The sequence below is a fragment of the Sturnira hondurensis genome, unplaced genomic scaffold (assembly GCF_014824575.4).
Source record: "Sturnira hondurensis isolate 20B ecotype Veracruz unplaced genomic scaffold, ASM1482457v3 Scaffold0014854, whole genome shotgun sequence".
Classification (NCBI taxonomy): Eukaryota; Metazoa; Chordata; class Mammalia; order Chiroptera; family Phyllostomidae; genus Sturnira; species Sturnira hondurensis.
This window is the reverse complement of record NW_028087485.1, coordinates 5,337,299-5,409,387: the sequence shown is the minus strand read 5'-3', so window position 1 is coordinate 5,409,387 and position 72,089 is coordinate 5,337,299.

Here is a 72,089-nt window from a genome sequence, read left to right as displayed (position 1 = left end):
CCTTAGAAGTGGAGCAGGGTAATCTGGGAGACCAGCTGTGGTACCAGGTGAGAGATGAATCAAGGGAGGTGGGGCAGAGGGGCTGCCTCCTCCCTCAGTTGGACACATTGCATCTCCACGTGAGCATCCTTGCTACTCTTCTGTTGAGCAGCAGGTGTTAGAGCAGACCAGCAGCCTACAGACGTGTGCTGTGCGGTCAGTGTATTTAGTTCACACGATATTTTAAAGCACAGTGCAATTAAGGGGGTGTTACTCTAGATCTTAACAGAATTCACCACCTTCTGTGCCCTCTGCCTGCCCCTGCACGATTCTGAGTTTGCAAACTTGAATCAAAGCCTGTGGATAGCCACAGAGAATAGCTATTGTCTCTCTCAAGCATTGCCAATAAAATGCTCTTCGTTGTATTGCGCACACCAAGCTTCAGTCCATCGTTTTCTAAGATTCTCCCTTGCTCCTCCACAAAGATAACAGTAATTCAATTCAAACCAATGAGACAATAGACATTGGGTTTTTATCCTGGGTCCTTGTTAGGTATATGGCATGCAGATAGCTTTGGAGTATAGGCCACAAGGTGTGCATGGATTTGGAGGTCTGCGGTACTGTACAGAAGCAGGATTGTAAGAAGTCAGCCACAAACCGAAAGTTAAGGGAGACTGAAGCCCCAGAGTCATGGCTTGCAATACAATCAAGGCAAAGCTGAAGTCATCTGAGCACCAGGATGCAGACCGAGATGGGAGGCAAGGTCTGCCTCCATCAGAGGTCTCCTCTATACCATCCTCTCCCCCGGTGTAGGGTGGACCTGGGGCATGAGACAGCATACATAGTAGTTTTGACATGTGTTACCTAGAAAAGAAGGAATGTCACCAGCTCATTTTTTAAAAGTTCTACTTTTAGAAAGTTACCACCCTTTCTATTTTCCCTCAGGTCTCAGGAAAAAATCACTTTGGTTAGAGAAATTAGTCAAATAACTAGGTCTAATATGGGGGAAAAATATGGAGGGTCATTTTAAGAGACATGACTCTGGGCTGAGGTCTTTCTACTTCTTAGATTTCCACTAAAAGCTTATAGCCCTATAATTGTTTTCATAATGGATTTTTAAATTTTTTATTTTTATTCATGACTTTTATAGCATAAAATCCATGACTATAACACCACAATTTTGTCCTTTTTGCATTCCTTTCTCATTTTTTCCAAATGTACCATGTATTATATTATTATGTTTGTAATATAATACAGTTCTGTGACTCTTTGCCATATAATCTGTCATAAAGTTTCCTCTTAGAAAAATACCATTTTTTATATTCATGCAGACAATATTTTATGGCAAAGTTATCTTTTATTTTCATTAAAATTACATTAGCATAATATTCATATACATTAGCATAATACTCATTTATTTATACTAATGTAACATTCCATTGCATTTACCTAAGATAAATTACCTAAAGCAGATTAAGTATATTAATGCACATTTCAGTGTTTTTCAATGGTTTTAGTATTTTTAAGTCTTCTTCCTTATAATTATTTCCTTAGGATAAATCCCATGAACTGGATTACTGAATCAATGATTCTGAATATAAAAGACTTGGTAAGTTCATAAAAAACTTCCCTATAAGGTTTAGATTTTAATACTCAAACTTTCCAATAAAGTGGGCAAAGCACAAATTACTTCACTCATTTCTGTTGTTGGCTTTTCCTTCTAAGCAAGACACATAGGAGACATTTTGTTTGGCTTTGTCATAATTTCCCAAATTTATAATTTTTATTTTTTGTTGTATTTCATTATATTTTGGAGGAAGAGTATCAAGGGAGCGGAGAGGACAAATCTCAATAAGATCCAAAGCAAAATAATAATAAAATTTAATAATTTTAAATAGTGATAATAATTAACTATAATAATTGATCCCTTCCCTGTTCCTGGCACTGTGCTAAGTGATTTACAAAGTGGTGTACGCTGGGCCCGCAAGCTGATCAATGATGGATTAGGTGATTTCCACATTCACTCCAGCTCAAAAACTCTGCCTGAAAACTCTTCAGCTAGTAGAAGTGTTTCATCTAATCCCTGCCACAGATTTCCCCTAAATACATCTAAATGGTTTTCTCCAAAGTCTCCAAAGATTAATTGTATGATATGGGGTCCAGGTTCCTCACTAAAGTAGACATTTTTTGGTTTGTCATTTCATTTGTCCTTAAGGTGAAGAACCTTGGTGTTCTTTATGTGCCTGATTATGATGATTAGTTCAATGGGAAGAGATTGGAAAATTGGCATTTAGAATAAGGGTACTTAGAGCAACCAAGAACTCTGCTCTGGCAAACAGAATTGGGCAATGTCGGTAAATAAAGGAATCACTGTATTTTAAAAAGTAAATGGTTTTGAGGTTAGTTAGTAGAAACAAAACAAGTGCACATAGTAAGAGCAGGGAAGAAAAACATACCGGTAGTCAAGATATTATGGAAAAACGTACAATAGAGGAAGAAAATGGTGCGGCATTCCTGCGTCTTGGGCACCAAAGGAGTGGAACAAACCAAGCAGGCTTAGGTTCTGATTTATAATCATCTCAACTGCTTCTCTCTCAGTGACTCTCAGAGACCTCCTACTTCTGAAAATAACAGTATAATCATAATAATTGTGTGAATATACAGCAACAGTAATACGGGCTGACAAAGCCCAAATCCCACTTTACTCTCTTGCGGAAATGTGAGGGGAGTTTGGTAAGGACCCCTAAAGTAGAAAAAGGACGAGATAACCAGGAGATAGGTTTTGGTTTGTGATATAAGATTTGCAATGAGCTGTGTTTTAGGGACATCTTGGATAGTGCAGACTTGTTGGATCGCTTGCAGATTTTCCTCGTGGTCAGTATAGATAAAAAACCAATTGTCCTGCGCCCCACATTGCCTCTCATGTTGTCGGCAACTCAGCAAGCGGAGAAACTCCCCAGATGGAGCAGCCTCTTAAATTTGAAGGTCCATTAAGGAGATGGCTAACAAGGGCCATACCTTTTCTCTCCACTAATGTTAGGAACTCTTGGCTTGGAAATGCTTATTAAGAAGAAGCACCTGAAGACTACGTTAGGGTAATCCAGTGGGATTTTTAAAATGTTGCTGGTAGAAGTGGCATTCTTGGGATGTCACACACACAAAAAGCATTCCAGGAGACCCACATTTAAGAGATCATGGCATGGTAAGATTTATTTGTTGCATCTAAAGCATGCCCCTCCTGGGTTCCCAACGTCCCATCTCTGTCCATCCCGCCGTGGAAAATCGGGGCTGGAAATGGGGTCCATGTCCAGTGATTCTGTGCCATGTTAAAGCTCAGTCCTCTGGGGCCTGTCAATCTGCTGGGGGCTCCAGACAGCCATGAGACCCACACAGTTGCTACGGAGAGAACTCATGAACAAACAGGGTGAGCATTCCAATATTCACATGATAGGAGTGCCATAAGGGGATGAGAAAGAACAAGACACTGAAAATCTATTTGAAAAAAAATGAAAGAAAACTTCCCTAATTTGGTGATAGAAATGGGCATGCAAGTCCAGGAAGCACAGAGAGTCCCAAACAAGATGGATGCAAAGAGGTCTGCTCCAAGACACATTATAATTAAAAGGCTAAAGGTTAAAGATAAAATCTTACATGCACCAAGAAAAAAGCAGTTACCCACAAGGGAATTCCCATGAGACTATCAGCTTTCTTTTGATTTCTCAAAAGAAACTTTGCAGGCTAGAAGGGATTGGCAAGAAACGTTCAAATTCACAAAAAGCAGGGGCCTACAGCCAAGATTGCTCTACCCATCAAAACTATCATTTAGAATGTAAGGACAGGTAAAAAGCTTCCCAAACAAGAAAAAAACTAAAGGAGTTCATCATCACCAAACCATTATTATATGAAATGTTAAAGGGACTTATTTAAGAAAAAGATCGAACCTGTGAACAATATAATGGCAATAAATACCTATCTATCAACAATTGAATCTAAAAAACAAAGCAAACAAGAAGAACAGAGACAGAATCATAGATATGGAGAGCACTTTGATGGTTGCCAGATGGGGGTGGGTTGTATGGAATGGGTGAAGAGGTGAGGGGATGAAGAAGTACAAAGAGGTAGTTACAGAATAGCCATGGGGATGTAAAGTACAGTATAGAAAATGAAGTAGCCAAACAACCTATGCATGACCCACTGACATGAACAATGGTGCAGGGATTGCCTTAAGGAGTGGGGTGTGCTGAGTGGAGGAGAGCAAAATGAAAACTTGGGATAACTGTAATAGCATAATCAATAAAATATAATTTAACAAATTTGATTCTGCATGTCTGCCTTATTTCTACAGTGTGTTTAGTCAGCATCCCATTGTTAGAATTTATGTTCTTACCTGTTGTGCACATTGTACTTGTTCATAAATATTTGTGTGCCTGTAACTAATTTTTAGGATAAATTCCTATATGAAGAAATATTGGATTAAAGAGGATGAACATTTTAAGTTTGATACTCACTGCCAAGTGGCTATTTTCATGGTTTATTGCCAAACCTAGGTAGTAGCATTTTTTAAAGTGGAAATTTGATGGCTCAAAGACAGTATTTTATATAGTTTTTCCCCAATTATTAGTGAGCTTGATTGTATAATTTGTCCATTTGGACATTTCCTAAGCTGCTCATTCATGCTCCACAGAACAGTGATCATGAGTCACTGCCCCGCTATTTCTCTTCCATCAGTAGAGATGCTGCGACTAAAGCTTGTGCCAGGAAGACAGAGTCAACCACAGCTCTGACAGTGACTCGCACATCATTTCAGCAAGTTGATTCTTCCCTGTACCCCGATTTCCCCCATCTAAATATAATTAATCTGAACCTTATATTCTGCATAATATGTTGTTGTGAAACAGGAGAACCCTGTCCTAATCTGAATCCTATGTTCTACCATCTACAAGATGAATTTAGAATAAATGGGTGTATAATCCAGATCCTGGTAAGTCTCCATGACTTCACATTCTCATCATGTAAATTAATGGTGGTCACTGGGCATTTTTATTGGTCCTCTCATGGTCATAAAAACTTCCACTGTGAGAAGTTTATTTATGCCTCCAGAGAGGCATAAATAAATGTTGAAAAATTAGTGAGCACTTTCTACATGCCAAGCATTGCACTAAGGACTTTAAATAACTCAAACAAGGACCTATAATCTTTGAAGACTGTCACATTTTACAGGCCAAAAAAGCTTTTTATAATCTGCCCAAATTCATGGGGTTAGTAAATAATAGAATTAACTGAGACTCAAACCTTGGTTTGACACCAACCAATACCTGCTCTGGGTATCTTGTAATGAAAGCCTGATTTAAAAGCAATGCCCTATGACTTCTTGGATACTCACAATATATATCTGATGCCAGGTTAAGTTCCTTCGGACACCTTGAGTCTCCTTAGGCCATCTTTTCTTATCTAGTTGATGTGAACTCAAGAAATGCAAATAACCTTTGATATTAGACTAAATTAATGTGGTTAGTAGAGTTTATCCATGACTAAAACCTAAAAACAAAAATTATCTGCAAAATACAATATAATATCAAATATGAAAGGTTTTTGACTGATCATTATTTTTGTTGAAAGTTTAAAACTATGAAGTACATTTTAAACATAAAAAAACTTCTCATTGATGAATACACAAACTGACACAATGATGGGAAGCTTAGTCAAAACCAAAGTGAATTAGAATCTAGGTCTCTTGATTCCTAACCCAGTGCCTTTTTTGCTAAAAGATTTTGTGATAACTTGTGACAAATGATAAATATTCTTGGATTCAAAAAACAAATGCAAAAGTGTAAGGAGACATATCGCAAAGATATTCCGCTTAGAGATTACAATGGCATAACATTGAAAATAACCTAAATTTCACTCAATAGGACATTTGCTAAACAAGAACACAGAAGAGCCGTGAGTCCTACCCAGCCATTGAAAATGATGATAGAGAGCTCTGTTTATTGCACTAGATAAATGAGCATGATGTATTATTGGTTGAGAAAAAAAGTATATTACTAGTACCACGCACAGCATGGTCTACTACATATAAAATTGCACACTTACATCCACGCATGATGTGTTTTTTTTGCTAGATGATGGGGTTATGATGATGTTTTTACTTTTGTCCATGTGCTTGATTCAATGTTATTTGAATTGTTTATGAGAATTTGTGGTATGAAACAAATTGCTTTAAATCCAGAAAGCAGTTCTTATCCTGCGTGCCTTTTCAAACAACCTAAACCAGTGCTTCTCAAACTTTAACAACCTGGAGATTTCTAAAATGTAGGTTATGATGCTGCTGAACGTCCATGGTCTGGGGCAGGGCCAGAGAGTCTGCATTTTAAACAAGCCCCCAGGTGATGCCAAAGCTTGTTTGCGTTTCTGCATTACAAGAATCTGTTTTTGTTAATTACTCCAGCAGGTCCTTTCATCGCTCATTCCATATGTAACTCCCGGCAATCCTGGCCTGAAATTGTCCTCCCTCGTTTATTCGTGCTTCAGTGATTTCTCAGTAAATGGAACCCTGGAGTTCTCTTATTTTTCTTGCCGTTAATAAACATAATCACTGAGGGGCACTATTTTAAAATTGTTGCACAGCCATTATACAACTGGAAATAGTATGCAACACTGCTTCTTCCATCAGATAAATGTTGTCCCGATGTCCTTGACTGAGGATAGTCTCTGATTTAATGGCATCGGTTGTTTAAATGTATGAACAACTGGGGAGTAATTATGACTAAAAAACAGTAAAGAAAAACAGTAATTGACAGGCTGCTCAGCAAGTGAAATGAGGTCATAATATGAATGCTAATTTTCAACACATTTCTGTAATGTATTTTCATGATGAAAATTAAAATAAAGCATTTTAAGAATGACTGGGTATACGAATGGCTAAGATTTCTTCTATGAAAGTAAAATGTTAAAACTCTGAGCTTGGGAAAAATGTTGGATGAAATAACATCACTTAGAAATTACCATGTCATCCACAGTTAAATAAAATGCAGCTATTACTATTGTAGTGCTTACTATGTACCAGGCTGGTCAAGTTGATGCATGTGCCAGTACGATAAATTCATATTTTATAAACTTAATAAAATTATATACACAATGATTCTAAAATGCATCAGAGGTGAGCAAACTTTGAATAGAGGCACCAAGCCTTTTATGTTAATACATTGGGATGGAGGACAAAAGTGTGCATGTTGTCCGGTGTAGAGTGAATGATTTCCTTCAAAGATAATGTTTCATGGGTAAGCTATTTAAAGATGCAGGCCACGCAGGCCCAGAGGACACTTCCTGTCCAGTAGAGATGGAGCAAGCTCACTATGGTGTATCTCATAGTAATTGCAACTACAAGTTCTGGGACAATACTAAAATCAGCTGCGTTAGAACTGTGGGACATTAATAGCAGCCAGCAGACTGGGGAGGAGAGACAAAACTCGAAGAACTACTCATATGGGGTAAGTTTCTCAAGTTTTCCCTCTTTTATACCCCAAGTTGACCCAAGGGCAACCTCAATGCTTAACTGTGCAGTGAGCAGGCAAAGTGAAATCTTGGAGAGAAACCCCCTTGGTCTGAGCCAGAAGACCAAGATAAGGAGCCTCCGTGTGCATGAACACATTGGGGAATTATTGCTTTTGTTCCGTCTTTCTCTCCTTTTCTCTCCAACCTGGGCCTAGCGGCTGTGGTGGCAGCAGAACAGTCATCTGAACCCCAAGGGAAAACCTGTTTCTCTCTGTCCAGAGAAATTGGGAAGAGGGCACCCTGTGGTACAAAGAGCGTGGGGAAATTCTATTCTTCTTCTCTCCTTTTTTCTCTCTGCTTTGACTCAGCAGCTGCCCCAGCCCTGTGGAACTCTGCAGAAATGAAGGTGGATACAATCCCAAGAGGAATCCTGTGTTTCTAGGAAGATGACTAGGAAATGAAACACCAGGAACAAGAGAATATAAGGGAAATCCCAGAGGAGATACCTGGAAAAGAGGATTCTTTAATTCTGTTATGAATTATCACAAGTTCCAGGTTCAGCCTTTAAAAGAGCTGTTGTAATCAGCTCCAGGAATAAAGATAAAAAAATGTTTGAAATTAGTATAAAGGTATATGAGTTATCTGCAGGAAATGGAAACTATAAAAAAAGAACCAAACTAGAATTTCAGAACTAAAATCTATGTATCTGATATTAAAAAAATCACTGGATCAGCTGTATTGAATAATGAAAATGACACAGAATGGTTTTTTAGAAGTGGAAGGGTCATCAAGGAACATGTATAAAGGACCCACGGACAAAGACGGGGGGCGGGCTGAATGTGGGAGGTGGGGGTGGGTAGGGCAGGGGAGAGTAATGGGGGAAATGGAGACAACTATAATTGAACAACAATAAAAAAAGACTGATTTATTGAACTTTAAGACAGAAAAACAGAAATTATCCAGCCCGATAAGTGGAAAGAAAAAAAAAGATTAAAATAAATGAACAGAGCCTTAGGAAGTTACAGAACAATAGAGAAAAGATATAATATTCTTGTTGATTGAGAATATGAGGAAGAAAAAACACTAATACAAAAAAAAATGAAGAAATAAGGGGCAAAACCCAAACTCAATGAGAGTAAACAGTACACCTTTTTACAGTCTTCATGTAGCAAAGATTCAAGAGAATGTGCTTTGCAGTGCCCTAAACTGATGTATTTCTTGCTAAATTCTAAACTGAAGAGTGTACTTTTCCCGGACTCACTTAACCTGAGACCGTCTGTTGAGGACTGAGACTGGTCGGTCTCCTAAGCGCTCTTTCCTGACTTCAGATCACTTTTTCAAGAACCGAAAAGAGCTTTACAGAGTGTCTTCCTTGCCCTCCCATCAGGTTCTCTGTTTATCATGCCTGTTCTTCCTATTTCCTCTTCCTAAAGTCTTTAAGAAATGAAAAATAATCACTAACTGCCAGAATTCCAGAGCAGTCAGAGTTTTTGGAAGGTCTCACTTACTATAGCAAGTATAAAGCTTTCTGTTCTCTCATCTTTGGGGGAAGATCTTAAGCTAGGATCCCAAACAGCACTCTGTCTGTTTCTTCTCCATAAGAAGGAACTAAAAAAAAAAAAAACTGTATATTTTCCTGGTTCACACTGTACTCAGACTCCTGAGAATTTTCTATATGGAACTGCCTCTTCATACTAGGCTCTCATCACCTTTTACCTGGACAACACCCAGTTTCCTACTTTTCCGTTTCCAACCCGATTTCCTCAGAACTCACCTATCATAGCTACCATTGTGATATATTTTTAACATTTTAAATGACCATGTCACTCTAGTTAAAAGCTTTTCTGTTGTCCTCTTGGTAAGAGTTCTTTGTCAGATATGTTTTGTAAATATTCTCAGCCAAAATGTGGCTTGTCTTTTTATTCCTTGATAACCAGAAATGCTCAACATTAATAAAACCTAATTTATTATTTCTTTTCTTCTGTTGTTAATGCTTTTGTGTTCTAAGAAATATTTTTCTATCCTAAAGTCAAGCAGAAAATATTCTGCTTGTATTCCAGAAGTCTTATGCTTCTCCCAGTAATGTTTATTTATTTTTCCCATTAATGTTTAAATGATCCATCTCAAATTAGATTTTTGAGTAAGATAGGAGATGGGGTTCATTTTTTCTGTGTAGATCTTCAGATATTCCAAACCATTTGGCAAAAAAAGCCTTTCATTTCCCCCATTAGATTTATCTGTAGAATCTTTCTATTCCATTAATCCATTTTTCTACTATGCCATTGTGATATGATTTATAACAGTGAATCTCAGCACTGATTTGCTTGACATCTGGAAGTCATGATGAAAAATATAAAAACCATAATTTTAATTTCTGCTTAAAATCAGTGATCTCTTCAAGTAAGAGTTGAGGAGAGATACCCAGCTTGGCAACTCCAGGATGCCTTCCTCTCCTAAAAACTGTTTCTAAAACTCATTGTCCAGGTGTCTCAGAGGTCAGGTTATTTCTCCAGTCCACCTTTTAGAATAATGCTTATTGTACTACACATCATCGAGTAGAGGCTCCAAAGCATTTGTGCAACCTCAGCTACAATCTTGTTCACCTAGAAACAGTGAGTCCACTCTCCTCCGTGTATGGTAGTCCCAAAATATTGCTTTATCTTCTATTGTAATGAAGGATTAATGAGCTGGAAGATGCTCATTACTACTATTATAAAATAAGTTTTCAAGCAAAAACTAAGGCAGATATCTGTGCATTTTCCTGAGGATCCATTTCAGACTGATCTGAGCAAACTATTAGAGACATTATTCTAGGGAACAATAACACATTGTCTCTAGGACTGGATCAGGTGACCTGCCTGTAATAGAGTCAATTATTTCTCTGCATTCACTTCCAAAATCTTATTATGATAGAAAAAGCCTGGCCAAATTAGCTTGAATTGTATCCAGACTTCAAAAGTAATTTCACATCTGCTTTTAATCTAGCTATTTAAAAGTATGGCCTCCAGATAAGTTTCTTCATCTATCTCCCTTATAAAAATAGTGATTATTAATATAGATGATTATGCCCACATTGCCCTTCCTGAGTGCTGTGAAAGCATACATCTTTCGCATGTAAAAAATATAGAGAGTATATTTCCATAATTACAAATATACTCCTAACTCTTCCTGCTGAGAAAAATCTTTCTGGAAAGCTCTTATTAATGGCTTACAATCAATATGAAAATATGTAAATGATACACTTACGACATTAAAATAATTCTAGTAGAATGGCAATAGATTTCTTTTTTAATATACACGATGAGAAACTTCAGTAGCAGCTTTCCTTAATGCTTTCGCCATAAAGCACCCACTACTGTTATTGTAAAATTTAGTGTTATCTGTAAATTCATAGCAAAGTGGGAAAGGACTGAGCTTGCAAAGACACTGGACAATGCTACCTGAGGGATCAATGAAAAGATCAACAGCTCGTGTTAAATATTCGCTTCTCTCTTGTCTTGGCAGTAACCCCAGCTCTATCTTCTCTACTGTATGTAACTGCTATAAATTCAGGAAAAGGATTAAAAGTGTTACGGCCTTACACTTCATGGGAAGTCAGTAGAGTTCTCTACCCTCCACTCTCTCTACTACAATTCACTCTGCTCTATTCCTTCTGGTGGTAGACAATGGGCTGGTGGTAGACATTAAGTAGATATGCCCAATAACTAGTTATATATTGATTATTTAGAAAACAATAATTTACAGAAAACTGTAATTGAACAATAAATAAATAAATAAATAAATAAACAATAATTTAAGCTCATATATATTGAGCTCTGATGCATCAGGCTTAATTAATCTTCCTGACAGTTGACTTATAATATTATGCTAATTCCACAGATGTGGAAACTTGTGTTTAATGATGGTAAATACCTGCCAAAATCACATATCTTGTAATCACAGCAAAAGAACTATATTTTAAGCAATAGACCAAGAGGCTACTGTCCACAACCAGTAAACAATGTTGCTAAATTTTTTAGTAAGAATTTATCCACAGAAATGTAACTGCAATTATAAGCTTAGTAAATTGTTGGGTTTTGGCAGATAACAGGACAATCCAGACAATTGCTAGTAGGGACATTTGCTGGAATCTTTAAGTGGTGAAGAGAAAGAAATCACCAAGTAGTAAAGAAAGAGATATTTCAGATTGTGCTGAATTCTGAACAGCATGTGTTGTGTATGTATGTGCAGGGGAGGGAAAGGTGGTCATAGAAAAAAAAAAACAACTAAGATGTCTTAGGTTCTCTTTCATATATGCACCTAACAACAGAGAAAGGTTGGTTTGATGTCTATAAATAAATTAATTTAATATTCAATAGGATAAAGTGTCCATAAACTAATTAATGGGTAAACAAAACATGTTCTATTTCTATAATGGATATCATTCAGCAATTAAAGAGAATGAAGTGCTAGTTCCAAACAAGATGGAGGCATAGGTAGAAACGTTTCCTTTCCTCACACAACCGAAAGAAAGATAACAACCATTTTAAAAACAATAAATAACCACAATTGCCAGACTAGCAAACTTCATGGAACTCCAATAACCAAGGAGTTAAAGAAGTATTCATCCAGACAGGTAGGAGGGGCAGAGATAGGCAGCTAGGTGGGTAGAAAGGACATGCAGTAAAGTGGTGGACTGTGCAGGCAGGAGGGGCTGGCTTACTGGGGAATTAAAGACTCAAAACCTCTAGCTGTAAACTACTGTGGAGGTTGTGAAGGCAGGAGAAACTCCCAGTCTCACAGGAGAGTTCATTGAAAAGTGGGGCTAGAGCTGAGCAAGCCAGCAAGCCACTGTTCCCTCTCTGACCCCTCCCCCATAGACAGCACCACAACTCAGCAAAGAGGGTTGCCCTGCCCTGGTGAATACCTAAGGCTCCACCCCCTTACAATTTAACAGATGGGCCAAAACAAAGAAATATAGCCCAAATGAAAGAACATATCAAAACTTCAGAAAAAAAAGCTAAGTGATAAGGAGATAGACAACCTATCTGATGCAGAGTTCAAAACACTGGTAATCAGGATGCTCACACAATCAATTGAGCTTTGTTGCAAAATGAAGGCTAACCAAAGTGAAATGAAGCAAAAGTATGGGGGACCCAATAGCAAAGGGAAGGAAACTGGGACTCAGATCAATGATTTGGACCAGAAGGAAGAAATAAACATCCGACTGGAACAGAATGAAGAAAGAAGAATTCAAAAAAATGAGGAAAGGCTAAGGAACCTCTGGGACAACTTTAAGCACTCTAACATCTGAATCATAGGGCTGCCAGAAGGAGAAGAGGAAGAGCAAAAAATTGAAAACTTATTTTGAACAAATAATGGAGGAAAACTTCCTCAATCTGGTGAAGGGAATAGATTTCCAGGAAATCCAGGAAGCTCAGAGAGTCCTAAAGAAATTGGATGCAGGGAGAAACACACCAAGCTACATCATAATTAAGTTACCCAAGATTAAAGATAAGGACAGAATCTTAAAAGCAACAAGAGAAAAGGAGACAGTTACCTACAAAGGAGTGCCCATAAGACTATCAGCTGATATTTCAAAAGAAACCTTACAGGCAAAGAGGGGCTGAGAAGAAGTATTGAAGTAATGAAAGGCAAGAATTTACATCCAAGATTACTCACCCAGCAAAGCTATCAGTTAGAATGGAAGGGCAGATAAAGTGCTTCCCAGATAAGTCAAAGTTAAAGAAGTTCATCATCACCAAAACCCTTATTATATGAAATGGTAAAGGGACTCATCTAAGAAATAGAAGATCAAAAACTATGAACAATAAAATAACAACAAACTCATAACTATCAAGAACTGAACCTAAAAAACAGAAGCTAAGCAAACAACTAGAACAGGAACAGAATCACAGAAATGAAGATCACATGGAGGGTTATTAATAGAGAGGGGGAAGGGAAGAATGGAGGGGGGAGATACAGAGAATAAGAGGCATAATTGGTAGGCATAAAAAGGAGAGGGGTAGGTTAAGAGTAGAATAGGAAATAGAGAAGCCAAAGAATTTATATGCACAACCCATGGACATAAACTAAAGGGGGGAGGAATGCTGGAGAGAGAGCCGGTACAGGGCAGAAGGGGGATAAAGGGGAGAAAAACTGGGACAACTGTAGAAGCATAATCAATAAAATATACTTTAAAAAAAGAGAGAAATTTGGAATAAACCATGTACTTTAGTTCCCCCCAAAAAGAGAGAGAATGAAGTGCTGATACGTGATACAATATAGATGAACCTTAAAAACATTATGTTAAGAGACAGACACCATCACAAAAGATTACATATTGTATCATTTCATTTACATGAAATGTCAAAAATAGCCTATATCTATGTAGACAAAAAGTAGGTTAGTGATTGCCTAGAGCTGAGAGGGATATGGTTTGAGGTGGAATAGCTAATGCCTACAAGGTTCTTTTGGGGAGGACAAAAATATTCTAAAATTAGGTTGTGATGATGGTTGCACAACTCCATGAAAGTACTAAAATAATTGAATTATATACTAAAATGGGTGATTTATATGATATAGGAATTATATCTCAGTACGGCTTTGGAGGTTGTTTGTTTTGTTTTGTGTTAATCTCTTTGGAGAATGGCTGAGTTTATGTCTGAAACAGGAAATGTAATAAAAGTTTTGAATGTTTTGTTAAACCAGGAAGCAAATGGTGCTCAAATATTAATATTTTTATGTAAAATAGGTGCAAAATGGGCTTAAAGGGGTGCCCACTGGCCATATTTGAAATAATTTGAACAATAAAAATAAAATCAGACTGTATAAGGAAAGCTACATTTAAATAATTTGAGTTCATTGTGATATTAAAATGAATATTACATAAATATATATATAATGCATAGAAAGAAAATATAAATCAAAGAAAAACTCTCTTTATAAAAGAATGTCAGATAATAAAAGTAAAAAGAATGATAGAATTAGAAAATCAACATTCTGAAACTCCGTTATAATAATGATTCAAGTAAGAACCATCAATAAATATACACATTACTAGATAAAAAAGCATTTGAAAACACATTTGCATTATCTCAAAGGATCCGACAGACTGATGACCAAGTACAAAGATAAAATTATAAAATGGAGCGACAGGACAGTCACCACCTTAACCAAGTGCCCAAGCTTGCCATCACCAGTAATAGGATGTGCTGATATTCTGTGTCTCCTGATATGAGTGATGTGAGATACACATCACTTTTATGGGATTCTTGCCAGAAATGTATGATCTGATTTAATCAAAGTCTAATAGACAAACCTAGAGAGTGGAATGTTCTGTGAGACACGTGGCCGGGAACCATCAAAGGATGCAATAAAATGAAGAAAAAAGAGCGCTGAGAGGACAGTTCTAGATTATAGGACAGTAAAGAGACTCAACAGTAAGCTCTATCTGTATACTTTAGTAGGATCCTTATTTTAAAAATAAAGCAAGAAAGGCCATTTTGGAGATATTATCGAACATTTGCATGTGGATGGAATGTTAGATAATAATTATTGAGTTAATCTTCCTAAGGTGTGGTGATGGTATTGTGTCTATGGAACAAAAAAAGTGTTCTTGTTTTGGGGTTATGAATACTGAAGTACTTCTGGAGAAATATCAAGATGGCTTCATGTTACTTTCAGAGGATTTGGGAAAATACATGTACAAGCTTATATATGTGCACACAGGTACACATATGTATGGAGAGAGACGGAAAAAGAGAAAGAGAGTTACTTGGCAAGGTGTTAAGAGAAGTAAAATTATGTAAGGATGTACAGGCATCCATTATATCCTTTCAAATTTCTGTGGGCTTGATCTTTTCAATACTAGCTTATTGCCCATATGGCTGATCTCAGCATTTAATTCTGCACATCTGCTTTTTTCTGTTTCACATATTTGTTTATTTTTTTGCAGCACAAATAAAATACCATGACATTAGAAGTATAAAAATATATAATTGCTCCCAAAAAGCAATAGTATTGATGGGACTGCCTTTAGATTTTGATGAATTGTGGAAATAGAATGTTCCAGAGAGAGATGAAATTTCTAAGTAGAGAAAGCCTATGTCATTAAAGACCTCTCTGTTTGCACCATAAAAAACTCTAGTGTGGAGAGAGAATGGGTTTTCCTGTGATCTCAGTATGCCAACATCCCCTACCCCAGTTCCCCAGGGCAAGAAGGATTTTCTATAATGAAAATTGGTCCCAGGATGGATTAATGTAGATGAGATTGTCCAAATGCAATACTACTCATAATCTCTGGAGTTAAACTTGCCAATTCTGCAGGATTTACAGAGAAAAAATTTAAATTTCCCCAAGATAAATGTACTGATATTTAATAAAAAAAACAAAGCCAGATTACAGTGTTAGCGAAAAATCAGGAATTGACAAAAGCCCTTTTATATTTGAACTAAGACACTAATAAACTCCCAGATATGAAAAGACTGTAAGAGAAGTATTTGCAGTCAGATAAAATATTTGGTTATTAGACTAAAAAAATTCCATTGAAACTGCGTTGGCAAAAGGGACCAAATCCTATTGTCAGAATGATTATTCTTGCATTTCTTTGTGGGCATGTGAGCATGTTGTATTAATGATTCAGAAAGTTGACCATGACATATAATAATTTATCTCCCAAAAGATCAGTAATGACCATGGGAATATGTAGCACACTTTTTGTTTTTCCTCATTTCAGATCATATAAGAAATAGCTCTTTCTCACATTTGATTAGCTTTGCTGGAAGTATTCTCGAGATGGGTACAAGTACCAAAAGAGTAGACTGAAAGTGGGTATTAGGGAACAGCAGTGTTTGTACTCATCTGGAAGAGCTCGATCGTGCTGCAAGAGCAAATAAAACCTTGCTATCAGTGGCTTGGGATAATATGGTTTTATTTCTTGTTCACAAAATACTTTAAGTTGGGTAGCCCTCGAGATGCCACAGCTTCTCCATCTGAAACCTGGGGCCTCTGAGGCACCATCACAAAGCGAAAAGAGAGCTAAAACATAAGGGAAGTTGTTTATAAAGGCCAGGTCTTGAAGTTTCTTAAATCCCTCTTATCCATCTTTCCTTGGCGGGCACTCAGCCATTTGACTTCAACTCAGGTACCGAAGAGGTTGGGAAATGCAGTCTTCCCACATGTCCGGAGAGAGGCAACGATGTGGGGACTGCCCACCAATGCTTCTGCCACAGTGATCTCTCTAGGGTCCCTATTGTCATAGCATGAGCTTCTGGGGAACCTGATGGTCAGATTTTTTTAAATATGTCAAGAATCATATTTAAGGCTTCAGAGAAGAAAACAGAGACAGAGAGCTCTTTGTCCATCATTGTTAAAGTCTGTGAACCCTGCCATGGCTGTGAGCCAAAACACAATGCTCACTCCCTCCCTTTGTGTTCCTTAACTCAGCTTGAGTTGGGGTTCATGCCAACAGGCTGCACAGCACTATCACATGACAAATTTTAATAAAGGCCGATGTTCAGGACCCATACATAGAAATTCTTATTTTATGGGTTTGTGGTGGAGTCCTGACATCAGTGTTATTCTTTAAAGGTTCCCAAGGTGACTTTAACGTGTAAGCAGAGTCGATAAGCACTGCCCTAGCTAGTATGCAGCTTGCTAAGCTTCCTGTGACATTTGTAATGTCTTTATATATAATCACATGCATTGGTCTTGGAGCAGCATTAATAAAGCAGTGTGTTACATCTCGTGGCTCTCATTTGACAATGACAGGCGAGTCTGCACTACCTGTCACTAACAAGCCCTTTAAGTACTCCTTATCCAGCAGTTTCTTAAATATATTACTTTTCTATTGTTGCATGACAAATTACTCTAAAACTTGCCATTTTAAGACAACAAATATTTATCATTTCACATTCTGTAGTCCAGAAATCTGGGTACTTCTTGTTCAGTGTCTCTCACAAGCAATTCAGGTATTATCCACCATAGCTGTAGTCAGCTCAAGGCTCAAGGCTCAGGGCTCAGGCAGGGAAGATCCTCCCCCAAGATCATTCCCATGGCTGTGGGTAGGCCTCAGGTCCTTGCTGGTTAATGCCAGAGTCATCAAATCCTTCCCACGTGGGCCATTCCATAGGGCTACTTTTAACATGGCAGCTTGCTTCCCCAGAGCAAGCGGCCGTGAGGTCAGGGAGAGAGAGGGAGGCGGGGCGTGGGAGAGGACTAGAAGGTGTCAAAGCGAATCGGAAGTCATAATCTTTTTGTAACTAAATCTAAATGATATCCCATTACTTTTGCCACATTTTTATTACAATTGGGTATATGATTCCAGTCCACAACCCAGAGGAGAGATCCATACAGAAACATTTGGGGACTAGCATACTATTATTTTAGATCAAATTTTGATTCTTTAGGTAAACACCTAGATCTATGTGTTAACACCAACGCCCACCCTTTTAACCCATTGCACTGTGAGTTTCCAGTTCTACTCTCCAATTCTTCTAGAAACTTTTCCACATAAAGTCCTAAATAAAAACTTTCCACATAACATACTTCATCTTGCTTAGCCACCATCTGGATATTTTAGAATCCCCTGATCCTGGAAGGTGGCTATTCTCTCTCATCTCATCAGAATGGCAACTTGCCCCATAGCGCCATACTTCTGTTTGTTAGTTCATTTGTTTTTAGCTCCCATATTTTTAAGAACCTTCTCTTTATGTATTTTCCTTTGATCACCTGTACCCTGAAATATTCTTTTTATTCATTGTCATTATACAAAACTGAGGTGATCTTTATTATTCTTTTTTATTTTAATATGAATTGTATTATATTTTGTATATATGATATCCATGTCACAAAAAATTTAAAATATATGAAAAACTATTGTTCTTTTGTGCAATATTTGTCCTACCTGTACTCTGAATCCCATCATATCTTGCCTTATGAAAGCTCATAAGCATCCTCTTTCCCGTATGTTTAACCTCTTGCTCACTACCCAGCATTTCCTAATCAAACATGTTAAATCACTTCTTTCTTTAAAACAAATTAAATTTAAAATACGTTATTTGAATCAAATATTCTCCTCCAGCTACCACTCTGTCCTCTTTTCTTCAAAATAATGACCTCAAAAGAAGACCCTCTATCCTGGGTAACGGCATTGACATACAGTTGGACACACTGGAGACCTCCCTACCTCTACTTCTTTAACTACCATTCATTACTCCCTTTATTCCATTATGGCTCTGAGATGTTCTGCTTTACCAGTATCATTCTTACTGAGATCAACAATGGCCTACTCTTTACATCTTATGGGCACTTCTTTTTTTTAATATATTTTATTGATTATGCCATTACAGTTGTCCCATTCCCCCCCCCTTCATTCCCCTCCACCCTGCACACCCCCTCCCACCCACATTCCCCACCTTTAGTTCATGTCCATGTGACATAAGTTCTTTAGCTTCTATATTTCCCATACTATTCTTTCCTCCCCCCATCTATTTTCTACCTACCATCTGTACTACTTAATCTCTGTACCTTCTCTCCGCTTCTCTTCCTCCCACTCCCCTGTTGCTAACCTTCCATGTGATCTCCATTTCTGTGGCTCCACTCCTGATCTAGCTGTCTTCTAGGTTTGCTTTTGTTTTAGGTGTGGTTGTTAATAACTGTGAGTTTGCTGTCCTTTCACTGTTCATATTTTTTATCTTCTTTTTCTTAGATAATAAGTCCCTTTAACATTTCATATAATAAGGGCTTGGTGATGATGAACTCCTTTAACTTGACCTTATCTGGGAACCACTTTATCTGCCCTTCCATTCTAAATGAAAGCTTTGCTGGATAGAGCAATCTTGGATGTAGGTCTTTGGATTTCATGACTTGGAATACTTCTTTCCAGCTCTCTCTTGCCTGTAAGGTCTCTTTTGAGAAATTCGCTGACAGTCTGATGGGAACTCCTTTGTAGGTAACTGTCTCCTTATCTCTTGCTGCTTCTAGGATTATCTCCCTCATTTTAATTTTGGCTAATGTAATTATGATGTGCATTGGTGTGTTCCTTCTTGGATGCAACTTCTTTGGGACTCTCTGAGCTTCCTGGATTTCCTGGAAGTCTATTTCCTTTGCCAGATTGGGGAAGTTCTCCTTTATTATTTGTTCAAATAACTTTTCCACTTGTTACTCTTCCTTTTCCCCTTCTGGTACCTGTATAATTCAGATGTTGGAACATTTAAAGATGTCATGGAGGTTCCTAAGTCTCTCTTCATTTTTTTGAATTCTTGTTTCTTCATTCTTTTCTGTTTGGTTGTTTCTTTCTTCCTTTTGGTCCACTCCATTGATTTGAGTCTCAGTTTTCTTTCCATTACTATTGGTTCCCTGTGCATTTCCCTTCATTTCACTTAGTGTAGCCTTCATTTTTCCATCTAATTTGCAACCAAAATTAACCAGTTCTATGAGCATCCTGATCACCAGTATTTTGAACTGTGCATCTGATAAGTTGCCTATCTCTTGGTTGCTTAAAAGTATTGGCTCTGGGGCTTTGTTCTGTTCTGTTTGAGCCATAATTTTTTGGTCTGGTCGCACCTGTTACATAGTGAGGGGTGGAGCCTTAGGTGTTCACCACGGTGGGACAACCCACGATGCTGGGTTTTGATGCTGTATGTGGGAATGGGGTCAGAGAGGGAATAATGGTGTTTGTTCCACTCTTTCAGATTTTGGTTCCCTCTGCCGCTTCCCATAAGTAAATTGGGCCCTTCTGGTGCTGGTTCCCAGGTGGGTGGGCTTATGTACATTCTAGGACCCTGTGGATGTCTCCAATGAACTCTTCTGTGAGGCTGAGGGTCTTTCCCACAAGCTTTTTCAACCAGTGCTTTTAGGCTTTATTTCCTGGCACTGGGGCCCTGGGTTGTGTGGTCTGTCTCACTGCCGGTTTTTGCCTGGTTTATCTGCGCTCAAATGTCTGTCTGCGGTCAGCCAACCACCTTGTGCACCTCACTGGGTCTGCTCATTTCCTCCCTGTGCCCAGGGTCTGTCAACCACCACCATTTCCTGCTGCTACCCCTCTCTGCCTGGCCACCGACTCCACCCTCTTACCGATCTGGATGCATGGTTCATTGTTGTCAGGTTTTGGTACAGTTCAATTTTCTGTTAGTTCTGGTTGTGTTTTTGTTTCTAAATCTTTGTTGTCCTTAAATTTGGTTGTGCGAGGAGGCACAGTATTTCCATCTATGTCTCCATCTTGGCTGGAAGCCCTGATGGGCACTTCTGAGGTCTCCCCTTTACTTGACCTCTCAGCAACATGTGACACTCACTATTGAGAACTTCTTCCCTCCTACAACTCCCATCTGTCTGGGCTTGTTTTCTTACTCTTGCTTGTTTTCTCCTTCTACCTTGCAGGTGGTTCCCTCTAAGTCTTTTCAACTCTTCCTTTGCCCACTGGCTTTTGAAGATTGGAGTTTTTAGGGCTCAGCCTAGGCCATTTTTTCAATCTAATCTAATCCAATCCATTGGATTAGATTTCTAATCTAATTTCTAATCTAATCCATTTTTTCATTTTTTCACTTTTCTGCAGGTAATTTTATCTTCATGAAAATCCCAGATTAATATTCCCTGCCCCAGCCCCTTTTCCCAGTGTCAGGTTGGTAGATTCCCTTGCCAAATATTTCTACTTATATGTTTAAAATGCTTATCAAATCCATTAAGTCTGAGAAATAAAACCATAGTCATCTACCCCAAATAGGTCCTCTTCCGTACCTTGAGGAATGGCACCACCATCCAGTTGGCAAACTAGAAACCCAGATGTCATCCTTGATCCCTGTCTCTCACCGATTCCCTGTATCTGGTCCTGCATTGGATTTACATCTTACTACTCACATGCCACTTGCTTGTAGTTTTTCAGATGCATTACTCAGTATATAGTTTTCAGCTCTAATACTTTCTGCTTTCCAAACCTCACTGAAACTGATTAATTTGTGGAGATGCCCTTATATTTCAAGCAGACTCGAGTCCCTTGGAAATGAGTGTATGATGTGAAAAGTCCTTTCGTGGTTTATAGTTTAATAAGCTTATTTAATTCTAAAGATTTATTTTCAGTTCTTCACTGGACAGAGTTAATTTCTACAAATATAAGTTCAAGTAAAAATTTTGCATCTTTATTGCCCTTTATGTTTTTTAGCTCAATTTTTTAATCTCTCACCCATGACTTAAAGCAAAACAATTTTTTTTCTTAACCTTCTGTTGGAAATGAAATATACTCCTCTCCCACCTCCTCTCAGCCTCCAGTGAAAAAAAACTTTAAAAATTGTGGAACAAGACTAATACCTTGAGATTGTAGAACTACTTCACATTTCGTTGATAAATCATGCAGGCAGAAGTCATTTGTCAAAGAAATATATTTGAATCAAATTCAGTTTAGGTGCATGGTGTGTTGGATTGGTTATCTAGCTCTTACTAAATAATTTATCAAACTCTGACTTGTTTGAAAAATAATCAATAAAACCTCATAATAAAAGTGTAAAGTGTTCTTATATCTTTGACTATACATTGGAGGAATATAATTACAGCTCTTCACCATATCATATACACCCATTATGCCAAATTCAGTAGTGAAGTTGTTGCTAGTATATTTCAAAATAAATACAAATAACAGTGTGAAGATAAACAGATAGTAAGTAAACAGCTGCTGATTTCAAAGTGGTTGTTAGATATTTCTATCCCCCTTGGTCACTCTCTGCTACCATAAGATGAAGGGGAAATAATCTTATATGATAGACACCTTCATGTAATATTATTTGTTTTTTCCTGAGGCCCTAACTGAACTCAGCACCTTATTCACTGCTCCAGTGTTCAAAGGAAAATATAGTATCTAATATTTATAAAAGCATAGAGACCCTCACAGAGTTCAAGAAAAAAAATGCTCTGTATACATAAATTTATTCAAAATGAATCTAAATGTAGTAGGCAAAACTATAAAACTCTTAGAAGAAAACACAGGGGTTATAAATCTTTATAACCTTGAATTCGGCAAAGGATTCTTAGGTGTGGTATCAAAATTATAAGCAATGAAAGAAAAAAGAAAGAAATTGGACTTTATCAAAATTAAAAGCTTCTGTGCTACACAAAAACAATCAAGAAAGTGAAAAATAGCCCACATAATAAGAGCAAATACTTGCAAATCATATAGTTGATAAGGAACTTATACCGAGAATACATATACAACTCAATAATAAAAAGAAGGAAAACTCAATTTTAAAATGGGCTAAGGATCTGAATAGAGACATGTCTTCAAATGTCCAAAAAGCACATAAAAAGATGCGTAACACCATTAGTCATGAGAGAAATGCAAACCAAAAGCACAATGACATCCTACTCATAACAACAAAGATGGCTAGGATCAAGAAGACATAATAATAGCCCTGGCTAGTGTAGCTCAGTGGATTGAGCGTGGGCCTGTGAACCACACAATCCTGGTTCAATTCCCAGTCAGGGCACATGCCTGGGTTGCAGGCCAGTTCCCAGCAGGGGACACACCAGAGGCAACCATACATTGATATTTCTCTCCCTCTCTCCTTCCCTTCCCCTCTAAAGTTAAATAAATAAATTCTTTTAAAAAAAGACATAATAATAAGGGTTAGTGAGGAGGCATCCTCATATACTGTTGATGAGTAAGGAGAGTGGAGCATTAGCTGCTTTCATTTGATTTCTAATTTTTAGAAAATATTTTATTTTCTACCCACTAGTGGCAGTTCTTTTTTTTAACAGCACTGTTGAGATTTTTTACAAAATATTGTCTTTTTTTGTTTTTTAGCCTTTATTATATTTTTTCCACTACCAATTTAGTCCCCTTATTAGCACCGCCACATCCCCAGCAATCACCACACTGTTGTCCACAGAATGAGAAGAAAAGGGGGATCGTGGATTCAGCCTGCCACCTTGAGATCTCTTGAGAATACGAAAGGTCTCAGCACCAGGGGAGCATTTGAAGCTGCAAGCCGTGGAAATAAGTTCACCAGAGTCGCCAGAACTCAGTGAGTCAAACTCTAGGAGTGTGAGCTGCCAGCTGGGAAAGCACAGAGGTAGAGGGTGATGATGGCGAGCACTGCAGGGTCCCTGCCAGGAAATGGATCTTATCATCTTGATCTGTCTCTTATTGATCATTGTAGTGCAGTTTATAGACAGGCCAAACATTTGTAAAGGAGCAGGGACATAGTAGGCAATCGCCTTCCTGTCCTAAGAGACTTGAGCCCAGGACTGGAAAAATCCTGGGTGGCCAGGAGATGTCAAAACCTCTCTTCCACACACTCTGTTGACCGAGTTTTGGTTACTACACCACCTTCCTGGGGTCAAGGTGATGAGCAACCATCTTGCTCCCACAGGACAGGCACAGAGATAGTTGCCAAGAAACCCTACAGAAGGAAGAAGTACTCCATCCTGACATAGAAAATTCCACTCCCCAAACCCTTTGAAAAGGTGGGCCTTTTCAAAAAGCCCACCTTTCTAAGCAAGGCCCCTTTGTCTCTGGCTTATAAAGCAGACAAGCAAAGCCAGCCCCTGAGCCAGTTCAGAGGACATTCCTTTCCTCTGTGCTGCCTCCCTTGTATTTAATAACACCTGTCTAGAAATTTCTCTGGGGTTTGCTCTCAATTTCTATCTTGGGAAACCCAAGAACCCTGACTCTGGTAACATTAAGAATCCAGAAAACTCAATCTTCATCCACCACCCTTCTCTCACTGGTTAGAAGTCCTCTGCCCAGATATGCTCCCTATTGCTGATGTCAGGCATAGAGCTCCAAGGAAGTGGTCCACAGCCTTTTTGGTACCGGGGACTGGTTTTGTGAGAGAAAATTTTTCCATGGAGCTGGGGGGAGATAGGAAAGGGGACAAGAGGGGACAGAGCTCAGGTAGCAATGCAAGCTGAGCTTGGCTGGCTCCCCACCACTTACCTCCTGCTGTGAAGCCTGGTTCCTAACAGGCTAATGGGCCACCGACCAGGGGTTGGGTACCCCTGCTCTAGGGGATTTGCAGGCAGGCATAGGGACACTGGGTCCCCTGGGGAGTAGACTGGTGATGTTTCTTCCCAGCCTGAGGAGGAAATGCTTTGTTTCAGTTATTTCTGACAATTGCCTGGGGGTAGCCCTGTGGGAGAATTTGTCGGTGTTTTTGATGAAAACCTTTTTGAAGAGAAGAACTAGAGTTTTGAGAGCCTCAGTTCCAGTCCAAATAAAGCTTTTGTTACTGGTCAACTGAATATTGATTCCTTAGTGCAAGTGGGAATGATTTAACAAAATATTCTGTGTGAATTCAGTGCACAGCGCTTGGCATATGAATAGTTAGCTGTAACTATTTCGATTATTATGTACTTTATCTACTTTGCATATTTCACTGGGTCACTGTCAGTCACCCCACTAAGTGCCCAGAATATTCTGAGATACAAATTCTGTCTCTGTACTACCCTGTCTCTGGAGAGTCGGCAGTGATGTGGCTGTGATTATCTGAGACAAAATGGCTGCAGCTACCCTGAAAAATGTTAGGGTGGAAGGACAGTTATTTCTTTCAAGTTGTTCTCTGCCTCAAATTCAATTAGGAGATTGTTCATAGAGGGACTCTGAAGCCTTATACTTAGTTGTGGACATAATATCATGTACATTTCTAGTCCTTTACAACTTCTAGGGCCCCCATACTTGTGAGAAAATGCTTCTTTCCTCATAAATGGAAGTGAGTGAGGTTAAAAACACTCCCAGGAGGAGAGCAGGCAGAGACCCATTCTGACAGCTTTTAGAAAGATCTGAGATCATATGGTATTTGCCTTTCACCTCCTGGCTTATTTCACTCAGCATAATGCTTTCCAGTTTCATCCATGCTGTTGCAAATGGTAGGAGCTCCTTCTTTCTTTCTGCTGCATAGAATTCCACTGTGTAAATATACCACAGTTTTTTGATCCACTCATTTATTGATGGGCACTTAGGTTGCTTCCAGCACTTGGCTATTGTAAATTGTGCTGCTGTGAACATTGGGGTGCATAGGTTCTTTTGGATTGGTGTTTCAGGGTTCTTAGGATATACTCATAACAGTGGAATTGCTGGGTCAAAAGGCAGATCCATTTTTAGTTTCTGAGAAAATTCCATACTGTTTCCATAATGGTTGTACCAGTCTGCAATCCCACCAACAATAGGGTCCCCTTTTCCCCACAACCTCTCCAACATTTGTTGTTTGTTGCTTTGCTATGATGGCCATTCTGACCGGTGTAAAGTGGTATCTCATTGTGGTTTTAATTTGTATCTCTCTGATAGCTAGAGATATTGAGCATCTTTTCATGTGACTCTGGATCCTCTGTATGTCCTCCTTGGAGATATGTCTGTTCAAGTCCTTTGCCCAGTTTTTAATTGGGTTGCTTGTCTTCTTAGAGTGGAGTTGTGTAAATTCCTTGTATATTTTGGAGATTAAACCCTTGTCTGAGGTATCATTGGCAAGTATGTTTTCCTATACAGTTGGTTCTCTTTTTATTTTAATACTGTTTTCTTTAGTTGTGCAGAAGCTTTTTATTTTGATGAGATTCCATTTGTTTATTTTTTCCTTTATGTCCCTTGCTCTAGGGAACATATCAGTAAAAACATTGCTACATGAAATATCTGAGATTTTCCTGCTTATGTTCCCCTCTAGGACTTTAATGGTATCACCACTTATATTTAAGTCTTTTATCCACCTTGAATTTATTTTGGTGTATGGTGTAAGTTGGTGCTCGAATTTCTTTTTTTTTAATTTTTTTGCACATAGCTGTCCAGTTCTCCCAACACCATTTGTTGAAGAGGCTATTTTTACTCCATTTTATGTTGCTGCCCCCTTTGCCAAATATTAATTGACCATAGAGACTTGGGTTTATTTCCAGGCTCTCTGTTCTGTTCCATTGGTCTATGTGCCTGTTTTTATGCCAGTACCAGGCTGTTATGATCTTACCTTTAACAGGAACTTAAACAACAAAACAAACAAGCAAGTAAAATATAACCAAAGACACTGAAATAGAGAACAGGCTGACAGGGACCAGAGGGGAGAGAGGAGGGAATTTCAGGGGAAAAGGGGAAGAAGGGTTTACAGGGACAAGTATAAAGGACGCATGGACAAAAGCTAAGGGGGTGGAAATGGGAGGGAGGTGGGGAGCACTGTGGGGGTGATCTGGGATGGGAGTAAAAGACAGAAAACTGTACTTGAACAACAATTTAAATACATAAATAAGAAAGATCTGAATTTTGTTGATTTGCTGACAAAATCTGATGTTTTTATTTGTATGTTTTAAGGCCTTGCCATAAAATATTTACTTTCACTTCTTTTTCTTCTTCACACTACCCCATTTCTGTTCATTCTGCATGAACAAAGATCAAGGTTGTAATCAGAGTCAAACTGTGATCTCTTTTTAAAACAAAACAACTTATGAAAGAAAGGACATTGAAGGGGGATGTGCCAAAACCCATGAGTGTACCCCCAGTTAGTTGTTTGGTGGCTCCCAAAGCTTATTCAAGAAAATTCAAAAGAGCTTACTGGGTTTTTTTAGGGTACCCTTAAAACTACATGTTAACCATCATTGCTGTAGTTACTCCTTTTTAAACATGTACTATGGGTTTTCAAAAGGCAAAGGTGGGAATGGGGTGGATTATAAAGGCCAGGACTAATTATGTGGTCTTCAGAATCCATGCCACCCCTAATACAGACTATTTTCTTTTTTTCTTCCATCTTCCTGCTCATAATCTCATATTACATGGGGCCCTGTCAGTTGGCACATGTTCACATCAGACCTTCAAAATAGTAAAAGCTGCCGGGGGTGTAAAGGAAGCTTCCCTAAGAGAAAAGAAAGTCCTTGAAGGGTATTTCTCCAAATCCACACCGACTTACAATGCAGAATTCTGGTTTCTCAACCTTTCCAAGACCTCAACCACAAAGCCTCAATCTCACCAATCACTCTGTATTTACTCATAATGGAAACAGAAAATGGCTCACTGGGGATCAGACCAAATGCTGGCCATCTCTGGCTGAGGCAGGAGCAGAGATGGTAAGGAAGTGGGGAATCCAGCCAGTTATGAGCTGTGAGCTCCTTTGGGGATACTCTCAGGGAAGGTGTTTCATCCCAGCTGGTTTCAGGCCTCCAACTCCGTAAATTCCCGAGAGGGAACCTCACTCTTTCACCTGGAAACTCCACAGCCCAGGCCCTCAGTGACCTGGCCACATTCCCCTTCCCAATTCCCCCTTTCCTCTTCTTTCCCCCCTGGGATGTCTACCCTGCAATCAAACTAGACTACTTGCTGCTGGAGAACATTAACTCTAGTGACAAGGGGTGGCAGGGTGGGGATAGTGGGGAAGATGGTCCAAACTCTGCTTTGTGAAAATCAGACACAAGAGTATTTTCAAGAATCCCTTCCTGACATTTTCAGGAAGTTGACATTATTAGTACCCTGGAATACAGCGAAGACATGGTCCTCACCCTCTGAGAGTTCAGCTGCATGTGTGCACACACGTGCGTGTACTTGTATATATGTGTAGAGAGGTAGAATAGAAGCCAGTTAATGAAAGTGAGGCTAGAGTGTCCTCCTCAGCATATGGAATTTACTAGTGTCATGGTGTTGAAAAACAACCAAAGCACTAAAAAGGCAAAACAAATAATAAAAAACAGCTATGTATGGATTCGGTTCTTTTTGTTTGATTTTAGCAACTTGCAGAACAAGGCAAGAACACCATGCCAAAAGCCACGATGTTCTGTCATCCCATCAGGCAGTACTTGGAGGAGCAGTTGCTTGTGGGAACAACCAGAATGAGCACTGTCCCTCTGAACCTGGCCTGGGAACAGAATGTTGACCAACCTTCATGTGAAGACCAGGGATATGATTTTTTTCATCGCAGATTCCCCCCAGGTCATCTTTTCTCCAAACCTCTTGAAAGATATCTAGTCACTAATGCATTAAACTATTTTATAATTCATTTTCATTTTTATTGAGATTTAATAGACAAGAGACCAATAGAGTACATTCTCATCAGGGTTTCTAAAACTGGCATAGTCACATGGTGGTGACCACAAGGACAAAGTAGAAGGCTGGGATGGAATGTCATTAACACTCAGCATTCACAGGACTTCCTCCCTTCCTCTGATTTATAAATATCCCTCTTCCTCTTACCCATGACAGCTGCAGAGAACACTGTAATTTTTTTGGATGCTTTAACCTCCAAAGGTCAAAGATGGCATTTCACTTTAACACATAAGCATCTGAATCCATTTATTTTCAGTTATGACAGCTGGATTGGCCTCCCTGGGAGAATGGAGACATGCAACAGCCAACCCCCCTGAGTAACAGGTAGCGTCTAAGCTCCCTTAAAAATATGCAACTGGGCTTCCACTTCTGACCTAAGCAGTGCGAGAGGAAGCCACATTTCTCTTTTCATGATATTGCTTATGAGAACATCATCTTGCAGATAATAATACACAAATAAAGATGTAAAAAAGAAAGTGAAGGCTATAACTTCAGGAATAAGAACAGCTTATACAGGAAAACAGGTGATTAAAGGAGATCTGACTTTGAAGCTTTTGTTAGCACTGCAACTGTGGACCTAGAGAGAAGGGGCCATGAGTATCCTTGTGTTTTCACATCTTTCGGCCTCTCATTGTACACAGACCCTACAATTCCATAGCCATTTTGGTGTAATGCCAACACCAGTGATTTCTGGTTGAAAAGACTGAAAAAGGAGTCAGAATGACTTCAGGTAGGAAGAAGGGTCTACCTAGAGACTAAAAGGAAAGTAAGAGTAATGCTGGGTAAATTCTTATGCACGAGAGAGGTATGGTATCCATAGCAAATATCAGAATTAAGTCAAAGAAATACAGAAACTACAGACCACTAATTTTAAATTGACTAGTTCAAATTTTTTTTGTGTGGCTCAGCCATCCTAGTTTCTGTGAGGTACAGGATTTTATAAGACTTCTGTTTTCTGGGACTTGATAGAACATCAGAATAGATAGAAAAGAGTGGACCTGGATGGAGCTCATAGGAAAGGGGCCAAGGGAGATCACAGAGTAATAGAATGGGAAGGGCTAAATTAGCAAGCAAATACAGAAGTGCCCTGGCCAGAGGTATGACAAGAAGATACCAGGGTCCTAAAGAAGCCGGGTATGAGACAGGCTGGTTGGAGAAGGGCTGGGAATGGTGGCAGATCCTATCATGTGTTTATCAGCAGGATTTTCCCTCTTTGGCTCAGTCTATCTGCAGAACCAAAGGCATTTATTTGCTTACAGTGACAAAGGCCAGGTTCAATAGAACAAGAACACAGACATCCATGTGTCTGTATCACCATTTGCAGAGCACTTAGTACATTCCAGGTCCCCACTAGGGCTTGTACAAGGCTAGTGTTATTGAATATTCACCACGCCCTATGAGGCAGGTACCACAGTCACTTACATCCTACAGATGAGTGAACTGAGGCTGAGAGAAGTTAAGTGCCCCAAATTTTATATCTATGGAGGTGCTTCTATGTGATTAGAAATATCTTAGTTTTTCTGCTGCACATCTCAGAGAATACTGAGCTAAATTCTTGGAGAAATTGGAGCCAAAGCAGCACCTCTGGGACGAAGACTTTCTCAGGAAAGCAGGGAGCAGCACTCCAACGCTGCTCCACCTGGGCTTTGAGAGTCCCTGCTTGCCACCAGCGTGAGCACCTGTTCAATGAACTGTCTTCCAAGTGGACCCTGTGGTGAAGCAACTCTCTGGAAAGCTAGAAATAAAAAAAGACATGCCAGCAGTTTTGAAGCAAAAAAGAAAAAGTTTTTGCAGAAAACTCTATTAAAGTCATCAACTTTCTTTTGCTTAAGGACAAAACTTACAGCATGCTGAAATACTATTCATTATATTACAAATGAACGCCGATGCTTATTTATTCCTTGCCCTTGTCGTGTTCCTGCCTGCGGTGTTTATATTTGATCATCGTTCTCGTAATGGACGGAACTAATAAACAAGCATGGGAAAGCTACAGGATCTGCAGATCTGAAGTAAGAAGGAGATGTAAAGTAGGTTGTCCTTTCCCAAAGTGTCACCAGGGAAGTCGATTTGGCAAAGAGGGCATTGATTTCTGGCTGAAGACCAGAGAATCTACTGGGAAACCAAGGGCTGCACAATTCACCAGGGTAAAATTTTCCAATTTCGCCTTGGAAAAAGAAAGTGACAAAGTAGAAGAGGGCAGCAGTGTATAAAAAGCCCCTCTCCGGTATAGACTTGGCTGTCATTTTTAGGTCAAAGTTCTAGTCACAAAAGATTTATACTTCAGGGCAGATTAGCCTGTGTCATTTTGATAATACATCAAGGTCAGGGAAAAATGTCTCTTCACCATGTCATGGAATTACTCATGGTAGATCTTCAATGGCTGGACTTTGTCACCAAAGACAGAACCTAAAGGGCTCCTATGGCAGAGGCCTAATCAAGACAAGGATGTAGATTCATGGGGATAATGTTTAATCATCAAGAGAGTTGAAACATGCAGAGAAGTGTTTCATAATTGTTTGAGTGCATGAATGAATAGAAAGAAAGGAAGGAAGAATGAAATTAGTGGTCTCCACGTTCAGGACTTACACCCATGGCCTATGATTCTAGTCTACAGAAGTCATTTTATATTAAGACTTTAATATATGAATTCATTATATTTTAGAGATCCTATTCTGGTTTGTCACATATCTTAACTGACAGAATTTAGTTGTGAATGAATTTTAGGGAATCATCCACTTCAGTTCCCGTATTTTACAGAGGAAAAAACTGAGTCTCAGAGAGCTCTGATGGTCATCCAGTTAGGCTTGTAATGCACAAGGACACATTGCTGCAGTCACATCGGCTTTACTGCGCACATGGCCACCAGACAGACTCAGCATCTCCCGCTCTGTGTTCTTGGAGCCCACTCACAGCATGTACCCGCCCCCCGACCCAAAAGTATAAACTCACTGCTGCCTACAGGCCCCCGGTCTGGCTGCTGGAAGGAGGCGCTGCTCTGTCCAGGCTCACAGCTCTCCTGCTCCTGAACCCCTCAGTGACCGAGAGCAGGGACAGACTCTGGGAGGAGAGACCCTGGGCTCTGGGAAGGGCTCCTCTTGCCTGTCCTCCCACGAGTCCTCTGAGTAAAGCGGTGACTCTTCGGGGATTCCTCTCTTTTTCCTTCCTTCCTAGATTCTGTTCTTTTTTTGTAATTTCCTTTCTTTTTCTAATAAAAATAAATCTCCCAAGAAAGCTAAAAATAGTTACTATGTCCATTTTTTAAAGGCTTACTTAATTTTTCTTTTCAAGATGAGGCAACTTGGTCTGAAGGCGTGAAGCCACCTAACCAGCGATGGTTTCAATAATGATGAGCTGGGATAGGAAGCAGGTCAGTGTGACTCTAGGGCCACACTCTCGGCCACCTTGCTCTACTGCCCGCCTTTGGAAAGAGGGTCGTGAGCTCAGAACCTTGCAGAGACGGGGCCACATCACTGGACATCCTCCCGCTCTGCCCTAGTCACAGAGAGAAGCCTGATGTTCCTGGGCTAATTGGAGTGCATATGCTCTAGAGGAAGCTTATTAATGGTCCAGGGTTATTCTGAGGCCCTAGCAATACATGGGTCACCCAGCTGAAAATCATCATGAACTAGAATAGCCACTTCTTTCCAGGAGGTTATTCAGTATTTAAAGTAGAGTTTAGGGACCGAAAGAAAGTTTATGGAAAAGCAATATTATGGCTGCAGAAGGGAGAAAAAGCAAAGGATTTCCCCTTGCCCCTAATTTCACACATCTCAGGAGCCTAATTTGCACTCAGGGCTTTCCCATTAATGGCATATATGGAATTAACGACTTGATTCCAGCAGAGAACATAAGGTACTTAAGAAACTGCTTCAGTCAGATGGCACATTATTAAATGGTATCAAGGGGTAGAATTATTTAGTATTACAGGGCCCGTTATTTGCAGAGAGTCTGATGGCTTCCTCGCACACATATTGTTATCCTGATGGTCGTTTTGTGCTCTCCCAGGTGCCCGGCTTGCATCTATTTGCACCATTTAAATAACTGTGATTGTAAGTAACACTAACACCCAGGAAAGCCTGCAGATGCCTACCCTGGGTGGTCTGGTGCTTCATTCATCTGGAGAACAACTGCCTCCCCAACTGAGGATCATCAAAAGCTTCTATGGACCCAGAGGGGTCCCAAGCCCTACAACCAGTGTCTTCTATTAGTGGGAACTTTATCCACGCCCTAGTGTTGTTTGGCTCATTGAAGATCTTGTCATGAAACGTGGACCCCCAAGGCTAGGGGGATTCTGCAGAATATAACAGTTTACTTCAGCTTCCTCTGTGCTCTCACCTCTGGCCTCTCCAGTGTCCCCAGTTCACCCTTCCCAGGTAGAAGAGTGACCTGAGGTTTCAATTCACCCTGGGTACTGGTCACACAACGTGGGAACTCTGTCAGCTGGCAGTAAAATACTGGGTCTGGCAGGAGTAACACCTGCTTGAGTGTGGTTGGTAGGGGAATAATAGGAGTGTAATTGTTTATAGTTTCAATTTGAACATCTCACCTAAAGTTTCACACGGTGTGCTTGAGTGTGATATTGTTATGCTGCAGAATTACATGCTTATGGTTGCGTGATAAAAGATTTTGTAATTAAAAGGGGGTGTTCTTTGTGCCAGACCCTGTAAATGGCTGTGTGTGGAGGATTCAAGCTAAAGGGATGTTTCTCAAGCAGTAGAATTTTAAGTCAAAGCAATAATCATTAACAACTACCAGGTTCACACTCAGCCTCAGGCACTACATAAAATTCTTCCCATATTATCCCCTTTCTCCTTGTATCATCCTCACACAACAGGTAATGTGATCCCATTTTACCAATGGAGAAATGGTAGATAATCTTCCTCAGGGGTCACACTGCTGGTAAATGGGGAAAAGGAGTTCAAACTCTGGACTGTTTCATTAAAAAACCAAAACCACACCTAACCTCTGATGTCCCCCAGAACGGAGAGCACAGGCGTGAGCGGGAAGGCCCTTCCTGTGATGATCAGACAGAGGCATCACCTCCACACAGTAGACCCTAAGAGTTATCTGAGATCCCTGTCACTCCCGGGGTGATGATGTCCCCTCCCCTCTGTGGTGGGAGTTTGCCAGGTGGCAGAGAGTGACGATGAGGATGATTCCTGAAACCAGGCCATGGCTATGGAATCAACCCAGGGGATCCCCAGACACAGCTCTCTTTTGGAAAGAATTAACCTCTTTGCTTCTTCCGTCCTCAGTAGGAGAGGGGCAGGGGGTCCTACATGCAGGAGGAGCGAGGGCCCATTTATTGAGCACATACTGAATGCACTCTGCTGTGCTTCTTCAGACTTGTGGCATAGACAGCCCATTTCTCTTTTCCTTCATGGGGATCCACTGACTAAACATGGTTTTGGGGAGCAGAGCAGCAGACAACTGGAACATAAATCACCAAGAGTCCTTTGGTGTGGTTTTGCATAGTCTCTATCATGCAAGATAGGGCATTAGACCACAGCTGTGCAATGGTTCGTTTTATGTGTCAACTTGGCTGGGCTATCGTACCCAGTTATTTAATCAAACACTTTTAGGTGTTGCTCTGAAGGTATTTTGTAGACGTGGCTAACATTCCCAATCGGTTAATTTTAAGTAAAGAAAATGACCCTCAATAAATGTGGTGGAGCCCTGGCTGGTGTAGCTCAGTGGATTGAGCTCGGGCCTGTGAGGCAAAGGATCGCGGTTCGATTCCCAGTCAGGGCAAATGCCTGGGTTGCAGGCCAGGTCCCCAGTAGGGGACACATGAGAGGCAACCACACATTGATGTTTCTCTCCCACTCTTTCTCCATCCCTTCCCCTTTCTCTAAAAATAAATAAATAAAATATTTTAAAAAATAAAAAGTAAATACTATACATACATTCATTCATTTGACAAAAAAACTTTAAAATTTAATAAATAAATAAATAAATAAATAAATAAATGTGGTGGGCCCCACTCAATCAGTTGAATGGCATTAAAAAAAAAATTGAGATTTCTCAGAAAAGACATTCTGCCCCAAGACTTTAACATCAATTCCTGCCTGAGTTTCCAGGCAGCCCAACAGATTTCAGCCTCTACAATGCCATGAGCCAATTCCTTAAAAATAAACCTGTCTATATCTATAAACTGTCATCAGTTCCAGCCTGAAAAATTTCAAAACTCTTGGAAGTACTGAGAGCTGCCAACTCTGGGAGCAATGATGTTGCCTTTGCGTTGTCTCCTTTTGTCTCCTAAATGTTATTCTTTAATTCTCAGCCTCTGCTGAGGCTATACGCTCACTGTCACCCGGCCCGGGAGGTGAGAGACCACATGGTTCTTAGTTCTTCCACGTCTACCCCCCATCAAGAGGTTAGAAAGGAAGGCAGTGTGGCTGAGCTGTTGCGGCAATGGCCTGGAGTTTTGCGTCACTCCAGCATTGCATAGCATGGACCCCTAATGCAGACGAGATCATCATAATCACCTTGCTGTCCTCCACGTGGACGACACCAGCAGAGGAGGTCGTGCCACATTTGGAACTTCCGTCTCCAGGCTGCAGACTGTTGGAACATCAGACATTTGTAGCCTTGAGTCAAATTTAACTGGTTTCTCTCGGACAGATTGAAAGTCCATCAGGTGCTGGGGAAAGATCACCCAAAGAGCCTGAAGACGAGTTTATTTGCCTCTGTTCAAGATAAATTAGTGACAGAATCCAGCAGAGGGATGTTTAGCAGGTCGAAGCTCATAAATCTGTCAGCAAACTTCACTGACCATGTACCTGAAATTAGACAAGGCTTTCTTCCCCCTTACCTTCAGGGTCACTTTGAATTATGTACTCTGCATTATGGATAAATCAGCCTCTGCTCGGCTGCTACCTCGGCTTTTGGAGGATGGGGATAGGTTTTATTTTATATAGCAACCTGCTTCTGATTCAGAGTTTAGGGTGACATATGGTCGGGCATCAGGTTAAAAAAAATAATCTGTAATGGGTCCGTCAACCGGCTTTCAATTACGCTCAACAGGAAGTAGTCAGTGGTATTGACAACACACTGGATTGCATTGATTTCCCATCCACGGGGGAAACCTTGGAGACACTTTCTTTTCATTCCACTACCCTATTAGTTATGAAAAATTCTCCAAGGAAAAATTATATTAGTCATAAGTTCTTTATATGTATCTGGGTGGTTTTCCTGAAAGACTTGACCTTGAGTGTAAATAATTGACCGCTCACTGCAGGCCGACTGGGCAGGGCCTGCATGCAACCTCATTTTGGTTCTGCAGTGCAACAAAGATGCCCAGCTGAGGTGGTGAGCAGGAGCTGGAATTGCCACGCTGTGGGGGCCCGCCAGGCCATAAGGGGACCAAGGACAGAGTTCTCCACTGTGAGAATGGTGGATGAGCTTGGTTTCTGGTCCCTGGAGCCGGCGGGTACCTTGACACTTTCCTAACCTTCTAGTTCCCAGCCTTGAAGGACACAACAAGACTCTGGCGCAGGTGTCATGTTCCAAGATAGTTATGAGAACTTCTTGCTCTTTTGATAGCTTAAGGGAGTGCACGAACTTTGAAAAACAACATTGTTTCTAGTTCCCTGCAGTCTTGCTTTAGGCATTAACAGTTTGTATATAAGACAGCTGTTCCTTGAATAAATTTGCCATTTGCCAGCAGAGCACTTGGTCCTCTCCATTCTTTCAGTCCCTCGCCTCACCTCTCGATCACCCTTGCTGCAGCGGGCTGCGGCACCACGCTCCATTAGCCAAGCTGTCCACCTGGGGGAAAGGGCATCTTTTTCCAGTTCACAGGAGGGACCACATGCCAGGCCAGCTGGGTGCTTTGTATGCATCATCATATTTAATACACACATACTCTGTTCCAGGTGGGGTTGTAAATATGGAGAGAGGGAAGATTAGGATACACCATGCGCAGTGGAGGTGGCATTGGCCGTATCAGTGTGAACTCATGGTATTAATACACGGAGGGGCAGGCATGGACATAAAGAAATGTAAGTGGGGTGCATGTATGTTTTACAACTGTCTGCTTACAATAAGACAAACTTGGGCTTAAATCATAGTGCCTAGTCCATACGGCTTTGATCAAATTACTTAACAATTCAAACCCTCAGTTTCCTCATCTTAAAAAAAAAGAGAAATGAAATGAAAACAGAAATGATACTATCTTCTTCACAAAATTGTGTGGATTAAATGATCTAGCATTCTTATCATGATGTCTGCCATGTACTACACAACCCAAAATATGGCAAATATATAACATTATTACCAATTTCTTATTATTATATAATATGTATCTAAGAGGGTTAACAATAGGTATGTGCCCAGGACACCTGGGTAGCTCCCATCATGACCCCTGCTTGCTCTGCTTATTTTCTCCCAGGATGCCGAACCTAATTTGAGTAGAGGCACCAAAAATCCAACCAGGATTTCCCCAGGATCCAGATCTGCCATGTGAGGAACTGTTCCTCTCAGTGAGTCAGGCCAAGCCCAGGAGACTGTGACAGTGTTTTTGCAAGCTAGGAAAAGACCCCTGCTCCTGCCTGAGGCATGGTCTCTGGGGCTGGTAAGAGGAACAGGGCTGGATTTCAGCCCCCTGTTACAGAAACTTTGCAGTAAATGTGCACAGGTGTACACAGGCATCCTACAGTACCCTCGGATCTTCAGCCTGAGTCATAAGCCCTACTTTTCCTGAACGTTTCCCTTCTTTACTAAATATCATAATCTTGCTGTGGCTTTCTCACTGCCCCAAACATCCTGTGGTGCTCCCCGAGAAAAGGTGTCCCTTTTGATCAGTATAATAATCCACAAAAAGGAGAAATTTTACAGGGCAGAGTGACCCAGGACATGAAGATGTTTGTAGAAATGAAATAGTATGTGCTATGAAGCCTTGTGACTTGAATCATCAGAGCAGCAAAAGACAAGATGGTGACCAAAATACGAACACATTTCACTTGAAAACCGAATAATGTTCCCAGGGACGCTGCAAATGGGTGTCACGAACATGGCAGGAGTCATAATGCGGCCAGAATGCAGCAGCAGTAACAGTTATGCCCAGGCAGGGCTGGTGGTGCTTCAAGGCCTCCACAAATAGGCTGGACATAGATTTCTGGAGACCCAAAACAGGATAACTGTAACTCACTACAGACAACCAGAAAAAGTACTCAATCCAGGAGCTGTGTTACTGAGCCTTGAAGAAAGACCAGGCATTTTCTCTTGGGAGGAACGATGGTGAGGAGGATCTTCAGCATACATAATTGCCCATCTTTATAAACCTTATCAATCTCTGTATGTATTTGAAGAAGAAAACTATAATTCAGAGGTTAGTGCAAGGAAGCAGGAAAATGTACTTGGTCAGCAAGCTACATTTGAAGCCACAGGAAGGTAGGAAGCAGGCTTACTTGGAAAATAGAAACTCCTCCATCTCCAGCTCTGCTCCTGAGATGTAAAGACACAAAAATTGGACTCCTGGGAGCGTGGGGTTGGTGAGCGGAAATCCATCAGTCTGTCAGTCACCACTTTTGTGCCAGGCAGGTGGGGAAGGCACAGATTTGAGAAATGGTGCCTGCCCCACATTGAAAGCCATCTCTTTTTATCTCATTAGCCATTGTTCAGATCTTTATTGTCTCTTGTCCTATGTCTTCCATTAGCCTCCTAAAGTTGTCCTTGGTCATATTCTTGCCTCACAGAGCCCTGACAGTTAGAGGCATTTTAGTTGCTGGAGATAAGAGGCTTTCTAGAGGAGGGTGGTTAGGAACTTGGACTCACAAGTAGCCTGCTGCCTCTGTCACTCTCTTACAGGACAACTTGGTCACACTGATTAACTACTGTACTTTGTACTCGAGTTTCCCCTTCCCTGACCTCTAGGTAACAAGTGCACTCTCACAGGGTCAGAGCAGTAGAGGTGAGCAGTAGAGGTAGAATGGTGCCTGGCACCTGGTAAACACTCATTCATCACTAAATGTTATTATGAAGTCATTCCCCAGGTACCAACGCTCCAGTGCCTTTTTCCCACTGTCCCACAAGGTCAGTCCAAATTCCTGACAGGGATGCCAACAATGCCTTTCAAAATTGGGCTTCAGCCTTCTTCTCCCCATCAGCTCCTACTGTCCCCCAACCTGACTCAGAACTTCATTTTCTTAATTCGTCACAGACCTTTATTCCTCTGACCCGTACATATTGCTCCCTCTGTCTATAAGTCCTTCTCCTCTATGCTCAGTTATCAGCTACAAACCCTTCACGGGGAGGGGGGGGGGTGGCATGAGAATTTAGTGATTAGAAGTCTTGAATAATGAGTGACCAGAGTTTTAATCTTGGCTTTAATACTCATCTACCAGAAGTTCTTAGGTAAATGTGCCTTACTACCCTGATTTGTAAAATGGGCTTAATGCCTGCTATGGCCTGAATGTGTCCCCCAAAATTGTCATGTTAAAACCTAACCATCCCCCAAGGTGACCAGGTTAGGAGGTGGGGCCTTTGGGAGGTGATTAGGTGTGGAGAGTGCAGCCCCCATGAATGAGATTAGTGTCCCTACAAAAGAAGCCCAGAGAGCTCCCTTGCCCTTTCCACCATGTGAAGACTCAGCAAAAGTATGCTTTTTGAAGGTAATATGAGCAACTTATAATGAGCACATTCACTCAGTACAGAGGTAGGGATGGGCTGGGGCAACAATTCACAGTACAAGCATTAAGTATCCTCAAGAAATAAGAAGGCATGATCCAGGACCCGCCATGAAGGGAAAGGGCTTCTGAAGGGCTCAAATTCATCTTTGTTTTTTACAGATTTTATTTGTTTATCTTTAGAGGGGAAGGGAAGGAGAGAAGGAGAGAGAGAGAAAAAAATATCAATGTATGGTTTCTTCTTGTGGGTCCCCGGCTGGAAACTGGCCTGCAATCCAGGCATGTGCCCTGTCTGGGAATCGAACTGTGGTCCTTTGGTTCGCAGGCCTGCACTCAATCCACTGAGCTATACCAGCTAGGGCTCAAATTCATTTCTGAGGCAGAATCAGAATGAGACGATACATGTAGCTATAGAGAGACACTAAAATAAAAGATTTCTGTTAAGTAACATTACACTTATATAACACATAGCCTATAGTGCACTATTAAATGTTTTATTAGCCATTTATGTTAAAATCATTGATTTTTAAAATATGACTATTTATAATATTCTATCATTTTCTAAATCCTCTTGGGAATTTATTTGCAATTTTTATATGCTGGTATACACAGGAAAAAAAGAGTTAGGTCAGGTTTCCATCAATTTCTGAAAAGCCTGGTTCTATTAGGTGGCACCCGAACACCAGTTAGGGTCATGGAAGTTTCTGAGTGTGGTTATTTGCCAGAGGTCTACGCTGGATGTTATCTGGGTGCCCTGGGAACACGCACCTACATGCCTATGACTCTCCTATGAGCTGGGCACATGGGAGACCTATGTACGAGCTGGGGATTCGTGTGTCCTACAACACTGTAAGGACAAAGAAAAATGCATCATACAATTCAAATACTTTGAAATTTACTGATATCTCTTTTATGGGCCAGAATATGTTTCATCTTGCCAAATGTTCCATGCACACTTGAAAAAATGTATGCTCTGCTATACATTGTTAACTAGAGTATTCTATAAATATCAATCAGGTGAAGTTGATATGGCCATTCAAATCTACTATATCTTTCCTGGTTTTCTGCCGACCATTTCTATAAATTGTTGAAAGAGGGATATTAAAAACTCCATCTGTCATCTGCCTGTGTCTCCTTGCGATCCTAACAGTTTTTGCTTCATGTACTTTCAATCTCTGTTCTTAGCTGCATAAATGTTTAGAATTGCTATTCCTCTTGATAAATCAACTCTATTATCATTATAAAATGAACTTTTTAACCATGGTAATATTCTTTGCCCTAAAATATATTTTATCTGATATTAATGTAGCTGCTCTGACTTTCTTTTGATTTATGAAATGACAAGTCAGAGATGGAAGAAAGTATTTGCCAAGCATATATCTGATAAAGGTCTTGCATCCAGATTTTATAAAGAACTCTCGAAGTTCAATATTTAGAAACCAAACAACCTAATTTTTTTAATGGGCAAAAAAATTTGAACAGACACTTCACTACAGAAGATTCACAGATGGCAAATATGCAGGAAAAAAGATAAAGAACATCATCAGTCATGAGGGAAATGCAAATTAGGACCCCAATGCAAAGTCCCCTCACACCCACTAGAAAGGCTCAAGTTCAAAAGCCTGACCATGCAAGATGGCAAAAGTGTGGAGGAACTAAAACTCCCATGCACTTTTAGTGGAACTGCAAAATGGGACTACCTCTTTGGAAAATAATTTAGCAATTTCCCACAAAATTAAATGTATATCTATGACATAATACAACCATTCTATTCCTGAGAATTTACCCAAGAGAAGAGACAGTATATGTTCAGACACATATGAATGTTGAAAGCAGCTTTGTTTGTAACAGCCAAAAATGAAAACAACCCAAATGCCCATCAACAGATGGACCTGAAAAGGGGTGAACAAGCCCCTTTTCAGGGGCATATACATACCATAAAACATTACTCAGCAACAGCAAATAAAAAGGAATGCATTGTTGATAAGCACTACAACGTGGGTAAACTGCAGAATCATTATGCGGAGTGAACGAAGCCAGACCACACCCACCTCAAACAAGAGTACATGCTTTATGATTCCAGTGACATAAAATCTGGAAAATGAAGACGAATCTATGGTAGCAGGAAGCAAGTCAGTGGTTGTCTGAGGATGGGCTGATGGGGTAGGATAGAGAGAATTACAAAGCAGCACAAGGAACCGTTTGGAAGTAACGGACATGTTCATATATTGGTTGTGGTGGTAGCTTGACAGGTGCATCCATATGTCAGAACACGTCAAACTGTGCGCTTTCCATCTATGCAGTTGCTTTGGGTGTCAATTATAACTCAGTAAAGCTGCTCTTAAAAATACTTCGATATCTACCCAAGAAAAAATAAAATACGCCTACTCAAAGACTTGTAAACAAATGTTCTTAATATTATTCACAATCACCAAATATTGGAAACAACATAAGTGTCCATGAACTGATGAATGGATAGACAAAATGCTGCGTGCCCCTATAATGGAATACTAGTCAGCAATTGAAAGGCACTAACTGCAGAAACATGTTATGACATGAATGGACCTCAGAAACATTATGCTCAGTGAAAGAAACCAGACCACACACTCCAGGATTCCACATCTGTGAAATTTCTGGAAAAGGCAGAACTGCAGAGACCATGTTGATCAGTGATTGCCTAGGGACCAAGGTGTGATAATGAAGATTAATAGTGAATATGCCTCAGTAGTCATATTGGGGTGATGAAAATGTTCTGCAACTGATTTGTGATGATGGCCGCCCAGCACGGGAAGTTGACTCAAATAATTAGTCCTGAATTCTGGTCCACCTGTCTTAGGTCTCTCAGAGATCATGGTGAACTCTCAGAATGGGTCTGCACACCAGAAAGCAAGACTCGAGGACACTTAGAAGGAGCTGCAGAGGTTAAATACTGCACTGAGCACTCTCAAATAACCCCTCCGAGTATGCTGTTGCCTTGAAAATGTGATTTTGCAAGATAGGTGTTTGAACAGTGAGTACATTATGAGGATAGGGCCATGAAAATGAACTGTAGGCATTTCAGAAAATTAGAGGGGAGAACAAACTTCTCAAAGGTTCAGTGTGTTAGGTATTTATCAGGGGATAGTGCTATCACCTTAATACATTAGGAAGTGTAAATTCTTAAAAAATCGTAAGGGCAATGAAAGCAGGGAAGTTATGCTATATCCTAAGGCTTAATTTTTATGGATGCCATGAAGACAGAAAGAAAAGGAAAAAGAAGAAAGGGGCTATTTATTTTCTTCTGAAAGTTTTTCTTCGCTCTCTCATGGTAAATATAAATTTCACCTCTAAAATGGAAGAGTAAAGAAGTAGAAATATAATTTTACATACTTCTGTGTCATCCAGTGGGAAAGTTTATAGACAAGCAGAAATTGTAATACATCATATCTTCCCAGAATTTCTATCTTACAGAAATAGTGCGGTATTGTATTTATATGCAAAGTAATGGGTGGTGGGGAGGTCCGCTGGTGGTAAACTCAGTGAGGAAGAGAGCAGAGTGACTTTGGAATGGTGTTGACATTAACCTCAGAGCAGCCTTGTGGTCCAGTGACTTTGGCTCCTAGTATTTGCATTTGCAGCAGAATTCAATCATCTGCACCACACCTAGACAATGTTTGCCTGCTGGGAATGAAGGCAGCTGAGAAGCTCCACTTCCAGAAGATAACACCAACGCCAAGGGGAAAGCCTCGTGGGGGGCCAGTCCTCAGGGTCCTCAGAAATAGAGCTCTCTGCTTATCGAGAGCCCTGTGAACTTCTGCACTTTGATTAATGCTCATATTTAACTAAGGAGACTGACTTGTCTTTGCCCCAGAAAGAGCGGAGGTGACACGAACTATAGAGGAGATGAATGCCTGATTCTGCTTCAAAGGAGATCCAGCCAGCAAAACACCAGGCGCCTTTGCTTTTGAAAACATACAAAGAACAGCACCAGCTGTGCTTGGGTGTGAGCACCGCCTGAAGTGCTTAAAATGCTACTCAATAAAGATACAGAATAGACCCCAGCAGCTCCACCAGATTTACTTTGTGTCTGTATTCTAGGGCTGGACAATTTGAGTTACCTTCAACAGTTTGATTCAAAGATAGGTTATCCTGTTCAACATTGGTCTGGAGCTCACAAAATTGTTGCAGCTAAAGATGAAGCAGAGTCTAATATCTCTACAAGAGTAGAACGTTTAATAAGCTGATACATTGAGGAAGAGAATACCGAGTGAGCTGATGAATAAGGAATTTGCTTCGACTTTTGCTGCAAAGGGTAATTCATCCATCTTACGTTTGAGTTAATTATAGAAATATCACCTAAGTGGACTCATGCTGTGAAGTGATAAAATGCATAAGGTTAATTCACAAATATGGGGACACCCACACATTTTAACTGAATAATACACACTTGCAGCTTTAATTAAAGCAGATCATCTCGCCGATTAGAAAAAAAGATGGGTTTTGACCAATACGAGTGTGACTAATGGTTTTGCTCACTGTTGTTCTCTGCTCTGGTTTTAGCCCTTGGTCTCTGGTTGTGATCCTCATTTGCATGACACTTGTCACTGGCCTCCACATCTGAGGATGATGGTGGTGGAGCTGCTGCCATCTGTGTGACCAAGTGTAGCCACGGTGCCTGGTGGGTGTTTACCTGCTCTTTTCATATCATTCTGTGTAGACAGAGCTGCTGCTAATGAGACTTTGTTGCTGTAACCAACTCTGACATTTGGACTCCTGGGGTCCTCAAACCCCGTGTCCAGACTCAGCTGCTCATTGCATATTTACTTTCACATTGCACTGGCCTGGTCATTGCTTTCATTTCCCACAAGTCCAGCTTGGCCTTCATGTTCTAAGCAAGGGGCTATCTTTAACATGTTGCTTTTCTCTCGACTGCTGCTCACCCTTCAGTTGTTTAGATAGAAATGCAATGAGTTAAGCCTTCTTCTGGACTGTAGGCCTTTCAGGAAAAAGAAATTAGAGGGAAGAACAACTATCACAATGGTTCAATATCCTAACCTGGTAAAGGGGCTCAGTACCTCTTCACACAATCTAGACAAAGGCTGGAAATTAAACCTGTAACCCATCTCTCATGAGCAGGAATAACCTTGATGTCAATCCTATCCCTGAATGAGGTGGAATATGAAGTAGTCAATGCCCTGGGTCGAAATGTCAGCATTTGTGGAGAACTAAATGAGATGGACCCATATAAAGCACCTAGAACCATATCCAGTACACAATAAATACTCATTGAATATTTCCTTTTATGGTTATTGGTATTAATGTGCATGTCTTCATAGCAAGTAGAATCACCTTCAGTTCCAGAATTTAAATTGTCTTGGCTGAGGAATGGTCTGGAAAGGGAGGCACTGGGTTGCCCAAATGGCTCTCCTGACTTGAGGACCCCTGGACAACAGGAAAGAGTAGGTTGAAGGCTCTCAAAAAGCAGCACCAGGGAGGATGAAGGAGGCAATGGAAGGGGTGAGGGATGGAAGGGGTGAGGGATGGAAGGGGTGAGGGATGGAAGTGAGAGGAAAACTGCCTCCACTCCAGCTTTGCTAGGAAGAGCCAGACACACACAGGAGGGCAGCAGCACATTAGGTGTGTGTTGGGGGTGGGGAGGGGGGAGGATGCTGGGGGAGGGCGCCCCTTCATCTGACACATCATGGCACTGCAATGTAGTCCTGAGGGGCAAAGGAGAAAGAAGGTTCGGACAGTGTTAGAGCTAAGTGGGGGTTCTCCCTCTTGACCCTGAAGGCCCACTACTCTGACCGCCACCCCCCCCCCCCACACACACACACACAGAGCTGCGTCAGTTTCCCTAAGGTGATCTATTTGAAGGAGGTCAATCAAAAACTAAATTGATTTGGAAAAGTCATGAGGTGATTTGCCCTCTAAAATTCACTTTTGAGCTGAGCTGTCTCAAAAATGCAACAGAGAGGAAGTGGTCAATTCTCATCAAAGTCACATTCCTTTTTACTGCCACAGGGTCACCAGCTCACCTCAGGCATTGCTATTGGTCCCAGATCCTAGATGCAGGCCACATAAGGTATTTTCCTGCAAGTTTACTGATGCAGTTAGGGCCCCCTTTAAAAAGCTGTTTCCCAAATCCCTTTGAGGGGTTTAGATGAGTGTGCCTGCAACTTAGTAATGATAATAACGAACAGTTATTGGGCACTTTTCAGGTGTACTAAGCTCTTCCCAGGCCTTACTTCATTTAATTCTCATAATCATCATTTCTAGTCTTTCTGAAAATGTCCTTTCAGAAGGAAAAAATGAAAAGAAAGGAAACTGACTCTTTAAAAGTGAATTCCAAAAGTCTCAAATGTTTTCCAGCTCAACTCCTTCTCATAACTATTGTGCCCCATTTTTTCCATGAGTACCCTCAACTCTTCCCAACTGGAAGGACCGGGAGGGGAGCATGTACGTTTAAGAAGCTCCCAGTACCCTAGTGGACAAGGCAAGGAGAAAACATGAGACTTCAGGGCACCAAACCAAGCTTTCAACTCTGCACGTGGCTCTAAGTGTAGATTTCCCAAATGGGCAAGAGGAGAGGAGAGGAGAGGAGAGAGCGGTGAGAGCATGATCGAAGTTATCCAAGGTGGAAAATGGTCCCACGAAATGAGTTTGAGGGGGAACTCAGCCCTCACCCTCCATTCAGTCCCACTCCTGTTTCTAAAGGTCACACAAATGTACATTCATCCCACAAAAATTTCTACTATCTTTCTCTGTACATGTTCAACAACACACATGTGCGAAATCCAGTTAGCAGAATGCCAGCATAGACTTTGGAGTTTGTGATTTTAAAAAGCAACAACTAAGAGTTGCTATAACTCATAGAATATGCAATAGGGGGTTATGAGTAAGATTGAAAAATGGGAGGAAAATCTGTACTCCCAGCAGGCAAAATATGCATGACAGTTTTAAATAATAATGAAACATAAGCCCTCTTTAAGGCAAAACCGAAATCTGTTTTATATGTAAAAAAAAAGTTGCCATTTAATTTTTTCGGTTTCTTTGTTAGGTTTTATATTTCCTATTGAAACGTTTGAGGATATGAAATGTGTAATAAATGGTTGAGGGGAGGGGTAGAAGAGGGAACCACATTTTCTAACAAGACTAAGGTAAAAAATCTTTATACAAGAGTAATTCCACCCTCTTTTTTCCCAAATTTTCTCTTGTTTTACTTTCAAAAGGCAAAAGTATTGGTTTTCTTGCCTTTTTGGGTGTGGTATATAATATCCTGGCAGTGCATACATTAAAGAGGGTAGTTTGTTTTTCATTATAACTGATGAGATTTATCTAATTCACATTAAAGAAAGAGAAAGGGGGAGGAAAGTGAAGGTATTTTTAGTTTGGGGTTTTTTTTAAACCCCCACCCACAGATATGCGTACTGGTTTTAGAGAAAGGGGAAGGGAGGGAGAGAAAGAGAGAAATGCCTATGTGAGAAACATTGATCATGATCAGAAACATTGATTGGCTGCCTCTCCACTGCACCCCCAGGGGCCAAACAGCAACCTACGCATGTGCCCTGACCAGGTATCAAACTTGAGACCTGTCAGTGTATGGGATAATGCTCCAACTGTCTAAGCCACACAAGCCAGGGCAGTATTTTTACTTTTTAAAAGGAAACATGATCATGGTCTTCAAATGCCAGGTGGATTTGTCCTATGAGGGATGGATTAGACTCACCATGGGAGATTAAATAGGAGTGGTGTAAACAGGCACGAGAGTTCAGGCAGGACGAATGCAGTACTGTAGTTGCTCATCTCATTTTATCTTCCACTCAGGTTCCTGAAGCTGGGATGACATGTCCCTTATTCACTGCTCTGCTCCCAGTGCCTAGCAAGGGAGGCTTAATAAATGTTTGAGTAGGGGCGTAGCTCCATAATGTCCCAGCTGCCCAGCCATGGGAGCAGTGAGCTCTCCTTCCCCTGAGATGGGCCAGCATTGCTGACATGTGCAGGATTGGAGCAAAAATCCAAGGACGGGGCCAGACTCAACAGATACCTCATGATGCCTGACTTAATTCTGGTCTTTTAGGAATCCATTACTTTTGAGTACCTGCTTTGCCTCTGCATAACCGTGCCTTTTTACACAGATTCCAGGGAGGTCTTCCTCTCCATCAACAAAACATTCCTCCAGGGAAAACGTGTGCTCCCGCGGTCCAGCGAGAGGGTGGGGAGCTGTGTGCTTTCTCCTTGGGCCTCGTTATGTTCCAGGGAGACCTGTGACCCTTTAGTTCTGTCACTTCATCGCCTTCTTCTTAACTACACCTTCCCCGTGCCTGTATTTCAAAAGGCACCACTTACTGAGACCAACAAGAGAAGCTTCGCTTTCAAGGAGCTTAATCTTCTTCCTAAACGATACCTAACTATGAGACTTCTACAGGAAATGCTCCATGGAAATTGGTCCATCATCAAGAGAATCATGTTATTGAACCTTCCTCTGTGCTGCTCCTAAGTGCCACTGGGCACCGGATGTGGCTGCGATGCACCTGTGTGCTGCTCACCTGATCAGCAGAGTCCAGACGGCAATAAAGACAGCAGCCAGCCCCGAAAGATCTGCTGGGCTCCCAGATCTTCTTCCTCTCGGAAGGGAAAAAATCCCAGGACTTGGAATTTCTAACAGGCAGAAATATTTTGGCGTTGGAAGCCCTGCCAAGTCAGCCACCTGGCATTGTCTGTCTCCCTGAGAACATCTCCAATGGAAACGATTCCTGCTGCTCTTTGCGGATCTACCTGGAAGTGACTGCATGTCTTTGTGGGTGTTCGCTGGCTCACTTCATCTCCACATGTCGATTGGCAGAAATGCAATATTTACTGCTTTCATTTATTCTTAATTTAAATTTTATTGGCCTGGGGGAGCAAACAGAAATAACAATTTGCAGGAAACAGTGAGTACAGAATACTAAATATTTGTGAAGGAAAAAACAGGTAAGGCACCGGAAAACAGCATCTAACCACAGAGGGAAATGGAGCTGGCCCTGAAGAACGCATGTAAAACTGCATACTAAATTGCACATACTCTCTCGGGGGGGGAAAGGGGAGGGAATACACAATCTTTGTCTCGTCTAATATTCAGCCTTCTGAAGGTGTGTCAGACAGGAATTGAAGTATTCTGATCCAACAGATGGACTTGCTCAATATGATAACCTAGTGACTCAGTCTCAGGGGTGTCAAACCTGTGGCCTGCAGGTCACATGCAGCTCAGGGTGGCTGTGAATGCAGCCCAACACAAAACTGTGAATTTACTTAGAACATGGTGAGGTTTTTTTGTGATTATATATCACAATGTATTTAATGTGTGGCCCAAGACAACTCTTCTTCTTCCAGTGGGGTGCAGAGATGCCAAAAGGTTGGACACCCCTGGTCGAGCATTGATTTTTAAGCTCTTCAGAATTATGGAAGTGATTAAGAATTCTTGGAGCCCTGGCTGGCGTAGCTCAGTGGATTGAGCGCGGGCCTGCGAACCAGATGATCGCGGTTCGATTCCCAGTCAGGGCACATGCCTGGGTTGCAAACCGGTTCCTTGCAGGCTAACTACCAGCAGGGGATGCACAAAAGGCAACCATACATTGATGTTTCTCTCCCTCTCTCCTTCCCCTCTAAAAAAATAAATAAATAAATAAAAATCTTAAAAAAAAAAAAAAGAATTCTTGGAAAGACTCTCTCCAAGGAGTGGGGAATGTGTACCATTGTTCAAGTTGGAAAAATATCATCACACTTTGCCGGATCTCCAGCCTGAAGGCCTTGGACTCCGTTGAAAGATCTTTCTCAGCCGAGGCTCACTTCCCAGGCTCCTAACTCCACGCAGTTTCTGGAACCCAGTGAAGGAGATTAAAACGGAAGCAGTTATGACAGCATCAGAAGAATCATGAATGTCCTTAAAATGACTCACACACAGAGGCTCTTCATCTGAACTCTCTGGAAAGTCACGCGGGACACGGAGGAAAAGCATCGTGTTGCTGCAGATGCAGAGCCCGTTCCTGAGCGCGGGCGGTGGGCCAGAGCTGGCCTCTGACAGAGTCTCCTCCGGTCCGCGGTGAAACACAGAAGATAAAAACAAGTGGGGTTTTCTTAAAGGTAACTTCAGGATTTCTGACATGATGTCTTTTCTACATTTTTGGTTATGAATAATTTTGTAGTGTTTTTTTTTTCTGTTTTAAAGGAAATGGTGGTGTTGAAAGTCTGTGTGTGGCATGGTCAGGAGTCCAGTCTCTGGCCCCCCACCCACTGGCTGGGTTAGAGTGCGTGGTGTATTTAGCATCTGTGAGCATCTGCTATTAACAGTCCCTACATCATGTGTGTTGTGCAGATTGAATGCAAGGAGTTAGTCACATACTAAACCCTCAATTGTTAACTAATATTAGGAGTAGATGGTGGCATATATCATTATCTCTAATACATGTAATAGATTATAATATGTGCTTATATAGTATATACAAGGGGGAACACCCCCCCAAAAAACAGTATTTTCTTCTGGAGTGTGGGCCGCTTGTAGTACAGGCTTCCCCTGCTAGGTGATTGTTCTAGAAACCCATGTGTAGCAGCTGGCATTGTTGTAAGAGGTTACATGCAGCTCCAATGGATTTTTTGTTAAGACTCTTTCAACGCCCTTGCCCATTTCACAACGGGCGATTTATGAGCACACCTGCCACACTGCACTTGAGTGTTCAGCGGTTTTTGACCAAAAATGTCATGACTCCCACCTTGTGCTCCCCCCTCCCTGTTCACCCAGTCTCTCCCTGAACAATTTTGTTTGCTTGTTTCCCCCAGATGAAAAAAGCCCTCAAAGGGACACATTTTGCCGATGTGGAAGAGGTGTAACAACAAACAGCAAAGTCACTAAAAGGCATCAAAATCGACAAGTTCAAAAACTGTTTTTGAGCAGTGGAAAAAAGTCTCAACAGGTGTATTGCATCAGATGGAGAGCACTTTGAAAATGACTGAAGTTTAAACATGTAAAACTAAATACACATTTTTATAAATAAATTCTGGGGTTTGGGGGGTCTCCCCTCATATACATACACATAAAACTATGGCAAAAAAAGTTGGCAGTTCTATATAGACCCCTCAAATTCTTGTTTTTTAATTTACTGTTGTAAAAATACAAATGTCTAGGAATTATTATCCAGGATATAAGAGGACAGGAAAGAGAACATGTATGCATGTGCTCCCGGGGTTAGGACAAATTGTTTTTAAAATATCTTTCAAAAGATCCACTTTTCTTGAAAAACACCTTCTTGGTCTAGAGGGGAAAAGGCCATTGCAGTGCACTCAGCCTCTTTTGATTTGAAATCTGTGGGTCAGTCTCCCTAGTTTCGGTTTGTTCTCTCCCTCTGTACCCGGAACATCAGCTTTGCAGCAGCAGCATCCCGGTCTGGCACGCCCACTGCTCTATCCCAGCATCTCCAGGTTGTAGAGTGAAATAAAGATCAATCCACCCATGGTGTCAAATGCCTTAAGCACGAAATTGTCTAACGTTGCAAGTGCTCTGTTCTCCCCGACCCGTGCTTCCCACTGGCTAAGGGCACAGCCTCTGCCCAACTCAGCCCAGGAGCTGCTGCTGGTGGGAGGGCCTTGAATCTTCCCTCAGTCTTTGCTACAGCACAGGACACAAAGGGTACTAATCAGTTCCTCTCTCTCCTTCTCTCTCTCTCTCTCTCTCTCATTTTAAAATACAATTTAATGTAGAATTTCAGCATCTAAGATGACTTCCCCTGACAGTTTATCAGCCATAGGCAACTGGCTACAATTGGCTTTTAACCTTACTGCCGCCAGCTTTATTCAAGGAGAGAGAAAGGCTTTACCCAGAATGAGAGACAAGGGTGGTATGAGAGAGGGGGCTGTCAGCTGTGGTTTAAAGTAGCTGTGTTTATAAACAATAAGGTCATGCCTACTTCAAGGACTGAACTGCTCTTTAATGGGAAGTTTGCCAGGCATGGGATTAAAGGTTACATATTCTTTATCAGGCACCACAGAGAATGGACTAACATTAACACATTCACTGAAGGTGATGGGCAACTCCCCAAACACTATAAACACAAATCACTCTCTCGAGTGTTCAGGTGCCCTCAGAATAGAGACTGCCCCACGGAGGCCAGCATAAACTCCCCACCAGCGTCCAAGTGTTTTCGAAAGCCACGGAGTTTGTGCCCATTACATTCCCAGCTGGCTTGACCTGATTTAGTTAGCCAATGCCAAGGTGAACTCAAACTAATTACATGGGAGAAACCCCCAAACTAGGCTCTAACCTCAAACCAACAAAATACTGAACTTTTAACAATTTATTATTATTAAACGCCGTCCACAGTGAGTTAATTTGTGTTCCTATGATGACTTGTATCTTGAAAGAGAAAGAATATTAGTCTTTCACCTCATTCATCTAGTAAACTGACCCCAATGGCATTAGTTGAAAGGATGGATTCAGTAATTCCTAGTGTTTGTCTATGAAACGAGTTGGATTTCTGAATATGATTAAAATTTGCAAATAATCTGATTAGTCATTCCCCCTCTCATCTTCCTGAAATAGAATCTTTCAATCATCAGGGACTAGAGAGGATGGATATTAAAAGGAAGATTTATACTTTACTGCAAGAAAGGCATGCATGAGTAGGTTTAGAAAGAGACACTAACTCTTCTTAAGAGAGCCCATTCAACGTCCACTTTATAGAAGATCATTCCCCTTCACGATGGATGTGTAGGAAGGAAGCAGACGAGAGGGGGGAATGGAGCAGAGTAGCATAAGCAAATACTTTCTTGCCAGTGGACTGTAGTTCCTCCATTGGCAACCAAGTTGAAATTAAACACTCAGCATAAGTAAGTAGAGGTGCTTTTTTCTTTTAATGTAAGCCTTCTAACCTAGAGTATTGGTACGGGTCAGCCCTTCCCAAGAATTTTCTGCCGTATATAAATTATACCGCTGTTGGTTGAAAAGTGGTTTCTCGCATTAAATAAATTGGGTCAATCCAGCATCTCCCAAAGGTAAAAGGATGTGCCACATTACAGGAATTTTGCCACTTATAAAATGGAACATGAACCTCTACCAGTGCTGTGAAATGTCACATGGTGCAAAAGCATGATTCTATTTAATAAAAAATAATAGCCAAGCCCTGGCTGGCGTAGCTCAGTGGATTGAGCGCAGGCCTTCGAACCACACAATCGCAGTTCGATTCCCAGTCAGGGCACATGCCTGGGTTGCAGGCCAGTTCCCAGCAGGGGACTCACGCGAGGCAACCATACATTGATATTTCTCTCCTCTCCTTCCCTTCCCCTCTAAAAATAAATAAATAAAATCTTTTTAAAAAAAATAAACAATTAAAAAATAATAGCCAATTAAAGCGTCCTATTCTAAGGCAGACAGTAGGGTAAACACAGATAAAATTGATATGGCTGAGCTATGTGCCCCCAAATGTGTAGGCTGAAGTCCTCACTCCAGCACTTCAGAATGTGTCTGTTTTTGGAGAAAGGGTCTTTAAGAAGTGGTCCTCAATCCAATGTGACCACTGTCCTTCTAAGGAGAGGAGATTAGATTACAGATAACAGACCAAGGGACCCATGTGAGGACATAGAAACCCAAGGAGAGAAGCCTTGAAGAAAATAAACTGGCTGACATCTTGGTCTTGGACTTCTCGCCCCCAGAACTGTGAGGATGTAAATTTGGGTTTTTTAAACCACCCAGTTTGTGATATTTTGTTATGTCAGCCCTACCAAACTGATATACATTATTACATATAATCCCACAATGACCCAGGACAGCATTATTATTATCATCCACTTTCACAAATGAGAAAACTGGAGTTCACAGAGGTTAAATAACATAGGTAAGGTCACACAACTTGGGATTTGACCTTGGAAGCCTGACCTCAAGACCCATGGATGAGCACGTTGCTGATATATAAATACATAATATAATATATTATATATATATATTATAATAATATATAACAATATATTATATATTATAATATGTATTATTATATATAATATATATCATATCTATATTAATATATTTTATATATTATATATAATATTTATATATTTTATTTATTATAACAACCACTTTTCCCCTTGGTCTGTAACATCCTTCTCTTTGAAATAATTAGCGACATTATTTCCTTTGCTATCTGTAAAAGGTAATCACCTGCAGTGAAGCTGTGTGTAGTAAGTAAGAGCCATCCTTGATGTGATGTACCCAGAAAAGCAACAAAAGCCTGTCCAGGCAGGGGTCAGGTCCCTCTCTCTCACTTAGAGAGCAGCCAGGCTGTCCCTTTTTCTCCACAGGACTTCTGTTAGTCCATGTGAATTTGTCTCTTGTGGCCACAACATAGGGACCCTCCTGGCCAGGGTCCGCGTCGTATAAGTAGATCCCAAAAGGAAGATTCATACTCCCAGTCGTTTGCCTCTCTGCCATAGGTGACATGTTTTCACTCTGAATCATCTTCCTTCGTCAACCCTTTGCCTCCCTGTGCGTTCTGTCACAGGCAATCCGTTGGCGACCTCCTTGAAGACAGGGCAGTCTGGGTGTGGTGGCTTATGCCTTCCAATTCGCTTGTGTTTACTTGCTATTTCAGCATTACCAAAGGAACATAGGCTCCATTCAAACTTTTTTAAAGTCATTGATTACATATTCTTGAATAACTTTCTGTATTTGAAAATGTATACTGAAAATATCGTGCCTAAAAACTCTATCCTACACTTAGGACTATTTTATTTAGAGTAGATGTCTCAATTAGCATCAACTCAAAGGCTATGGACACTTTCCTCACCTGGATCCAAACTGTCTAAGAGCTTCCCTGGACAGGGGACACTCTTCTCAATGCATAACATCTGTGTCCTTTCCAGCACATGGTCACTTTCATTTTTCCCAGCTGTTGGCCAATTGGCTAGGAAAGTTACATCTCCTGATTTCTTTAATTAGCATTTCTAAAAAACTGAACATTCTTTCTACACGTTATTTTGCAATGTTATGGCCTCTTTTTGAATTTTTAGTGACATTATTTGTCGTGGACTTAGTTACTGTTTATCTGTTATACAAGCTCTTAATGAAATGAAAGTCTAATAACTTTTTGACACACTTACTAAAAATGGTCTTCCCCAGGCTGCCTAGTAATTAAATTAGATAAGATTTTAAATTTTACAAAGCAAAATCTTTGTGGTTTTTTACTACTTTTAACCTAGATGTCGCTCCCTGTTTTCATGCCATTTTATTTCTATGTTTTCATGATTTCCTATTTTTGGTAATGCGCTTACAAAAAATTTTAATGTGAAAAGCAAAAGGGAAATGAATAGGGAGTGGAAGTGGTTGATTCAGATGTCGTTTTGCCCGGGGCTAACTAGCCATCCCTTTGTCTGTCTGCAGTAGCCCTCCCCTTTCCCGTTCACTGAGTGTGCAAGGCTCAGTCCTGGATTACACAGTCTTTCAGAATGTCAGGTTTGGCATCCAACATCCATAACAAAAAAAAAAAGAAAGAAAGAAAGAAAAAAGAAGAGGTCATAGAGCAATATTCCCCAAAGGCTCCCTTCTCCTTTCACACCTAGTTTCACTGTTTTTTCCCTCTGCCTCTCCAAGGTGAAAGGCGTGGAGTGGGCTCCTCCCTTTCTCCTAAGACGCCCTCTTTGACCACCCCTAAACTAGGGAAGATGCTCCAGCTCTGTGCTCCAGGGTATGTACTTGCTTCGACATAGCCTTATGCTCTGGCCCCACTCTCTTTTAATATTTGAAGTCACAGCGAAAATGTAAGGTCTTTGAAGGAGGCAACTGCTAAAAAAAAAAAATAAAGAATTCAGTGGTTTAGTGTAAAATCTCAAGAATAAACTCTTCAGAGACATATAACACGTTAGAATCTCTCTCCCCAGTTCCCCATTCACTTCCTGGGATTCAGTAATTGTCTTCAGGCTGAATGACTCGAATCCACAGACGTCAGCACGTACACTGGTTGCTCTTTCTAGCTTCCTGGCTGATTGTCTTAGGACATTCCTGCTAATCACTAATATGCTTCTTACCTACAGACTTCTAGGCCCCTCCAAGGAGCCCAGATCACTCTGTCCCTAAAAGTTAGAAAATTAAAGGCTTCCAGAACACAGTCTGATCTGGGCTCAGACAGTCCGAGATGGTCTCATGGCAGTTTGGAGGAGCTACGTAACTTTGCTGAATGCCAATTACCTTATTTGTGACTGAGAATAATAACCACCTTAAACGTTGGATGCTCTCTGATTTAATCAAATGAATTAAAGCCTATGTAAAGCTCTGGCCTGTAAGTGGTTCTCAATAAATGCTGGTTCATTTTTCTCTTTGATGCTGCCTTCGGCTGCCCTGGGATGAAATCTAGTGGCCAGCGCAGTGGCCTGCCAAGCCCCTAACCCCAGCTCCAGCTTTCCCAGTTATGACGGGCTTCAAACTTTCCCTGAGAAGCAGAGATCTACACAGAGGGCCTGCCCAAGATGAACAGGTTTCTAATCCTGACTCAGTCCAGTTCCCAAAGCATCTTAAACTCCTACCTGGCTTCTCTCATAATGTGTCTCGTCCTCCACACTACAAGTTAATTAGCTTAGCCTCCACAAGAGATGAGAAGCTACCTAGTACCTACAGCATCCAGCGTAGTGCTCAACAACCAGCAGTTGTGTAGTGACACTTGTTGAATCAGATTTCCCAATAGCCCATGTTTACAGGAAAAGTATTATGCCACAGCTAGAAAAGTAAGAAAACTGAGACCCAGTAGAATCATCGGCATGGTTGCCCGCTTTCCTAAGGATCACTCCTGAATGTTCATCCCCTCCGCACGTTGTTGGGAGCACAAACAGGTGAGCTTTAGCCAAAGAGCATCACAGTAATTCTTCTTTCCTGGGACTGAACCAAAGAGGCGTGAGGGGATCTCTTGGTAGAAGCGTCTATTGTTAAAAAGAAACACATGAGGAGATGGAATCAGGTACTTTGGTAAGACAGTGTCATATCAGTGTGTGTCCATGAAAGGAATATTGTGACGGACAAGGACAATATGCCAAGGAGTACAAAGCAGGGGAAAGTTCATGGTGAGATGGTAGAAAGGAGCTGAGGTTTAGCAACCTCGGACCCAGCTGCTTCTGCAGTTCTTGTTACGTCGTATGTTAAGTGTGCTCATTGAGAAAGCCAGGAGATTTGTTATGGCCAAAAGCAGCTCTCACCCCTTCAGAAAGATCACAGACCCTCACGGGAGCCAACCTTTGCCTGGAGCCAAGTGCAGCATAGGTTTCTGTTCTGACCTAAGCTGAGGGGGCACATAGGTCACCTGGTCATTCTTCAGTTTGATTCAGAGGCTGCACAGTGCACACTATTCTCTGCAAGATCCATTCAGACTCTCGAGGAAACGTAAGTCTCCCCAGAGGCCTGGGAAGTGACCTCCCAGCCTGATGATGTATGTTAGAGCAGCCACTGTGTTTCTTAGCAGGGACGGATGCACAGTTGGTCCTCACGAGATGCATGCATATTGACTAACTGATCAAGTAGCTCTCAGTAATGTGCTTCTGGGGAACATGATCCCTAGAAGCAGATGAGAGAAGGGAAAATGCAGGAGGGAGAAGAAAATGTAACTCCACATCCTTTCTGTGTTGAAAAATTCACCCTGTTTTTTGCACTGAAACATCACCAGGCTTTGCCTCAGAAACTGGCAGTGACTTGTACTGACAGTGCAGAGGCCCCATGTGAACGAATGAAATCTCTGCATCTCTTCAATTATACAGTTGAGTTCCGTGGAACTCCTTCCGAATTACCATCCTAACTTAATGGGTTTTGTTGTATGTGTGCTCTGAACAGATCCTTCAGTCTGGAAGCAGAGAGGGAACTTGGGAGAAACACGCGTTGGAATGTCAGAAATGCTCCTTTGTGAGAGTTTGAATTCCTTCGAGCCGTTATGTATTTCAGAAGCATGACACAGCCCTGGCAGACGCGCTCTGGCTTAGGCATTTGTGGAACTGTTTTTTAAAGTATGAAATGAGGCCTTGCCTTCTACTTTGCTTGGTTTCGTTTTCTTGTATTATATATGAAGCTCCACAGTGGAGTCTATCCTGACCTTTTAATAGAGAGGGCAGGTGGGACTGAACTAGTAGTTAAATTATTTAGCTTCCATCATAACTTTTCTACAATAAAATAAAGTTCTGAATTCCAGATTTTTCTATTGCTTTTCTCTGCCTCTAGGGTCTTTGGTCCGGGTCAGTTTAGTCCAGTGGTAAATACCTGGGAGCTGGAGCTGGGTGGAAACAACGGGAGGTGTGAGTGGAGCACAGCAGGGCCTCAGTCTGGCTATAAACAATGACACCGAGGGGTGTGGTGCAGAGGGACATTGGAAATAAAGGCCAAGGTCCTCCACGATGGACTGTAAGAAATGAGGTGCGGGCTTTACTCTTCAGACAATGGAGATCCCAAAAACGCATTCGAGTTAGGTAGCTGTCTTGGTTGGGTTTTCCCAAACGCCTGACACTGAGAGGAGGATGTGAATCCAAGGAATTGGTTTGGGAGGCACCTGGGGAGAATGGGAGGAACTGGGAAAGTGATACAAGCCAACAAAGAAGAGTTGCTGAGTTACCCATTCCCTAGATGGACACTATCAGAACAGAGGTGTTCACCCGTCATGGCTCACAACTAAGGCTCTGGAACCCAGAATCCTGGTTTTATTCTACCCCATTATTGGTGGATGAAATTTCAGAGGAGAAGGGACTACAGAGCAGCAGACAAGCAAAGCCTGCGTGACACCCAGGGGAGTCGAGAAAGGCCATACGAGGAAGGCATTTCTGTTGCCATCAGGAAAGTCAATAAGATGTGCGGTGGGTGGAAATCTAAGAGTGTGGACTAAGGCAGCCGGAATCTGAGAGACACATGCCACGGTGGTCCAGAGCAGGTGACGATGAAAACTCTAGGCTGGACAATTCTAGGCTGGACAATTCTAGGCTGGTATTATATATGAATCTCCACAGTGGAGTCTATCCTGACCTCTTAATAGAGAGGGCAGATGGGACTGAATTATTATTTATATTATTTAACTTCCACCATAGTAACTTGTGAGTTTTTTTCTGCAATAAAATAAGGCCCTAAATTTCACATTTTCAGTTGCTTTTCTCTGCCTTATCCAAGGATCTGGAGGCAGAGAAAAGCAGAAGACAGGACATCTTTCTTAGGGTATCTGTGGTGGTTCCCAGGTTTCAAGACGGCATATTCTTGGAGTTGAGCTCTAAGGTATAGTTGAGCTTAGCTGAAAGTATAGCCAAGTTCTCAGTTCTAGAAGAAAAGATAATTGTTATTCCTGTGTGAGTTGTTGAATTTGAGACTCTCAAGTTCCTCCTGAGGAAGGTCAGTGTCCAGGGAGCTGACTGCAATGTGGGACCAGTTAAGCAGTGGCAGTAGGAAAGGGAGGGGAACTGTGGGAGGCCAATCCGGTGTCTCCAGCCTCATTCCAAGGGGATTATGTAGGTGGAGTATTGAAGAGTGGGTGTGTCTGCTCACCCTCTAACTGCATGATGAGATCGTTGGATGTGGGGAAATTTAGTCGANAGATCATTGTTATTCCTGGGTGAGTTGTTGAATTTGAGACTCTCAAGTTCCTCCTGAGGAAGGTCAGTGTCCAGGGAGCTGACTGCAATGTGGGACCAGTTAAGCAGTGGCAGTAGGAAAGGGAGGGGAACTGTGGGAGGCCAATCCGGTGTCTCCAGCCTCATTCCAAGGGGATTATGTAGGTGGAGTATTGAAGAGTGGGTGTGTCTGCTCACCCTCTAACTGCATGATGAGATCGTTGGATGTGGGGAAATTTAGTCGAACTAACTAGTCTAGCCTTTTATATTACTTGCAAGAATTCTTAAAGGGAGAGAGACAGCAGACAGAGGTGAGACAGTTAAACTTTCAATATGACTTCCCGTCATATTCTCAAAGAGAAAATGAACAATTTTATATACCTCATATAAGTGGAATCACTAGTCTTTGTTCTTTTGTTCCTGGCTTATCTCACTTAACATAATATCCTCAAGACCCATCCAAGTTGCTGTTTATGGCAGAATTTCCTTCCTTTTGAAGGCTGAATAATAGCCCATTGTATGTATATAGCACATTTTCTTTATCCACTCATCTGTTGAGAACGGAGGATATGGAGATTTGCTGTTCAACAAGGTATAAAGTTTCAGCTATGCAAAATGCGTACGTTCTAAAATCTGCTGTTATACCATAGTGCCTGCAGTTTACAGTACTGCATTGTATTCTTCAGATTTTGTCAAGAGGTAGGCCTCATGCTCAATGTTCTCATCACAACAAGTAGAAAGGGGGAGGAGGGGGAAGAGGAGGAAAACAAGAAGGGGGAGAAATTCCTTTTGTTATCAGGCTTGGTTTGTTTATTTGTTTTCTCCCAGGCTGAATTAGCCACAAATAACATTCTGTGACCGTGAGAAAGGAGCTTTAATTCCTGACCAGCGGCTGCCATCGCAAGGGCCACTGTGAGATGAAAGGCTCAGACCAGCCTGAGCACCAAGGTCTGCATATACCATGACGGTGAACGCAGAGAGCAGAGGTTGAGCTTAACCTAGAAAATCATCATCCTTAGCTAAACCCCCGACTTTTTTTTTTTTTCCTATATAAAACACAGTGACTTCTAGCCCTGGCTGGTGTAGCTCAGTGGATTGAGCACGGGCCTGTGAAGCAAAGGGTCACCGGTTCGATTGCCAGTCAGAGCACATGCCTGGGTTGCAGGCCAGGTTCCCAGTGGGGGACCCATGAGAGGCAGCCACGCATTGATGTTTCTCTCCCTCTCTTTCTCCTTCCTGTCCCCTCTCTCTAAAAATAAATAAATAAATAAATAAATAAATAAAACCACCACACGATTGCGGTTCGATTCCCAGTCAGGGCACATGCCTGGGTTGCAGGCCAGTTCCCGGCCCCTGGCAGGGGACACACAAGAGGCAACCATACATTGATATTTCTCTCTCTCTCTCTCTCCTTCCCTTCCACTCTAAGATAAATAAATAAAATCTTTAAAAAAATAAAAATAAAAAAATAAAATTAAAAAAAACAGTGACTTCTAGAAATAGAGAAAATAATTCTGCCACAGAGAATGAACTGGTTATTCACATCTGCCCTCTGAGCTTCAGGTAAGCCATCAAAAGTAAACTAAACATGAGGCAAAAGTTCTGGAAATGCAGAATGATTTAGATATCCACAAAGGGCTGGTTAAATAACAAATGGACAGGCCACTCTTAGAAATGACAGCAATGATCTGTGTTTACCCAGAGGGAGAGATGCTTGGTCCATATGTTGTTCATTGAGAAACATAGGTAACATATAAAATAAACAATATTATGACATCACACTGGTTTAGAATGTGCAATACATGTCTTTTTAAGTCTGGTAGGAAAAACAACAAAGCATTAGTGATGTTTATCTCTGTGTGATAGGAGTGTATTCATTTCTCGTTTTTTTAATCTATATCATATCTTAGCAGTAAAAATTGATTTGTTGTGTATTTCTTAAAAGCATAATCAATTGCTATCTTTTTCAAAGATGTTATTTCCTCTCCTAAATTGCTGTAATTATTGTCCTGGACTGAGAGACTGAAGAAAAAATAAAATTTTTTTAGCAGGAAAGGGTTAAAATTAGAATTCTTGAAAATTTTTAAAAGCCAGCTTTTCTCTACAATAATGTGGGCTCTCTCATGATGGAATAAATATAACAAGCCACGGGGGAAACTAGTACAATTATATGTAACAGATTCCAAGGGTTACTGTCAATCCAACATTTACCTCTAAATAATTATCAGCAGAGAAATGTAATCTATAGAACTTTTTTGTTATCTTATCAAACAAAATGATTATTTTTTCACTTATTATGAAATATGTTGTTTTCAGTGGAGTCTACAACACAAATCGAAAGAAATCTCATTAGTACTGGCATAAAATAAAAACTGTTAGTAAGAAGAGAATTCATCCTCGTCAGACTTAAAAAAGAAAACCAGTATATTAAGTGTTGACAACATCGTATTGCAGAGCCAATCCATTTCCCTAGAGTTTTTGCTAGTGGTTTATTAATATTAAAAAATGCCGACTATTCTCAAATACCGTGGAGAGTGAAGAAAATTGAGGAGTGCATTACAGGAAGTGGGTGGATCATCTAATTATTTTTCAATTACACGGGACCTATTGGGTTCAAAAATCTGCAAATCATCTATCTGTGCACTTTACAGTTGTGTCTTCTGTAATAAATAAATCCATTATTTCAGCAGGGCAGCATTTTGTAGCAACCAAAAACTAAAACAAAACACCTCATACCACGCAACATGTATGCCCTGAATGGAACCCCAGGATGGAAGAATGTTGGCCCCACAGAGGTTTGCTGAGGGACTGGCTACGTGGGAAGAGGCTGTAGGTGCCGAGGGGCTGGCACAGCGAAGGACCATCAGCTGCCTTGGACAGGGGTTGTAATGGTTGGGAAGTTTTCCTTCCCGGATAGTTGAAGCCAGGCTGGATCATCTATGTGTCTGCCAGCAACAAATGTGTGTGCTAAAATATCACCCAAATCTGTGTAATAAAGTTTATTGCACCCCATTTTAGACTCTGGTACTCACAGTACCATAGAACTGAAGGAAAGCGATCTGAGGCAACTTCTACTACTTTTCAATTAAAGTTTTGTTAGCTGAAATTGTTATGGAAGTAGTTTTAGATTCACATGTAGCTTTGAGAACTGATACAGAGATTCTTAAAAACTTTGCCTAGTTTCCCCAGTGGTGACATGCAAAACTGTACCATTGATCCTATTCAATTATTTATTGACTGATCTTTTTCCAGACTTCCCCAATTCTTCTGTATTCATGTGTGTGTGTATTTGTCCTTCTGTACATGTTTATAGTTAAAAAATCTTCACCCATTGAATGATAAGAGTGGTCTTTATTCTCAAATAAGCAGGTAGATTATCACGTATTCTCACAGGTTCCTCCAGGTACAGAAAGGCAGAGTAATAGGAGGGGGGGCACAGACTGAATCCACTCGTCAAATAGCCTATATTTATTGAATGCCAAATATTTTTTAAGCAAAGTCTTAGGAATTCATCCTGCCTTTAAATATGCCGCGATGATGATGAGCATTTATGGGGAGGATGGTGCTACTTGCTTTCTGAACAGCATCTCTGTACCTCTATCCACCCCAAACTTCTCTAAACTAGCCTGTCCGTCACCCTCTGTCCAGTGGTCTCCTTCATTCAAAAGCTCTACCCTTGAAAAATCCAAAGTAAACTGAACTTTATGCACTGCCAGCTAAGGTCTTGGACTCTGGCCTCAGACAGATCTAGGTTCAAATGCCGGGTCTTTTGACAATTAATCTAAACTATCCAGGAATCAGCATATATTTTTTTCCCTCACACCCTCAGATAGATGCTTGGAATATTATTCTAGACACAGATGAGGAGGATTTCTGGAAAAGCACAGTTTGTTTACAAAAAGCGACCCAGAAATGTTCATGACACCAGTCCCCATCTCTGTGTATGCCACGCGCAGATTCCAGCTTTGTCTCCTAACAAGTAATGAGCAGGCAGAACAACCATTCACTTCACAGAGTCTCAGAAGTACAACCTGTGCAGATTCTGGGCTCTTGGTCCCTGAAAAGTGTACTTGCCTCGAGGGCAGAGCTTAAATTTTGGGTGAGTTTTTATGCCAATTTTATCAAATCCAGTCAAGAGAAACATACAAACCTATGATAGATGATCTTGTTTCCAAAGAGTTATTTAACTTTCAGTGTTTCTTCATGACATTGCTTTCTCTTTAAAGTATATATTTATTCATTTATTCATGTTTGGGGCAGATGATTGCCAAGGCCAAGGCCTCTACAGGAGGGAACACTACTGTGAGTGGAAGACAAACCCAAGGAGTTTTAGATATGCTTGTTAGGTACACAGATTGTGGCTTTCTAGTGAAAGATTGCAATGTCACACCAATAAACCAGCAACAGAAAAGCACCTTCATGTAATCAAAGAAGGGTGAACTGGAGGAGTCTGGATGTGATCTTCATGTGAATGAGTCAATTGTTGCAGGAGACTAACAGATGCCCACATTTTTGTTAAAAGCACCTCATACAAATTTCACTGTTCCTGGTCATGAGACTTACATCTAGCCCCTAATTTATTGTTGTTACATTTTGGGGGTAGGGAGACTCACTCCAACACTAACAGTTTGTCAAGGCAGCTTTGGCTTGCTCTGTGTGTACAGACACCTGTCTGAACTGTTCAGCAAATCTATCACTACTTAAAATGGGTAGGAGCACTTCTGAGAGAGATGGGGAGAGCAGAAACCCTGTATCACACCCTGTGCAATCAACACAATCAAGAGCCAGACACTGTCTTTAAGTGAAAGCGTAGGAGGGCAGGGGAACCCTTTGGAAGCAGAGTACCAGGTTGGTACGCAGAGGATCACCTTGGTCCCATTTCAGGCGTTCATTTCTGCAGACCACATCTCTTCTCATCTTCACACCCTCACCCACAAGGTCTCCACTGCATTTCAGCTTTTTATATAAGTCAACTACAATTTTCTGAAAGGAGTCCTGTTTATATTTCCCCCTCCAAGCAGTCCTCCCATCTCCATCACAGCACATAAACTGGCCAAGAAAGCTTTTGAGACCTTCAGCTGGGTGCACTGTAAATTCGGAAAGCACTGCAGAACCCAAGAGCTCCCCACTAAACACAGGCAGTCTCCTCTCTATCCATCTGAGCCCTACCTATTCTGTAAGGTGCATGGTTCCATGTAGACCTCCCTGAATACCACACCTCATAGGAATTGTACCTGTCTCATTTCTTAGAGAATAAGTCATGATACATTCCTTCAGACACAACTTAAGTTGCCTTGTATAATTTTTATCATTTGTATGTGTATACATATTTGTCCTATTGGTATATCTATTCATCCTATCTTATTAATTAAATTAGAATCTCCAGGAAGATACCAGACCTTGTCTCAAAACAAGTAGCATCTGTATAATGTTATAGAGTACCAAAACCACATTTCACTGGCCTCCATCCCCTTGAAATTTCATCAGTAAATGTGGTATCTTCACCCATCTCAATGAAAAGTCCAAAGAAGTCTATTGGAAAAGCGAAATAGAAAACATTAAAGCATAATGTGTCCTTGGAGAAGCTCGGACATGTGCTTATAAGTCTTCTTGTGATTCCACCATGACACACATTTCTGTTTCCCTCCAAGTGCTCTTGTTCTCTTCATTACTGTTCACAGAGAAAGAAAGACCAGTGGGGTTTGTGGAAGCCTTTGCACCAACCAGTTTTTCAGGCTCCATGTAAAAATGTCACTGAGTGGCTTTAAACTTACTTTTACAGGAAGATCAACCGAGGCTGGAAAATCAGCAGAGGTGTTCACATGTGCTGATGCCATCAAGAGCCCTGCAGGCCTCTGTCTAGAAAAGACCAAATAAAAATCCTCATGTAAGTAAGAATCTTGAGAACTTTGCTCCATGAATTCTGTGAAAAGAAGTCACTATAGTTTAGAAAATTTTAGGGTATCACAATGTCCTGGGCCATCTGGGAATGAAAGGTTCTGTCAAACTGTCAATTGGAATAACTTTAAAATCTTGTTGTTGGCTCTGCATTAGGAAAATTTTGTTCGAGGGGAAGAGAAAGGTATCACCTACCTGTGCCTGAATTTGTTATGATCTGACACCATGATGATGTCCTAAAAATAAGTGAGGACCAGGATTTATCATCATTAACTACGCAGATGATTGATTTCAGCCCAAATATTGTATTAACAATCGGTCCACAAGTGTGAAAGAGCTCTGAGTTGTTTGTTTAATTTGAAACAAAGAGAAGGTACGTTTGGTAAATTCACTCCTGCCACTTCACTAAAATTTTTACTAAAAGGTCATAGCTCTCTCCTGCACTTGGGCAGGAGCCCTAGGAGCACCCAGCTCTCGGAGGAAAGAAAAGCACACACTGTGCTGGGGAGGGGGGATTGGAGGGCCAGGCCTCCTGTGGAACACTTGTCGGTAATTGCAGAGGCAAAGAGAACAGGTCAGACATAGTTGCAATTATTTCTGCTCTGTTCATACAGAACTCAGTGCTCCCTGACCTTTACCCACACCCCAAATCCATACAGGTCGTACTCAACCAGCTTTCTGACAAATTCTATGTGTCAGCATTTGGGCAGATCTTTAGGAAAAGAAGTATAGTTATCATTATAATTTTTTGAGCCTTTACTAGTATCAGGAACTCCACCAAGCATTTTATATGAATTACTGTACTTACTCTTGTGGTGGATACTACACTGTACCACCCAGGGACCCCTCCTTCAGGACTGAGTTACTTGCTGCCCCAGTTGCTGGGATCTGATGCCAGTGACTAATGGTTCTCCTGTCATTGATCTTAGCCAAAACGAACCATCTCGCCAAGGTCGTGCTTCCTCCCCAGGGACAGCCCTCATCTAACGATGGCTTAATGTGGGGGTACAAAATCCAGCCATCTTGCTTAAAAGAGAGACAGTTCTAGACAACCCTGTCTTGGAAATCCTTACAGAATCAGCTGAGCACTCGATTGTAGTTGCATTGTACGATGCAACTTCTCCTCTGCCTCATCTTGCTTCCTTCATCCCTCCCAGGTGTTGCTCCTGAAAGTATTCACCATTAATGTTTTCATGCAAATCTGAGAATTTTTATGTCTATACCCTGGATTACCCAACCTATACCAGTTAAAACCAGAAGTGATCCAAGCAGGCGGATTCTAAATGAAATGTTGGCACTGGATGACTGACAATAGGGTAGCAAGGATTATCCCTTGCTGGTGGTGGGTGGAGCCCCTGGCATGAAGGTTTAGTCATTGCTAAGCTTGCTCCTGGATCACACTTGATGGGAATGCACAGGCGGGTGCAGTATCTCACACATTTGAAAGTTTCACGAGAAACAGTAACTATAAAGACTTTGAATTTGGAAATAGTAACTATAATGACTTTGGGTTTACTATCTTGTATGAGTAATTATAAAGACTGCTGATGGGAATCATGGATGTATTTGAGAAGAGACAATGAAGGACAGCAAAGGGGTGTCTGAAAGCCAGAGGTCCTTCTTGGCATCCCAGAAAGCAGCTACAACCAGAGGACAGAAAGAGCAAAGGACTAGGCATAGGACTTTAGCAGAATAGGAATAGCAGAACTCCATATAATAAGAAAGACCAGGTAGAAGCCTCTTAAACTCCACTCCTGCTCCAGCCCAAAGAGTGAGTCAAAAACTGTATTCCATCAGGGAAGCAACGTGATTGTGTTAGGAGGTGGGAGATTTGGAAGGTAATGAGGTTCAGATGAGGTCATGAGGGTGGGGTCCTCATGATGTGATCAGTGCCCTCATTAGAACAGAGGAGAGTTTGCCGGCTTTCTTTCTCTTTCCCCCACCATGTGAGAACGCAATAAGAAGGTGGCCTTCTACAAGCCAGAAAGAGCCCTCGCCAGGAACTGAATCAACCAGCACCTTGATCTTGGACTTCTCAGCCTTCGTGAGGAATGAATGTCTGTTGTTTAAGACACTCAGTCTGTGATATTTTGGGTTTTTGCAGCCCAAGCTAAGACAGAGCATATGATCTACCAAATGATACATTTCTACTTATTAGTGTATCTATGTGTAAAAGCTTGCCAACTATTAAAAACAAAAATAGAATTCTTAGTAATAATGTTTCTTCATAATAATGGTGATTATTGAGCCATTAGTATTGAAAGTACACATGGGGACTGTTTTGGAACTTCCAGGACGTCCAGTTGCCATCTGGACAGAGCAAGTGTCTGCCATCAAAGGCACTCAAATTCCACTTTGTGTGAAATGCATTCCTCTTTGTCTTAAGCTCAAAAATACTCTACCGTTTCCCTCCCCCCCTCCATGTCCATCCTTAATTACTGCTTCATTTGCCAACAATATTGCTCCCAGGATTATTTTCCAGATTAATGGTTTCAGTGGCCAATAGAGAAACGGCTATGTATTTCCCGTGTATCCCTTCCCCACTCTCAGTTACTCTGTGGTGGTTATACATTTTAATTCTTTTAGTGTAACTTTCATCAGTGATTCTGCACTGGAAGTAGTTGTTTACAGAGCACTGGAGAATATTTTGACCTTGCCAGGGACTCTTATGTAAGCTGTTGTGGGGAAGTTAACAGCTCTCTCTGGAAGTAGGCAGATTGAGGTTCATTCAAATCATGGTTTCCCCAATTTGAACCTGTTTGGCTTTGAGCAAGTTATCATTCTTAACTTCAATGTACTCACCTGTGAATTAATAATAATTAAATAATAATGCTTAATTGATAGAGCTGTTATGAAGATTAAGTGTGTTGACCTTTAAAGAACTTAGCATAATATCTGACACCTGGTATGCAGCCAACTGAAGTCATCTTTTGCCAGGATTTTCATGGATAACTTTCCATCTACCTCAATCTGCCTTGCCTCTTTTAAATATTGTGAAAATTATTTTTCTTTTCTTCTTACTACTATGAACAGCTCTGCAATGAACATCTCTCTGAATATATAAAGTCAGGCAGAAGTAACACCATTGAGTGTGTGGTCGGTAGGATACGTGAATGCCTCCCATGAGATAGACAGCAATTTGAACATTTCACCTCAAGTGTCATGTGGTGTGCTTGAGTGTGATATTGTTATGTTATGGAATTACATGCTTATGATTTTATAATAAAAGATTTTTATGTAATAAAAGGGGCATTATTTGTGCCAGGCCCTGTGTATTTTCTCTTTATACTTGGATTATTTTCTCTTATATGTTCTTAAAACTGGACTTTCTGAATCAAGAAATAAATTCTTCTCACAATACTTTAAATCATTAGTGAGATCTAAGAGAAATATATTATCTAGCTCTTACATATTCAAAATACTGAAAATCTGGGAAAAACTGACTCTCACTTGAAATTGATGGCATATGGGAAATCTACAGCTTGATAGAAAGTGTTCATGGTTTCAGAAGGAAGGTCACTGGCTCCAACCTGGAAGACCTGCTGTCTCTGTGGCTCCTGGGCCTGACTCTGGTCATGTGACTCTCCACTAGGCACTGCTCCCAGCCAGGATGACCCTCAAGAAGAGCAGGACTTGGAGAAAACACACTGGCTGGTGTCCCACTCCCCAGGGTGGAAAGAAATCCGGTTGTAGTATATATTCAGCAAAGAGAGAAAAGGGCAGGAACTCAGGAACTATTGCTAGTATGGCTTAACTCAAGACTGGGGACATATTCTAGGTTTCCCACTTAACTTACAGCATTTCAAAGTCTTTAGCTTCTCTAGGTTAAGCCCTGTTACAAAACTCTGCTATTTTCTCATCTTTTAAAATGAGCTATTTAATAATTATTTACATTCACTTTTTCATAACATATTTGGCATTGCTCCAGTGGAGGTATGAGTATGTCAGCCTGTCGGTACTGCCTGACCTAAGGACGTGGAGGAGGGACCTGAGGACCATGGTATGACAGGGCTCAAATCCTACAGGCTCATGGCCAAGAGTCACAAGGTGCTGAGAGCCAGGAAGAACTGAGAAGGACACTTCCCGGGAAAGATGTCCCTGAGATAATCTTCCTCAAATAGATCATGTGCATTTCTTACAGAAAATTAGGCTAATGGGGATTGTATAGCACTGAAGGGCTCCTTTTTTTTTTCTCAATGTCCAGTCTGGAACTAAACTGAAGACATAAGTGAATTGGCTTCCAAAATAAATAGAAGTAACTGCACTAATGTAAAAGAATATATGCCAGATATTATACTAAGAACTTTATAAATATAAACTTACTTAATCCTGCATACAATCCTGTAAAATAGATAGGATTATAATTCATATTTTAATATTGCAGAAAGCATAGAACTATTAAGTGACCTGCCTAGAGTCACACAGCTGCTAGTGAGCAGCAGAGGAAGATAAACCTAAGCAGTGTAGTTTTATACTTCTATGCAGGGCACCATGACCTCAGTAAGGCCCACCAAGGCTGTTGGTCTGGCCCCCAAAAGCCACACATTTGGGGCCTTGAAATGGGGGTCCTATCACCAGCAAATAAATATTCATGAGCACCTTCCTTGTGACCACCTACTAACTTCCATGCCCTGGAGATATTGTTTGACGACTTCCTGCAAGTCAGGTCCTATTTTTATTCACGTTTGACAGATAAAGGAACTGAGACTCCAAAACACTAAGTTCCTCGTTCAAAGTCATACCACCAGTAAGCGCAGAGCTGCTGTTGGCCTAAGTCCTTCTGCCCTCAAAGCCCAAGGTATTAACTACTCCCTGTACAGTTTTAGACATAAATGTTAGAGCATGAATCTGGGAGTCAATAGGTGTTAAATAATTCGAGGCCAGCTCTCCTGGTCTGTCTTAAAACAAATACTATCAGGACCACGGACAGTGGCACTGAGCCCCCAGAGTTGACTCAGGCAGCACCTTTCCTGTGAACAGCTATCCAAGTGGGATGTGGTAAGACAGGTACCCTGGAAAGCACTGTTCGCCCTTGGCTCTCTCCACAGAGCACAAGGACCTAAACAATCCATTAAAGCAATGTTAGCCACTTATTCATACCATGGCTTGGAGTTCTGTTTTATTTACATTTCTGCTTAAAGAAAATCATTCCTTGAAGACTATATTTGTGATTCCAGAGATCAGCTGGAAGATAGTAGCCATTTTCCTTCTTGGCATGAACCTAAATTCAGTTTAGCAATGTGCCTTAAATCTTCAAGAAAACCCTATAATTAACAATGTATTTTCTTCCAAATAAGTTCAAAAATGACACCAGGTCTGTGTAAGGAATCTGTCTTTTTTTAAAAAAAAAATCAGTTTATTGTGTGTTACTATGAGCAGATGTTCAGTTTGTGGAAGGATTTTTTTCTTTAATTTCTCCATTTGTGTCACTTCTCTGTCCCCATTATCCATCTGGTGTCTTTCCATGAATACCTTAGAAGCCATGAGCCACCTTTTGGCACACGGAGTTAGAATCACTAGATTGATAACTTTTCAAGGCAAAAGACAATTTCCTTTAGTAAACTGATGTAATTTAAAGATTTTTTTCCCCCTGAGGACACAGCAGATGAAAGGCAAAACACTGGGATGGAGAAGTGGTTTGTTCGCAGGTGCCCCAGTGGCCCCTGGTTGGGCAGCTGGTCCCGCCCACAGCTCTAGTCGACATATATTGTCAACGTATGTTCACCATGGATGCTCTGTGTTCATAAGAAACCCTCCTCCACCCTCTCAGGAAAGAAAAAAAAAACTGCCACAAAGCTGATGTTGGGGAACACTCCTAACTAAAGGATAAAATAACTACTATTTACTGAGGGACCATTTTGTAAGAGATGCTTAAAAATGCATGATATTTAATCCTCACAATAACCCTATGAAGTAGGTTTTTAACCCCATTCTGTGAAAGGTAAGGTCCAGAGAAATTCAGTAGCTTACTGATTATCAACCTCTACCAGGGATGGATTCAAACCCGGGCTGTCTTATTCCACATGTGTAATTCTCAATACTGTATGCTTTTATGTACAATGCACACACACACACACACACAAAGAGTGTTATTTATATTCAGCCCATGTGTTCTGGGGCCTAGAGCAGGAGACATGAACTCCAAATAAAGACAAATCCTGGGTTCTGTAAGCTGACTTTCACAAAGTACAATTTTGAGACATTAGGTTTTGACAGTATTTTGTCAAAATAAACTATTTGTTTACTCCATAAGTAAACTGCAAATAAACTCCAAATAGCAATGCATGCAATCTACCATACTGTGATAAATTTATTGTCACCAGAGAGAAATGTATTCAGAAACAAAATGAATAAATTCACTTCAGACAGATGCAGGATATTGATCTTACTTGGTTAAAGAACTCTTTTACTTATTAATCTTAGGGGAAAAGGTTTCATTTTACTTACTATCCATGGGTAGTATTTTCCATTAGATTTCAGAAATTTTGTGGTAAAGCAGGAATTATAGCCACAACTGATTCATGGCATTATCATGAATATCCAAAAGGGTATGATCTTTTTTAATGGTTGGGGACCATTTAGAGACCAGCAAGGTTAGCAAATGGACTGACTTCTATTTTTGTTTAAAAATGGAAGATTATAAAAGTAAACATGACTGTAGAAGTAAGCAACATTTAGAATAGTGCCTGGCACATGGTACAGACTTAATAAATGTTTGATGAAAATTGATCAAGTGACCAGTATGTCAACATTGCTGTGTGGCATGTGGAACACTTTTTAAGGTTCACTGGGCATACATTTCATGATAATGAAATTTTGTCAATATGATCTACAACATAGTTTCTATAAAACATGCAGAAGGAAAAAATCCCAATTATTTTCATAATTTTGTTTCATTTTAGAGTAGATTGGTATACCCAAAACAATTACCAAAAGTCCTTCAACAAAAGCTGGTGGGGGGCTCTACCCACAGGGCCCCCTCCCCAGCCACCACAGATGAGAATAAGTCTACAAACACGTGATCCTTCGTGGGGAGGAAAGGTGGTAGATCTCTCAAAAGAGAAGAGCCAGGAGCCTGTTCCTCAATGGACTTTTACTGGGTTTAATTTGCATAGGGATACAGGACTTATACATAAAGCTCATCAATCATTGTCAGGCAGTAATGAGCAAACAATAGATAACATTCAAAGAACTCTGAGGGCATCAGTGTCAGACAGCTAAAGGGCCATAAAACTTTGGGAAACAAACTCCATTTGTTTGCTCAGACCCTTATCATTTAAATTGATGGTATTAGCCAAGTAGGTTTCACAGGATTTTATGCATTCTCTTTTAGGCCTGATTGCCCCAGGGAACCCACCCTTTCCAGCACAAGGTTGCACCCACCTCCAGCATTGTTTCAGGCTTAAGTCAGGCAGGGGAAGTAAGGCAACAAGGAGATTAGGAGACTTCTGGCAGACAGAATGAGGACTCAAGGTATGTCAAAGCCGAGGGGTGAGGGTTCATCACCCTCTTTTTCTATAGCCCCCAAGTCATTCCCTGAGGGCCCCTTTGTGACCATGCCT